Below are 62,230 nucleotides of genomic sequence, written 5' to 3' on the forward strand. Positions count from 1 at the left end.
AGATGGCAAATAAACACATGAAAAAAATGCTCAACACCATGAATCCTTAGGGAGATGTAACTAAAACTACTGCTTCCTTACTAAAAGTGTAAATTCAAAAGACTGACCATACCAAGAATTGGCAAGAATGTGGAAGCATTTTACATAAACCTGGTGGGTATACAAAAGCAAACCATAATTTTAGGTCACCATTTGGCAGTTTTGTAAGTTAAACACTCACCTATTTTATGACTCAGGCATTATACTTTGAGTTACTAACACAAGACAAGTGAAAATGCGTACATACATAGAATTACACACAAATGTTCTAGCACCTTTACTCACAATAGCCAAAACTGGAAGTAACCCAAATTCTCTTAACCAGACAAATGAATAAACAAATGGTATAAGTATAGAAAAGATACTACTCAGCAATAAAAAGAATGAACTACTATGGATCATTGAAGAATCTGAAAATAATTATGAACCATGAACGAAACCAGAAAAAAAAAAGTAAACATTTTATGAATAAAACCATATAAAATTCTAGAAAATACAAAATAATCTATTATAAATAAAGGTAAATAAATGATGGCTTGGGGGCCTGGGGAGAAGAGCCTGAGTTAAACTGGGGGTGAGAGACATGTTCATTATTGTGATTATGATGAGGTTTCACGGGTTTATATGTATGTAAAATTTAAATTGTATACTTCAAATAGATACAGTATATTGCATGTTGACTATACCTGAATAAAAATTTACAAAATGGTTCAAAAGAAAAATATAGATATCCCACTCTTTTCAGAAAATCAGGCCTGGCAATCCTATATTGCCTCTCTTTCTAATGACCTTGGAGGAGCAGCCTTGCCTTAGTGGTAGAAAATACTGATGAGTAATAGATTCCTTCCCACCTGAGTTAACAGGAATGTTGGCTGGTCACAGAGCCACACTATGGACTAAGGCAGCAGTCCCCAACCATTTTGGCACCAGGGACAGGTTTTGTGGAAGACAATTTTTCAGCAGACAGGGGAGGGGATTTGGGCAGTGAGGTGGGGTGTGTGATGGTTCAGGAGGTAACGTGAGCAATGGGGAGCAGCAGATGAAGCTTCACTCACTCGCCCACCACTCAGCTCCTGCTGTGCAGCCCGCTTCCTAGTAGGCCGAGGATCGGTGCCGGTCCGAGGCCAGTGGGTTGGGGACCCTGGACCAAGGGATCTCCTTTCGCTCTATGCTTGTTTCTTTGTGTAGCAATGGCCTTTAGCTGAACATCCAAGAGAGGCTATAGGAATCCAGAAAACCAATAGCTTATTTTCTTTCACAATGACCTCAGCTAAAAAAGATACACTTGCCTGGAGGTTCTGAGAATTTCTGGGCATCTGTGCCCACTGATACTGCACAGTCACAGTCAATTTGTTGATGCAATTTTAGAAGGGGCACACTCCATCTACTCCACTGCACTCTCCTCCGCTCCAGGGTTTCTTTACCAAGATGGTTCCCCCTGGCCCTAGTCTCACAGTGGCATTATCTAGTGAACTCTGGGGATCATGGCATGTGGTTCTTTTGCAGGATAACTGCTGAGCATTATGTGATATTTACTGTGAATAAGAAAAACAATTTGTGTTGTTATCAGAAGCACTGGAGGCTGTCATAACTTCCTGGCTCCTCAGGGTGTTTTCTGAGCCCACAAAAAAACCCTGATACCCAGTCCACAAATTAGGACTCTGAAACCCTGCAGTCTTTCCTAGGAGACCCTGGGTAACAATGTACATTAGGCCAAAACCAGAAAGAGAGCTATATTCTTTATTTATTTTTTTTGCAGTACGCGGGCCTCTCACCGCTGCGGCCTCTCCCGTTGCAGAGCACAGGCTCTAGATGCGCAGGCTCAGCGGCCAAGGCTCACAGGCCCAGCCACTCCACGGCATGTGGGATCCCCCCGGACCGGGGCACGAACCCACGTCCCTTGCATTGGCAAGCGAACTCCCAACCACTGCATCACCAGGGAAGCCCGAGAGCTATATTCTTAATCATACTGACATGTGAGGCACACAAAGCATGGGACCTACATGAGAGCTGTGCAGTTCTTAATGCTGGTAGAGCCCAGTTGTTTTCAGATCACCTCACATAGTGAATAGAACCCCAAGACCAAAGGTGGCTTAAACATTAATGCCTTTATTATTAAAAAATGCAGAGCAATAGGAGGCATGCAGTTCCCAGCTTTGTGACTCGGAGGCTGGGAAAATCCAAGAGAAGTGTCACCAGAAACTAACGTGTCCCTGAATATGCAGTGCTCCCTGACAAGTCACCAATAGAACTCAGACAGGGTCCACTGGGCCCAGACTAGGTCGGGTCCAGGCCCTACTTTGGAAATGAGAAGGGAATGAGGACCCCATAAGAGCTAAGACTACTCATTGCTTCCCCCGCAAATGGGGATGGGACAGAGGTCAGCTTCCCTGAGTATGTTGGGAGGTAACTTTTGCACACTGTGGACCTCCCAGGTGATAGAGATGAAATGAATTCTCCCATAGATGGCACTGACATAAAGCTGGCAAGGGTCCTGGGCAGGCAAGAAATTATAACACAGTTCCTTAAAGATTATCACATACCTGGGACTTTAGGGAAATCTTCCCACTGCAGACTTTCAGATATATGGGCTTTAATTCAGGCAGATGGCTCCCTCCCAACTTCTCTCCTCCAGTGTAATTATACTAGAACTGTACATCCCAGCATATCTACGGCTTTTCACTAGTCTGAAGGCTCTGGTATTGAATGAGATCAGATTAGCAGCTAACAGATTACCTGCATTCACTGCACTCGTAAAACACCTTCCACTGTGAACTCTCTAATGTTGAATGAGGCTGGAACTTTGGCTAAAGGATTTTCCAGTCTCCACACTCACAAGACCTTTCTCCAGTGTGAATTCTCAGATAAATGGCAGTTGGGGCATGTTCAACAGCCATTTATGGCATGTTCAACGAAGTTAGATTTGCAGCTAAAAGATTTTCCACATTCTTTTCACTGATGAGGTCGTTCTCCAGTGTGAACTCTCTGGTGGTAAATGAGACTAAACTTTCGGCTAAAAGATTTCCCACATTCATGGCATTCATAAGGCCTTTCTCCAGTATGAATTCTCTGATGTTGAATGAGGATGGATCTTTGACTAAAGGATTTTCCACACTCTCCACAATCATAAGGCCTTTCTCCAGTGTGAACTCTCAGGTGGTTAATGAGGTTAGATTTGCAGCTAAAGGATTTTCCACATTCCTGACACTCATAAGGCTTTTCTCCAGTGTGAACTCTCAGGTGGATAATGAGGTTAGATTTGCAGCTAAATGATTTTCCACACTCCTGACACTCATAAGGCCTTTCTCCTGTGTGGACTTTCCGATGTGAACTGAGGCTGGAGCTTTGCTTAAAGGATTTCCCACACTTACTGCACTCATAAGGTCTTTCTCCAGTATGAAGTCTCCTGTGGTGAATGAGAGTGGAGCTTCGGCTAAAGGATTTTCCACATTCATCACACTGATGAAGCCGTTCTCCAGGGTGACCTCTCTGATGCTGAATGAGGTTGGATCTTTGACTAAAAGATTTTCCATATTCCCTGTATTCATAAAGTTTTTCTCCAGTGTGAGCTTTCTTATGGCTATTGAGGCTGTAGCTTTGGGTAAAGGACTTCCCACATTCATGGCATTTATAAGGCCTTTCTCCAGTGTGAACTTTCTGGTGCTCAATGAGGTTCCATCTTCGGGTACAGGCTTTTCCACATTTGCTGCAATTATAAAGCCCTTCTCTAGTGTGGACTCCTTGGTCCTCAACAAGTGTGTCTATGCAGCTAAAGGCTTTCCTGCCTTCTCCCCAGTTGTGATTCATTTTTCCACTGTGAAAGACAGCCTCACACTCATTATTGTTGTTTGGGTTCTCTTCAGTGTGAGTGACTGGTTGATGGAAAAATCTCGTGCTGGCTAAGAAGTCTTTCCCTATCTCCCTACAGGAAAAGGATTTCCCTGACACATAGGTTGTGTGGCTCTTTATAAACAAGGCTCTGTCCACAGAACTTCTGATGTGTATCTCTCCAATGTGCTGCCCTTGATACTGTTGAAGGTTGGCAGAGAAATAGAATCGATTCCCACAAGTGTATGGTTTCTGCCCAAGATGTGTTCCCTGGTGATCAGGCAAGTGCAAAGTATCTCCCAAGATTGGGCCACACATCTCAAAGGGCTGGGCCTTCTGGGGAGATGAACCTGCCTTGAGAGTCCTGATCTGTGACACTCCATCTACAGAAATGCTCTGTTGAGAAGGTGCTTCCTTATCTTCTACTCCATGCCAACAGCCTGAAAATAAAGAAGTGATGATGAAGTACATGTTAACCTTATTGAGAGGGGGCAAAATCATCACAAATGTAAATTGACACATCAAAGAATCAGTCCATGAAACTGTTTTCAGGAAAAGGAAGTTGGGGTCAGCTTGAGGAAACAACTGCTGTGCCCTACTGGGTCCCTAAGGTCACAGGATGGTGCAGGCCTCACTAGGCATAGGACAAGAGTAAAGGGTGTGGCCCAGGAGAAATGCCTGTTCTACAGCTTATTCTTCTGTCAACAGCTTTTCTTTTTTTGGCCGTGCCATGCGGCATGCAGTATGTTAGTTCCCCAACCAGGGATCGAACCCGTGACCACTACAGTGGAAGCGTGGAGTCTTAGCCACTGCACTGCCAGGGAAGTCCTGTCAATGGCTTTTAGCAGGATTATATCTGCTGATGACATGTGATGCTGTTCAGAAGTCTTGTTCAGGCCCAAAAATATCTGACTGAAAAAAGGTAACAGGTGTTTAAGGATTATTAGACACGTGCACTCTTTAGGACACTACAAAATGGTAAAGCACTGAGGAGGGAAGAGTGTGAGGAATCAGTGAGGTAAACAGTCCAGAGAGGTGGGGAATAGTCTCAGCTGGAGTCAGAATACAAATGACTAGTATTAGACATGACAAGTCAGCAAAGTGTTAAGAATGGAGAAGGAAAGTTGGAGGTGAAGTGTGGCCACTGGTGATGGCATCACCAAAACAAAATTAAAACAGGACAGGTTCTTGATATGATTGATATGAACCAAGCCCTGAAGTCATGTCCTCCCCCAACTGCCATTTATCGGGATCAGGCCCCATCTGGGCCCATCTTGTGGAGAATGGGATCATATCCATCCTGGGAAGCACAGAGGACTCTTCCTCTAACCCCAGCTGAGCTACTGCATGAGAGATGGATGATACAAATCCTAAGGGAAGGACAGGAGAAGTCAGTAGCCAATACTGTCCCAGACAACTCAGACAAAACAGATCACAGGAAAGATATTTCAAATATTACAAGAAGTACCCATGGGCACAGCTAAAGGGAAGGTGGCAGAGTAGTAAAACCAGGTATTTTCCCACCTGGACAGAAACTACAATGGTAGAATCAATCTGATGTAAATACTTTGCAATGCAAAATTGCTTTAATTTAGGTCAACTGCAGCTGTTACTATTACCCTGATACAAAAAAAAAACAGGCAAAGACACTAAAAGAAACCTACAGGGCAATATATTTGATGATTATTTGTGCAAAATTAATCAACAAAATACTAGCAAACTGTATTCAGCAGCATAGTAAAAAGATTATACACCATAAACACCTGGGATTTATTTCTAGAATGCCAGGATGTTTCAACATACAAAATTAATCAGGGTAATATGTCATTTTAACAGTAAGAAAAAAACTTATTATCACCTCAATCAATGTACAAAAACCATCTGACAAAATTTATCACCCTTTTATGACGAAAATACTCAACAAATTATATATAGAAGGTAACTAGCTTAACATAATGGAAGCAAAAAAATTGAAACCCACAGCAAACATTAAACTCAATGGTAAAAGACTGAAAACGATTCCTCCAAGATCACTAACAAGAAAAGAATGCCAGCTTTCACCACTACCATTCAACACAGTATTAGAAATTCTAGACAGAGCAATTAGGCAAGAAAGACAAATAGGCATCCAAAAGAGAAAGGAAGAAGTAAAACTCACTACAGCTCATGACATCTTGAAGATTCCACCATAAAACTGTTAGAATAATTGAAGTTTGCAAAGGAAGAAGATATAAATACAAAATGAAAAAAATCAGTTATATTTCGATACATTAACAATGAACAATCTGAACGGGGAACTAAGAAAACAATTCCACATATAAAAGTACCTGTCAAGGGACTTCCCTGGTGGTGCAGTGGTTAAGAATTCACCTCCCAATGCAGGGGACGTGGGTTGAATCCCTGGTCAGGGAACTAGATCCCATGTGCATGCTGCAACTAAGAGTTCGCACGCCACATCTAAGGAGCCCACCAGCCGCAACTAAGATTTGGCACAACCAAAAAAAAAAAAAAGTACGTGTCAAAAGTATAAAATAATTAGAAATAAACTTAACCAAGGAAGTAAGATTTGTACAGTAAAAAGTACAAAACACAGCTAAAAAAAATTACAGACAATAAATGGAAAGATTTCTATACTCATAGGCTGGAAGACTTAACACTGTGAAGATGTCAATACTCTCCAAGCCATCTACATATTCAATGCAATTCCTATCAAAATTCCCATGATGTTTTCTGCAGTAATAGAAAAATTCATCCTAAAATTCATATGGAATCTCAAGGGACACCAAATTGCCAAAACAATATTGAAAAAGAACAACAAAGGTGGAAGAGTCACAATTCTAAATTTCAAATATTACTGAAAACCTACAGTAACCAAAACAGTGTGATACTGGAATCAAGGCAGACATATAGACCAATAGGATAGAATAAAGAGCTCAGAAATAAACTCTCACATATGCAGTCAAATGATTTTCAACAAGGAGGCCAAGAACATTCAATGGGGAAGGACAGACATTTTAACACATGATGCTGGGAAAACTGAATATACACATGCATAAGAAGGAGGTTGGATGGATACCGAGTACATAAATTAACTAAAAATGCATCAAAGATCTTAAGAGCTACAACTATAAAACTCTTTAAGAAAACATAGTGGAAAAGCTTCATGACACCACATTTGGCAATGATTCCTTGGATACGACAAATTCACAAGGAACGAAAGAAATACAAACTGGATTTCATCAAAATGAAAACCTTTAGTACATCAAAGGATAGTATGAACATAATAAATGGCAACTCATAGAATAGGAGAAAATATCTGCAAATCACCTGTCAGATGAAGGGTTAACATTCAGAATATATAGAGATTCCTAAAACTCAAGAACAAAAAATCCAAGCAACTTGATTCAAAAACTGGCAAAAGACTTGAACAGACATTTCTCCAAAGAAGATATACAAATGGGCAATAAGTGCATGAAAAGATGCTCAACATCACTAGGCTGTCAGGGAAATGCAAATCAAAATACAATGAGATACCACTTGACATTACTTAGGATGGTTATTACTCAAAAAAAACAGAAAAGAAGTGTAGGCAAGCATGGGAGAAATTGGAACCTTTGTGAAGCTGCTATGGAAAACAGTATGGTGATTCTTCAAAAAATTTAAAAAAGAATTATCATAAAATGCAGCAATTCTGATTCTGGGTATATACTCAAAAAGAACTGAAGCAGGGACACTAAAAGATATCTGCACACCCATGTTCATAACATCATAATTCACAAGAGCCAAAGGCAAAATCACCCAACTGTCTACCGATAGAATAATGGGTAAACAAAACGTGGTATATACAATGTTATTCAGTCATAAAAAGGAAGCAAACATACTACAACATAGATGAACCTTTAAGATACTATGCTAAGTAAAGTAGGCCGGACATCAAAGGAGAACTACTGTCTGATTCCACACACATGGGATACTCATAATAGGAAAATTCATATTTACAGAAAGTAGAATGGTGGTTATCAGTAGATGAGGGAAGTTACTGATAAAGTAAAACGAACTTAAGGAAAGGACCTCTCAAGATCATCTGTGTAAGCAGTGACTATATAAGTGACTACACTTCCAGGCACAGTCAGGAACAAATAAATGTGAGGTACAGGAAGGGAGCAATACTAGGGTGCCATGGAACTAGACAGTCACCCAGCGAGAGAGAGGGCATGACAGGTGGGATCCATTAGGCTGACCTAAAGAACAGCGATACCTAATCCTTCCCTGTGAAGCTTCGGGGCAGGAGGTGCTGGAGTGATAAGGATGAGAAGTAGACATGCACTCAGCTCAACCTTTGAACCACAGCACATACCCAGGCAACTGGGAAAGGAAGCAGTACCCATGGTTTAGATGGAGACATACTTGACCCCGGAGAAAAGAGGAAGGCCAAGCCTTGCCCAGGGCATAGGGGCAGGTGTAAGAGCTTACCCAATGAAGATGTAAGTGCAAAATTCTCCAGCATCACATCGTGGTACAGGCATCTCTGAGCCTCATCAAGGAGAGCCCATTCCTCCCAGGAGAAATACAGGGCCACATCCTCAAAGGTCACACTTCCCTGCTAGGACAGAGACAGATGAAATCATCAACAACCTCACTCCTGAAGACCCACAATCTATCTCCTCACACATCTACCCCATGTCCATCCTCCTCCTAAGATCTCAGAGGAGATCCCAGATCCTGGTGCCATTGGTGTCTGCTGTCTTCTCATACTCCCAGCACTGTGTTCACTCTGCTGTCCACTCTGCAACCACATGGGGCCTGTTAAGACCTAGATGCGTACACCTCCCTCATCTGATCCAGACCTCCCACTGCCTGCAGAACAGATGCCTAACCTCACAGGCAGTCATTCCAAGTCTGACTCTTACTCCCCACACCCAGTTTGTTCTCACCAGAAAGGAAGGAGACCTGCAATTCCCTAAACCAGCTTAGCCTCACCTCCAAGCACTTCCCGTTTTAGTGATAAGCTTCTACATCTCTTTCCATTGGTGGCCTGAAATGGGAACCCCTCCATCAAACCCCTGGACTCAACTCAGGACCCTGAGCTAATGTTCTCTAAGGTCCCCACACACAAAGGTTGGGAAAATGGCACGTGACAAGTCTCATGACACCACAAATTTGGAGAAAATAGGGGTTGGGACCAGTGAGGGAGGACGAAACCGCCACTTACCTGATTAGGTTCCAAAAGCACTTCCGCAGCCATGGAAACCTGTGGGAAGAGGCAGGTCTTAGAGGGATGTGAGCATGGCATCCTACTAGGGGCTCAGGCCTTCCCTGCACCCCTGGGAGTCACCAGAGCCAGGTAATCTCGGACCGACCATCTAACCTCTGTATTGACTCTCAGCAGTTTTGTGTCCTTGGGGAAAAAACCCCAAACGCCCTCTGCCGCAATGTCCTCAGCAGCCCTACAATTTGTGCTTCCACTGAACAGACTCTGGGTATTTTTTCAAACTTAACTTAGATCATGTCCCTTTTACGCAAAAATTTCCATGGCTCCAAGAGCCCTAAGAAGGAAGGTACAACTCCTCAGCCTGTCACTGCAGGTGCGACTCTACCCACACTTTGTTCCCTGCAGAAGCAACACGGACCCCAGTTTTCCCCAATCCTCCCGGCTCAATCCGACCTCCCAGCCTTTGCACCTGCCGGTGCCTCCACCTGTGACCCTCTGCCACGCGCCATCACACCGTCTGTCAGAAACAGGGCCCCACACACGGCCACCTCACCGTCCTGGACACCGGGGCCTGGGCTGCGGGCACGAGAGCAGGCGCCCCGCACTCGGGGCTTTAGTGTCTGGTGGGGCGAGGGCGGTGAGGACCCGCAGAACGAGCGTTTACCTGAGGCGGGTCCCTCGGCGCCGCCGCCGCCACCTGAGCCACAAGCCGGGGCAGAGAGGGGACAGCCGAGCGTCCCGAACGGACCGGGCACCAACGTCTCCAGACCGGCCCCGCAAGCGGCGATGTGCCCGACTATAGAACCGCCTCTAGTCACTGGGGACAAAGCCTCTTCCCGCGCCTCCTCTGTCTGTCTCCCCAATACAGACTCTGCGCTCTGACCCCAAGGACTGCCAAAATGACCGCCACAAAATACAGGAAGTCTCGTCTTCGCCCAGTGCGCCCTCCCGGAAATGCCGAAAGTCTGGATGTTCATTGGGTGTTCTTCACTGCCGCTCAGCGCATAGCTTTCTGGGTAATGGAGTTCCCGCCGGCACACAGGCCCGCAGGAGCGGCGCCTTTGCTGGAATCTCCCAGGGAAAGGGTCAAGCAATGCCACGGGGCTGCTCAGAGCTGAAGGCCTTGTTCTTCTAGGTCGGAGAGAAGCTTCGCTTCCTTTCAAAGGGGCGAAGGCCAATTTCTGGGGAGCCCGAAGTGCATTTAGAAATCCTTCAATGCTATTGATCTCTGAAGTGTTTAGAAATTCGGATTCCATGCGAACATTGTCTGGTAGATGTTAACATTGTCTGGTAGATGCAAGTGATTATACATTATCCTATTGTCCTGTAAATGCACGCAGACTGAGGCATTAAAGTCATTTTTGTGAGCTTTAGTACGTTTTGTCTGGGAATTTAAAGAAAAGGAAAAAATCACCTGGGCCACAGTAGACAAGATAGAGGAGGCATATTGGACGGCTCTGACGAAGCCGGATGTGGTGGGATCCGGGCCTCTCCTTCCTGGTAGTCAACGATTAATGATTATGCCAACTCAGTGAGAAACACCATCTTATCCATAAAACATTAAATCATTTTATCTAAAAAACATAAATCTGTTTAACACATGCACATTCCTTTTTGTACTACACAGCTGACAGTTTCTCTTGTATGAAATATAACATTGGCTATTGTTTATTAAGGAGTACTACTCTCTGTACATTTATAAAATAGAAAGTTGTTGATAAACAAAATTTAACTGACTACATGTTAAAGATCTAAATGGGGGCTTCCCTGTTGGTGCAGTGGTTAAGAATCTGCCTGCCAATTCAGGGGACACGGGTTCGAGCCCTCGTCCGGGACGATCCCACATGCCGTGGAGCAACTAAGTCCCTGCGCCTCAACTACTGAGCCTGTGCTCTAGAGCCCATGAGCCACAACTACTGAAGCCCGCACACCTAGAGCCTGTGCTCGGCAACAAGAGAAGCCACCGCAATGTGAAACCCGCACACTGCAACAAAGAGTAGCCTCTGCTCCCGGCAACTAGAGAAAACCAGCGTGCAGGAACCAGGACCCAACGCAGCCAAAAATAAATAAACTAATTAATTTTAAAAAAGAAAGAAAATAGTTTTCAAAAAAATTAAAAGTATATAATCATGAATGTATCTCTTAAACATGAAATTCATTCATGAGCAGAGCATGTATGTGCATTTCACACCTACAAAAATAACAGTGACATCAAACACATGGTCAGAGTTTATGCATAACAAATTTCCTCCCCCCCAAAAATTTCCTTTTTAGATCATTTGAATCACGATCCAGTCATTTTGTCTTTTAGACCAGTTGTAATTAATATTTCTCTCTCCTTCAAAACTTGTTTTCGTGAAGAAAATGGATCATTTGTACAAGATCATTTCCATCATTCTACTATCTAATTGCAGCTGTTTTATATTGTCTAACACCTTCTTCCAAATGGCCAATAAATGCATAATTTGCTCCAAAGGGTGATCTAATGTTTGTTCATATTTTTGTCAAGGATAGTTCCCAGGTGGTACAATGTCCTTCTCATTGCCTACAATGGAGAGCCATTATGACAGGCTGTATTTAACCCTTTCCGTGACATGAGGATTGATCATGAGGATTGATCAGCACAACCATGTGCCCCAATATCAGTTTCCCACAGCCTGTCATCGGTTGGTTGCAGCTGTCACTGATGATCATTCTGTAGATCCACTACTATACTAGAGGAAGCAGAATGTTAATATTCTATTACAATTTTTGTATTTTCACTTAGAATCCTTCTAAAAAAACTTTTCTGCATCCTCTATTTGATTACCTTGAAATAGTCTGTACTGGAAAGACAGTAGAAATCATTCATATTTCCCTTTATTTTTATGTTTCCAGAATAAATAGTCAATTCCTTAACTTTCTGAAAGCTTTCTGACTCTGGCTTTGTAGCATCACGAGCATGTGGTTACTTAAAGTACTTGATGTATTTAAAACTTGTCCAGGTAATTTTCTTTGAGATTTAATTTGTACCATAACTGTGGAGGGGGATGCTTTTCAAGTTGAATCCTGTGTCATCCTCATTCTCACGTGACCCCAGTTGTGTGGTAGACTGTCCTTGTGTCCTGGATTGAATAGATGTTCCATCTTGAACATTTCCTGCACTAGATCTGGAATTGGCAAATTTTTTAAAGATGCTATTTTCTTTCATGAGAAAGTGCATTTGGAGAACACAGCCTGAGTAATTTGGATGGTAATTACTCAGAACAGGGCTATCATCTGTAGATCCCTTTAATGAGAGGAGATACAATATACATATATGGTTTAAACATGGTTTAAACAAATACAGATCAAGTTTAAGTTCATTCTTCCAAACAAGTTTAAAATGATATAATTTTTCCTTAAATTGTTTCCTTTCAATTTTTCTAACTTTTGATCAAACTGTGACGAATCTCTTGTATAATGTACTTATTAATTTTAAATATAAATATTTTCTTGAAATATAAACATGAGTAAATTTTTTAAATCTCCGTAAGGATTTTCCACAGATATGTTTCAATACAAATGTACAGTCAAAACTGTTTTTTAAAATGTACTTGGGGAATTCCCTGGCGGTCCTGTGGTCAGGACTCTGTGCTTCCACTGCCAGGGGCCGAGGTTGGATGCCTGGTCTGGGAACTAAGATCCTGAAAGCAGTGCAGTGCGGCCAAAAATAAAAAAAGTACTTTAAGTATTACTATTTTGTATGGATAGACTACAACTTTATTACACAAAGAGATTTATATATTTGTTTTACTTTTGTCATTAAATTTGATTGATTGTTTTAATTTTATTTTGATATAATATAGTTTAATAAATAAGTAAAATATTTATATTTACCCCAAAGTCAAAATTATAATTGAGGTAAATTAATTCAGATATATCTAGTTTCTATTCGTCCCTCCACATTGTTTAATCTCTGCCCGTCTATATCATTACTTATTGAAGGTTATAGTTCATTCTTTAATTGTTTTTAATGTAATTGTATAGATAGATAGGTAGAGAGAAAATGTGTATTTATCTACATTATTTATATTCTTATTCCTTCACAATCATAAGAATAATTGTAGAATACTAAACATCTTTTAACCCACTTGCCTTTTCTCACTTAAGAATATATCCTGAAGGTAATTTCATACATGGAGGAAAATGATCTTCATTCAGTTCATGGCTGTAGGAAAATATGTTCTGTGAATGGTGCATCCTTTATTCAAATACCTCTTCATATGAACACTTGTATGAATTCCATCTCAAGACCTTTATTAATAACCACTGCACCCATAAGTATGTACTCCTATAATCCAGTTAAATTAAGAAAATGTGTTACCAAAAGAGAGGAAATCATGTGCTATGTTTAGCAGTAGATACAGCTGAGCAGAAGAAGGTGACACATTTATGTTCATTTATCTTTCTAGCATTTATTCATTTATTTCTATCTCAAATTAAAATCAATATCTCCTAGATATGAAAGTGAAGGGTTGGACTTCCCTGGTGGTGCAGTAGTTAAGAATCCACCTGCCAATGCAGGGGACACAAGTTCGAGCCCTGGTCCGGGAAGATCCCACATGCCTGGAGCAACTAAGCCCGTGTGCCACACTACTGAGCCTGCGTACCACAACTACTGAAGTCCGCACGCCTACAGCCCATGCTCTGCAACAAGAGAAGGCTCTGCAATGAGAAGCCCGCACGCCACAGCAGAGTAGCTCCCGCTCACTACAACTAGAGAAAGCCCACCGAAGACCCAACGCAGCCAAACAAAAATTAAAAAAAAATAAAGAAGAAGAAAGTTAAAGGCATGTCAACCTGGAAATGGAAATCATCTTCCTCACTCAGACTGGAGTTGTGATCCTGGGAAACTCCTCCCTCTTTTGTCTTTTAAACTTCACTTTGTTGACTGGATAGAAGTTGAGATCCACAGATCAGATTATCAACCACTGGCCTTAGCCAACAACTTGTCTCTCTTCTCCATAGGGATCCCACAGACAATGGCAGCTTTTGGATTGAAATATTTCCTGGATGATGCTGGATGTAAACTTGTCTTCTATTTACACAAACTGGCCAGAGGGGTTTCTCTCAGCACTACCAGTCTTCTGAGTGGTTTCCAGGCCATTAAGTTTTGCCCCAGAACCTCTTTATGGGTGGACTTCAGAATTCGATCCACAAAGTGTATTGGTTTCTGTAGTTTTCTTTTCTGGATCCTACAACTCTTGGTAAATGTCTGTATTCCTATTAGAGTAATTGGCCCAAGAAGTAGCAAAAATATAAGTGTAAAAACAAATTATGGATACTGTTCCCCACTCATGCCTGATAAATTTATCAGCTTATTACGTGTAATTATATTATCTTACACGGATGTTATATGTTTGGGCTTCATGATCTGGAGTAGTGGGTACATGGTCCTTTTCCTGCACAGGCACAAGGAACAAGTCCAACACATTCACAGCAACAGACTCTCCCCCAGACCTTCCCATGAGGCTACAGACACGCACACCACCCTGATTCTAGTGAGCTCCTTTGTCTACTTTTATTGTCTCTCTTCCATTTTGAGTCTTTGCATTACTCTTATTGTGAATCCAAAACAGTAGCTAATGGACACGTCTGTGCTAATAGCATCACTTTACCTGCTTTCCTTTGTGTTCATCAGCAGTGACACCCATGTCTTTAAGTTCTTCTGTGATTTCTGAACCAGGAAAAAAAGTTTCCTAATCTAGCTCAAATAGCTATAAGTCTTATGATTTCTCCAGTTGGATCAATATTAATTTGTATTTTTAATTTTTTAAATTACATGATTGTCGGTCCAAATTATTCTGCTAGAATTGGGAATATAATAGTAAATAAGAACAACCCTTGCTAAATAAGCAAACAACAGATCTATACACAAATTTTGAATTCCCTTTTACTAAACAAACAAAAAAATGGAATACATATATATATATATATATGAATACACAGGCAAACACAGAGAGATGCATTCATGTGCAGACAGAATTCATAAAAGTTACCATGGCATAAACATTGCTTTTCTCCACAAGATAGAATTATCAGACTTTTCACTTTGCTAAACCAGAAACAACAGCCTCTAAGTGGAGTCGCTCCTGCTAACACCAAGACTTAATACCTAACATAGCTGCAGTTATAACCTTCCCCAGAAATGTAATCAGAAGCAGTAAGTGTGGAATTGTGAAGTCGGTACCAATTGGACCATCTGTCACAAGGGCCGTCTCCATTTCTCAAAGGAAGATGAGGTAACCCACCTCAAAAGAACTTTTTTCTCCAAAGGGAGATGACCTTATGTGAAATAATCCTTTTTTGTGTTTATGACTTCCCTGTGTTGCCTTTAAAAATCTTTCCCTTTCCGTGGAGCTTTGAAGCTCCTCTCTACTTGCTACATATGATGCTGCCAAATTCATAAATCATTCAATACACACATTTAGATCTTTAACATGTAGTCAGTTAAATTTTGTTTATCAACAACTTTCTATTTTATAAATGTACAGAGAGTAGTACTCCTTAATAAACAATAGCCAATGTTATATTTCATACAAGAGAAACTGTCAGCTGTGTAGTACAAAAAGGAATGTGCATGTGTTAAACAGATTTATGTTTTTTAGATAAAATGATTTAATGTTTTATGGATAAGATGGTGTTTCTCACTGAGTTGGCATAATCATTAATCGTTGACTACCAGGAAGGAGAGGCCCGGATCCCACCACATCCGGCTTCGTCAGAGCCGTCCAATATGCCTCCTCTATCTTGTCTACTGTGGCCCAGGTGATTTTTTCCTTTTCTTTAAATTCCCAGACAAAACGTACTAAAGCTCACAAAAATGACTTTAATGCCTCAGTCTGCGTGCATTTACAGGACAATAGGATAATGTATAATCACTTGCATCTACCAGACAATGTTAACATCTACCAGACAATGTTCGCATGGAATCCGAATTTCTAAACACTTCAGAGATCAATAGCATTGAAGGATTTCTAAATGCACTTCGGGCTCCCCAGAAATTGGCCTTCGCCCCTTTGAAAGGAAGCGAAGCTTCTCTCCGACCTAGAAGAACAAGGCCTTCAGCTCTGAGCAGCCCCGTGGCATTGCTTGACCCTTTCCCTGGGAGATTCCAGCAAAGGCGCCGCTCCTGCGGGCCTGTGTGCCGGCGGGAACTCCATTACCCAGAAAGCTATGCGCTGAGCGGCAGTGAAGAACACCCAATGAACATCCAGACTTTCGGCATTTCCGGGAGGGCGCACTGGGCGAAGACGAGACTTCCTGTATTTTGTGGCGGTCATTTTGGCAGTCCTTGGGGTCAGAGCGCAGAGTCTGTATTGGGGAGACAGACAGAGGAGGCGCGGGAAGAGGCTTTGTCCCCAGTGACTAGAGGCGGTTCTATAGTCGGGCACATCGCCGCTTGCGGGGCCGGTCTGGAGACGTTGGTGCCCGGTCCGTTCGGGACGCTCGGCTGTCCCCTCTCTGCCCCGGCTTGTGGCTCAGGTGGCGGCGGCGGCGCCGAGGGACCCGCCTCAGGTAAACGCTCGTTCTGCGGGTCCTCACCGCCCTCGCCCCACCAGACACTAAAGCCCCGAGTGCGGGGCGCCTGCTCTCGTGCCCGCAGCCCAGGCCCCGGTGTCCAGGACGGTGAGGTGGCCGTGTGTGGGGCCCTGTTTCTGACAGACGGTGTGATGGCGCGTGGCAGAGGGTCACAGGTGGAGGCACCGGCAGGTGCAAAGGCTGGGAGGTCGGATTGAGCCGGGAGGATTGGGGAAAACTGGGGTCCGTGTTGCTTCTGCAGGGAACAAAGTGTGGGTAGAGTCGCACCTGCAGTGACAGGCTGAGGAGTTGTACCTTCCTTCTTAGGGCTCTTGGAGCCATGGAAATTTTTGCGTAAAAGGGACATGATCTAAGTTAAGTTTGAAAAAATACCCAGAGTCTGTTCAGTGGAAGCACAAATTGTAGGGCTGCTGAGGACATTGCGGCAGAGGGCGTTTGGGGTTTTTTCCCCAAGGACACAAAACTGCTGAGAGTCAATACAGAGGTTAGATGGTCGGTCCGAGATTACCTGGCTCTGGTGACTCCCAGGGGTGCAGGGAAGGCCTGAGCCCCTAGTAGGATGCCATGCTCACATCCCTCTAAGACCTGCCTCTTCCCACAGGTTTCCATGGCTGCGGAAGTGCTTTTGGAACCTAATCAGGTAAGTGGCGGTTTCGTCCTCCCTCACTGGTCCCAACCCCTATTTTCTCCAAATTTGTGGTGTCATGAGACTTGTCACGTGCCATTTTCCCAACCTTTGTGTGTGGGGACCTTAGAGAACATTAGCTCAGGGTCCTGAGTTGAGTCCAGGGGTTTGATGGAGGGGTTCCCATTTCAGGCCACCAATGGAAAGAGATGTAGAAGCTTATCACTAAAACGGGAAGTGCTTGGAGGTGAGGCTAAGCTGGTTTAGGGAATTGCAGGTCTCCTTCCTTTCTGGTGAGAACAAACTGGGTGTGGGGAGTAAGAGTCAGACTTGGAATGACTGCCTGTGAGGTTAGGCATCTGTTCTGCAGGCAGTGGGAGGTCTGGATCAGATGAGGGAGGTGTACGCATCTAGGTCTTAACAGGCCCCATGTGGTTGCAGAGTGGACAGCAGAGTGAACACAGTGCTGGGAGTATGAGAAGACAGCAGACACCAATGGCACCAGGATCTGGGATCTCCTCTGAGATCTTAGGAGGAGGATGGACATGGGGTAGATGTGTGAGGAGATAGATTGTGGGTCTTCAGGAGTGAGGTTGTTGATGATTTCATCTGTCTCTGTCCTAGCAGGGAAGTGTGACCTTTGAGGATGTGGCCCTGTATTTCTCCTGGGAGGAATGGGCTCTCCTTGATGAGGCTCAGAGATGCCTGTACCACGATGTGATGCTGGAGAATTTTGCACTTACATCTTCATTGGGTAAGCTCTTACACCTGCCCCTATGCCCTGGGCAAGGCTTGGCCTTCCTCTTTTCTCCGGGGTCAAGTATGTCTCCATCTAAACCATGGGTACTGCTTCCTTTCCCAGTTGCCTGGGTATGTGCTGTGGTTCAAAGGTTGAGCTGAGTGCATGTCTACTTCTCATCCTTATCACTCCAGCACCTCCTGCCCCGAAGCTTCACAGGGAAGGATTAGGTATCGCTGTTCTTTAGGTCAGCCTAATGGATCCCACCTGTCATGCCCTCTCTCTCGCTGGGTGACTGTCTAGTTCCATGGCACCCTAGTATTGCTCCCTTCCTGTACCTCACATTTATTTGTTCCTGACTGTGCCTGGAAGTGTAGTCACTTATATAGTCACTGCTTACACAAATTTTCTTGAGAGGTCTTTTGCTAAGATTCTTTTTTCTTTATTTTAGTTGTGGCAATTTTGCAAAACAAAATATTTACCACTTCTAAGTGGCATTTAGTAATTCTCATTGTACAACCATCACAATCATGCATCCACAGAAGTTTTTCATCTTGTAAACTTCAACTCTGTACCCATTAAACAGTAACTTCCCCCGTCCACTCACAACCACCATTCTACTTTCTCTGAGTTTGACTATTCTGAGTGTCACATATTGGCAGAATCATCAGCAGTTTTTTTTTTTTTGGTCTGGTTTTTTGACTTAGCATAATATCTTAAAGGTTCATCTGTGTTGTAGTATGTGTCAGAATTTCCTTTCTTTTTAAGGCTGAATAATATTCTATTTTATGAATGTAGCACATTTTGTTTACTATTAATCTATAGGGGGACACTTGAGTGCTTCTACATTTTGGCTCTTGTGTATAATGCTGTTATGAACATGGGTGTGCAGATATTTAGTGTCCCTGTTTCAATTTTTTGGGGTATATACGGAAAATTGGAATTGCTTCATCTTATGTTAAATCTGTCTTTAATAGAATTAAAATTACAGCTGCACAAAGGTTCCAATTTCTCCCATCCTTGCAAACACTTCTGTTTTTTTGGGTGATAACCATCCTAATTGGTATGAAGTGGTAGCATAGTTGGGTTTTTTTGTTTGTTTTGTTTTTGTTTTTTTTAAACAGGCATGTTCTTTTATTTATTTATTTATTTTTGGCTGCATTTTGTCTTTGTTACTGGGCGCGGGCTTTCTGTAGTCGTGGCGAGTGGGGGCTACTCTTCGTTGTGGTACGCGGGCTTCTCATTGTAGTGGCTTCTCTTGTTGCAGAGCATGGGCTCTAGGTGCACGGGCTTCAGTAGTTGTGGCATGTGGGCTCAGTAGTTGTGGCTCGCGGGCTCTAGAGCCCAAGCTCAAGAGTTGTGGTGCACAGGCTTAGTTGCTTCGCAGCCTGTGGGATCTTGCCGGATCAGGGATCACATCCGTGTCCCCTGCATTGACAGGCAAATTCTTAACCACTGCACCACCAGGGAAGTCCCAGTATCATAGTGTTTCAATTTGCATTTCCCTAACAGCTGGTGATGTTGAGCATCTTTTTGTGTGCTTATTACCCTTTTGTATATCTTTGTCGGAGTAATGTCTGTTGAAGTCTTTTCCCAATTTTTTTTTTTTTTTTTTTTTTGCGGTACGCGGGCCTCTCACTGTTGTGGCCTCTCCCGTTGCGGAGCACAGGCTCCGGACGCGCAGGCTCAGCGGCCATGGCTCACGGGCGCAGCCGCTCTGCGGCATGTGGGTTCTTCCCGGACCAGGGCACGAACCCGTGTCCCCTGCATCGGCAGGTGGACTCTCAACCACTGATCCACGAGGGAAGCCCTTTTCCCAACTTTTGAATCAAGTTGCTTGATGTTTTTGTTTTTGAATTTTAGGAATTCTCTATATATTCTGGATATTAATTTTTTTATCAGATATTTGACTTGTAAATATTATCTCCCATTATGTAAGTTGCCTTTTTACTATTTTCTTAGCATCGTTTGATGTACCAAAGTTTTTCATTTTGATGAAGTCCAGTTTGTTTTCCTTTTGTTCCTTGTGCCTTTGATGTCATTTCCAAGGAATCACTGCCAAATGCAATGTCATGAAGTTTTCCTCTGTTTTCTTTGAAGCATTTTATATTTGTAGCTCTTAAGTTTATATCTTTGATCCATTTTGAGTTAATTTATGTACTGGTGTCCATCTAATTTCATTCTTATGCATGTGGTATTCAGTTTTCCCAGCATCATGTGTTGAAAAGCCTGTCCTTCCCTGTCGAATGGTCTTGACCTCGTTTTTGAAAACCATTTAACCATATATGTGAGAGTTTATTTCTGAGCTCTTTATACTGTGCCATTGGTCTGTATGTCTGCCTTGATTCCAGTATCACACTGTTTTGATTACTGTAGCTTCACACTGATAACTTGAAATTTAGAATTGTGACTCCTCCAACTTTGTTCTTCTTTTTCAAGATTGTTTTGGTTGTTTGTTGTCATTTGAGATTGCATATGAATTTTAGGATGAATTTTTATATTACTGCAGAAAACATCATTAGAATTTTGATAGGGATTGCATTGAGTCTGTAGATGGCTTGGGGGTCATATCGACATCTTCACAATATTAAGTTTTCCAATTTATGAGCATAGAAGTCTTTCCACTTACTGTCTTTAATTTTTTTTTTAGCAGTGTTTTATATTTTTTAGTGTACAAGTCTTACTTCCTTAGTTAAGTTTATTTCTAAGTATTTTATTCTTTTGATAGATAGTTTTATAAGTGGAGTTTTTTCTTAGTTTCCTGTTCAGATTGTTCATTGTTAGTGTGTAGAAGTACAACTGTGGAAAACTGCCGCCATGTCCTGCTTGCCGTCTGCCGCACATGGTGGGTAGTTGATCCAGGACCTTGCTTCATACGTGTGGAGGGAAGCCCTTCCCCTGAAGTTAGTTATGACTTACAGCAATTGGGTAAACTACACCTGTGTGTAGAATTGAAACATTTTTCTTTTCTCCCTGCCTGGTGCCTCCAGAAATTGGGGACTCTTGGGTTCTGAACAGCCTTATCAGGGGAATGGAAAAGGCTGACTCCTGACATGTGCAGGAATCTCAATATTTTGGGAACTTCTAGAAGAGAAAAATCCACCAAGGCATAATCTGGTGGCATGCCTTTGGCATGGCTTTCCTGGCCTTGAGAGGCCTTTTGGGAATTCATTCTGACACTCCTTCTGAGGAATTCCACCACAACTAGTTTGGAGGAGCCTAAGTGGTCAATTGACCACACTTGTTTTACAAACAGATTAGTTTCGATTTGGCTGTTTGGTGGAGATGAGGGTAATTTCAAGGAGAAAAAAGGCTATGTTTTAGTGGATATTAAATTCTAGTTCTGTTAATTGAGGTTTGTATTTATGAAAGTTATTATGTTAGCCATACTTTTGCCCTGATGTTCTGGATGGAAAGAAACTTATCTAGTGAAATTGCCACAGAGTGTGTGACAGTGTGACTGTGTCACATTAAGTGTGACACTGCTTGCTTTAAGTCTGCTACTAAAAGCACATGTACAATGCTTGTGTGACAATTGGGTATAAGAAATATATGGTCTAGGGCTTCCCTGGTGGCACAGTGGTTAAGAATCCACCTGCCAGTGCAGCGGACATGGGTTCGAGCCCTGGACCAGGAAGATCCCACATGCCACGCAACAACTAAACACGTGCACCACAACAACTGAAGCCCACGTGCCTAGAGCCCGTGCTCTGTAACAAGAGAAGCCACCAAATGAGAAGCCCACGCACCACAATGAAGAGTAGCCCCTGCTCACTGCAACTAGAGAAAGCCCATGTGCAGCAACAAAGACCCAATGTAGCCAAAAATAAATAAATCAATTTATTTAAAAAAAAGAAAGAAAGAAGTATATGGCCTATAAAGTGTTTGCCCATTAACATTCCTCTGAGCCTGTTCATGAGATCTGATTGGTTTTTCCCCACCTTGTATAACTAGGCAAATATAAAGGAGGCCTAGCACTGAGGGACATGATCTGAACCTGGGGTAGGAGCCAGCACCCCAGCCTAGAGGGACGGATATTTTAGTCATCAATATTTTCTACTGAGAGATTTGCAATCAGAAGGGGAAATGATGGGGAAAATCTCCATGTGTTGAGGTATAGGGGAGTCATTCTGGCTTAACTTAAATTTTACTGATCAGAGCAGCCTATTTGTGATCTTTCAGACATGGGTTGTACATCTGCTTTGGCCATTGAGGAAGGGAATGTGTTTGAAAGTCAAAATGGAGTAACTTGTTCAGACATCCAAGGTGAAACTAAGGGGCCATCGTATACATGATTTTAGTCACGTTCTTGTGTTATTGAAAGTTGAGTTTTTGAACTGTTTTACAGACTAGGAGAAAAACCACAGGCAGGTGTGTTATCTCAGAATGTGGTTACTGGCTTGTGTTTTGCTTAATTGTCATAATCTCCCCTGTGTTGTGCCTGTTAGATGTCTTAAATTTCATCTCTAGCCTGAAGGAGGAAATCTATTCCACGACTGAGCAGCAACACTGGCCTCACTGTGGAGTCTAATTGCTGGGTCTCCAGCGAGATGTGATTGTCAACCTTCTCTGGACTTCCATGAAAAATTGACCTGGCTACTATGACTATTTGGGGACTACTGACAATGGGGGAGAAAGACTCTCACCATATTTTTGTCCTGCATGCCAGTACATCAGAAGGAGCCCTGTTGAACTAAGATCTTGCATGCTTCATGGCACAGCCAAAAATTAAAAAAAAGAAAAAAAAAGAAGGACCCCGTTGGTAAACGTTACTATACAGCTGACTGCCCATGAGCCTCCCTTGGCTATGCTGTGTGGAATGGAATAGGCTGGCTTCTGGACACATAAGTCCAACTAGTGGGATTAACTCTTTTTTGTTTGGAAGGATCTAATGGGTCCAACCTTAATGGCACTCAACCTAGCATGGGGAGACAGATCTGTAGTGCGACTGCTGACCATTGGCCAGGTCACCAGAATGTTTCTTTAAAATCCGGACCTCCCCATGGGGGTAGCTCTGGGTTTATGAAAACCCGGGGTGGCCTTACCTTCCTTATAACTGGACAGGGCACTCTTACTATTGACTCTCTTTCCATTGACCTTGTAAGATCTTGGCTCCAAAATTTGCCCACATCCTGGCAAATGACTCTTCTGAGCATAGTAGGTATCTTGATACTCTGAGGCTGCTGCTGTCTGTATTGTATTTGTGGTATCTGGTTGCAGTGCCCCCTACATACTTGACCCCAGGGATATCGCAGAAGAGGGTAGACCAAGATTGTAAGGGTCGTGCAGTGTGTGTAGGGGTAGAGTGTATGGTCAGGCCACTCAAGATGGCTGTTCTCTTGCTCTCTGTACATCCCCTGCCCGACCATTGCCTGCTTCATCTATACCCTATGCACATGACTGACCTTCCTACTCACTTGCCCCAGGCCCCAGCTAGTGATCATTCTTATCAAAGGGGTGGTGAGGGGTTTGCCTCTCTACTGGTTTCCCTGGTAACTAATGAGCCCACCTGATGCCAGTTCCCCTATAACTGGTAATCTTCTGTTCCCCCGGGAGCAAGGACTGTTGTCATGTCCTGCCCATTGTCTGCTGTACAGGGTGGGGTGTCACGTCAGGACCTTGCTTCAGATTTGTAAGCTCCCCCATCCATTAAACCATTGATGTCTCTGTTGCTGGGAGGAAAAAAAAAAAACACAACTGTTTAATTCTTTTTTTTTTTTTTTTTTGCCACACTGCCTGGCTTGGAGGATCTTAGTTCCGGACCAGGGAGTGAACCCAGACCTTGGCAGTGAAAGCTCTGAGTCCTAACTACTGGACCACTAGGGAATTCCCACAACTGTTTAATTTGTATGCTCTTCCTTTGCTGAATTCATTTATTCTAACAGTTTTGTGGTGGAATCTTTAAAATTTCATGAGCTATGGATGCCTTTTGTCTTTCCTGCCTAATGCTCTGTCTAGAATTTCCAGCACTATGTTGAATAGTAGTGGTGGAAGCTGGTGTCCTTTTCTTGTTTTTGATATTGTAGGAATACTTTTCAGTCTTTTACCGTTGAGTACAATATTTGTCATGGATTTTAAATCCTTTGCTTTTATTATGTTAAGCTAGTTTCCTTCTATTGATAGTTTGTTGAGTATTTTATTATGAAAGGGTATTAAATTTCGTCATGTGGTTTTTGTGCATTGATTGAGGTGGTATGATTTTTTTCCTCATTCTGTTAATGTGATATATTACACTGAATTTTGTATCTGTTTTAAAAATATTTATTTATTTATTTATTGGCTGCATCAGATCTTAGTTGCAGCACGCAGGATCTTCCTTGCAGCATATGTGATCTTTCATTGTGGTGCATGCTTCGTCGTGGCGTGCAGGCTCAGTAGTTGTGGCTTAAGGGCTTTAGTTGCCCCGCGACATGTAGGATCTTAGTTCCCTGACCAGGGATCGAACCCATGTCCCCTGCATTGGAAGGTGGATTCTTAACCACTGGAACACCAGGGAAACCCCTGAATTTTTTATGTTGAACCATCCTGGCAAGTTGTGTCTTGTAGAAAGCATATAGTTGGATTATGTTCTTTTATCCATTCTGCCAGTTTCTCTTTTGCTTAGAAATTTTATTCCATTGACATTTAGAATAATTACTAATGAGGGGGGAATTACTTCTGTCATTTTGCTATTTGTTTTCTACATGTCTTTTGGTCTCTTTTGTCCCTTGTTTCCTCATTACTGTTTTTTGTGTTCCACTTGTGTTTTGGTAGTAAAATGTTTACACTTTTTGTCGTTTCCTTTGTGTACTTTCTATAGCTATTTTTTTCTTTGTAGTTACCATGGAAATTACATTTACCATGCTAAAATTATAACACATTATTTGAATTTATACCCTTTTAGCTTCAACGATATTTTAACAAGGGTGAAAGGGGGTGGAGGGATAAACTGTTGGTTTGTATGTCCCATGATTTTTTTTTGTTGTTGAAAAATGGGTGTTTGTGTCTTACATTGTGGTAACTTGAGATTCAGTTCTCCCTCTTCCTAGGGTTTGCTGGGATCTGTTTGTTTGTCTTTCTGTTTGTTTGTTTAATGGCTATAGGGTGTCTCCAACCTGGAGATCAGTCTGAGGTATAAAGTTAAGGTCTACTCAGATTTTTTTCTTACCCAGATATGCATGGTGACTTTGTAAATTCCCCTGCATATATGATTGATTTTGAGTGCCTTAGTCCTTGAATTTCTGCCTATCAAAATGAGACTAAGAGAAAAATGATGTGAGGGGGGTGGACGGAATAGACGCCTGCCCTTTAAATCCCCTGTGAAATTGCTTCAGCTAGTGAGGGGAGGGCCTTTGCAACATTGGTAGTGTGGTTTCCAACAATGGCTGCCCAACTCTGTAGCACTACCATCATTAGAAGCAGCAAAAAGAGCACAGATTTCTGATATTTGGAGGACAGATGCCTTATTGCCCAACCTGGCTCCTAGAAGCTTCTCCAGGAACACATACATGGTGCCTGCCCCAGGGCTCAGAGTTAGGGGAGTTGGAGAATGAAAACCATTACCATGTTAAGAGCTGAAAGTGATCAAAATTAAAGCAGTTTAGCATTGCAGAGGGGTTACATCAGATTGATTCTACCAGTATAGTTGTCCAGAAGGGAAGACACATTGCTGGTTCTTACTTTTCTGCTCTCTTACCTCTGTCTGTCCTTAGGAACTTTTTTGTAGTATTTAAATAGCTTTCTGGTGGTCTATTGTGTGCTGAGTTGTCTGGGACAGTATTGGCTACTGACTTGTCCTGTCATTCCCTTAGGAATTGGGTACTCTTGGTCTCATGCAGATCCTCAGATGAGGCTACAGAAAATGTCCTCTGCTTCACAGGATGGACATGACTCCATTCTCAACAAGATGGGCTCAGAGCAGGCCTGACACAGATGAATGGCATTTGAGAGAGGACATCACTTCAGGGCTTTGTCAAAATCATACAAAGAACCTGTCCTGTTTAATTGTGTTTTGGTGCCATTGCTAGTGGCCACACCTCACTTCTACCTTCCCTTCTCCATTCTTAACACTTTGCTGACTTGTCATTTCTACTAGTCATTTTTATTCTGACTCCAGCTGAGAGCTACTCCCCACCTCTCTGGACTGCTTACCTCACTTATTCCTCACACTGTTCCCTCCTTAGTGCATTCCCACTTTGTAGTGTCCTAAAGTGTGCAAGTGTCTAATTATCCTTAAGCATTTTTTACCTTTGTTCCAGTCAGATTTTTCTGGGACTGGACTGGACTTCTGCACAGCATCCAGTTGTCAGCAGATACAATCCTGCTAAAAGCCATTAGCAGAAGAATGAGCTGTAGGACATGCCTTTCTCCCTGGGCCACACCCTTTACTCATGTCCTGTGCCTGGGGAGGCCCACACCATCCTGTGAACTTAGGGAACCAGTGGGGCAGAGCAACTGCTTCCTCAAGCTGACCCCAACTTTCTTTTCCTGAAAACAGTTTCATGGACTGATTCTTTGATGCATCAATTTACATTTGTGATTGTTTTGCCCCCTCTCAATATAGTTAACGTGTACTTCACCATCACTTTTTCAGGCTGTTGGCATGAAGTGGAAGATAAGGAAACATCTCCTGAACAGAGCATTTCTGTAGAAGGAGTGTCACAGATCAGAACTCTTAAAGCAATTTCATCTCCCCAGAAGGCCCAGCCCTTTGAGATGTGGGGCCCAATCTTGAGAGATATTTTGCACTTGCCTGAGCACCAGGGAATGCATCTTGGGCAGAAACCATACACGTATGGGAAACAATTTTATTTCACTGCCAACCTTCAGCAGTACCAGGGGCAGCACATTGGAAAGATACCCATCAGAAGTTCTGCAGACCAAGACTTGTATGTAAAGAGTTGCACAACCCACTTGTCAGGGAAATCCATTATCTGTATGGAGATTGCGAAGGACTTCTTAGCCAGCATGGGATTTTTCCATCAACAGGTCATTCACACTGAGGAGAAGCCAAACAACAGTAATGAGTGTGAGGCTGTCTTTCACAGTGGAAAAAAGCATCAGAACTGGGGAGAAGGCAAAAAAGCCCTCAACTGCACAGACACACTTGTTGAGGACCAAGGAGTCCTCACTAGAGAAGGGCTTTACGAGTGCAGCAAATGTGGAAAAGCCTGTACCCGAAGATGTAACCTCATTCAGCACCAGAAAGTCCACACTGGAGAAAGGCCTTACGAATGCCATGAATGTGGAAAATTCTTTACCTACCTTTCCAGCTTCATTATACATCAGAGAGTTCACACTGGAGAAAGGCCTTATGAGTGCAGTGAATGTGGGAAATCCTTTAGCCAGAGCTATAGCCTCAATAGCCATAGGAAAGTTCACACAGGAGAAAAACCTTATGAGTGCAGGGAATGTGGGAAGTCTTTTAGTCAAAGATCTAACCTCATTCAACATCAGAGAGTTCACACTGGAGAAAGGCCTTATGAGTGCAGTGAATGTGGGAAATCCTTTAGCCAAAACTTTAGCCTCATTTACCACCGGAGAGTTCACACTGGAGAACGGCCTCATCAGTGCGGTGAATGTGGGAAATCCTTTAGCCGAAGCTCCAGCCTCATTCACCACAGGAGACTTCATACTGGAGAAAGGCCTTATGAGTGCAGTAAATGTGGGAAATCCTTTAAGCAAAGCTCCAGCTTTAGTTCACATCGGAAAGTCCACACAGGAGAAAGGCCCTATGAGTGTGGGGACTGTGGAAAATCATTTAGCCATAGTTCCAACCTCAAGAACCACTGGAGAGTTCACACTGGAGAAAGGCCTATTGAGTGCAATGAATGTGGGAAATCGTTTAGCTGCAAATCTAACCTCGTTAAACACCTGAGAGTCCACACAGGAGAAAGGCCGTATGAGTGTGGGGACTGTGGAAAATCCTTTAGCCAAAGTTCCAGCCTCATCCAGCACCAGAGAGTTCACACTGGAAAAAGGTCCTGAGTGCAGTGAATGTTGGAAAAAATTTTCAGCTGCAAATATAACCTCATTCAACACGAGAGACTTCACACTAGTGAAGGGCCATAGATAGCTGGGATGTGCAGTTTCCTTCTAGTGTAATTACAGTGGAGGATAGAAGTTGTGAGGGAGCCATTCATCTGAATTAAAGCCCATACATCCAAAAATCTGCAGTGGGGAGTGTTATGTAGGAATCCTTAAGGAGCTGTGTTATACTTTATTTCCTGCCAGGCTCTTTCTAGCTTTATGTCACTGCCAGTATGACAGAATTCATTTCACCTGTGTTACCCAGCAGGTTCACACAATGTGCAAAAGTTATCTCCCAACATGTTCAGGGAAGTTGACTTCTGTCCCATTCCTGTTTGTGGGGTAAGTAATGAGTAGTCTTAGCTCTTGTGGGATCCTCATTCCCTTCCCATTTCCAAAGTAGGGCCTGGACCCGATCCAGTTTGGGCCCAGTGGACCCAGTCTGAGTTCTATTTGTGACTTGACAGGAAGGACTGCATTTTCAGGGACATGTTTGTTTATGGTGACATTTCTTTTGGATTTTCCCAGCCTCTGAGTCACAAAGCTGGGAATTGCAAGCTTCCTATTGCTCTGCATTTTGCAATAATAAAGGCATTAATGTTTAAGCCACCTTTGGTGTTGGAGTTCCATTCACTGTGTGAGGTGATCTGAAAACAACTGGGCTCTACCAGCATTAAGGACTGCACAGCTCTCATGGTGGGAGGGGGGTCCCATGCTTTGTGTGCCTCACATGTCAGTATGATTAAGAATATAGCTCTTGGGCTTCCCTGGTGGTGCAGTGGTTGACAGTCCGCCTGCCGATGCAGGTGACTCAGGTTCGTGCCCTTGTCCGGGAGGATCCCACATGCCACGGAGCAGCTAGGCCCGTGAGCCATGGCCGCTGAGCCTGCACTTCTGGAGACTGTGCTCCACAATGGGAGAGGCCACAGTGGTGAGAGGCCCGTGTACCACACACACACACACACACACACACACACACACACTAGATATATATAGATATATATATATATATCTTTCTGGTTTTGGTCTAAGGTAAATATATTGTTGCCCAGGGTCTCCTAGAAAAGACTGCAGGGTTTTAGGGTCCTAATTTGTGGACTGGGTATCAGGATTTTTTGTGGGCTCAGAAAACACCCTGAGGAGCCAGGAAGTTATGACAGCCTTCAGTGCTTCTGATAACAACACAAATTTTTTTTCTTATTCACAGTAAATATCACATAATGCTCAGCAGTTATCCTGCAAAAGAACCACATGCCGTGATTCCCAGAGTTCACTAGATAATGCCACTGTGAGACTAGGGCCAGGGGGAACCATCTTGGTAAAGAAACCCTGGAGCGGAGGAGAGTGCAGTGGAGTAGATGGAGTGTGCCCCTTCTAAAATTGCATCAACAAATGCTCCATTGACTCTGACTGTGCAGTATCAGTGGGCACAGATGACCAGAAATTCTCACAACCTCCAGGCAAGTGTATATTTTGTAGCTGAGGTCCTTGTGAAAGAAAATAAGCTATTGTTTTTCTGGATTCCTATAGCCTCTCTGGGATGTTCACCTAAAGGCCATTGCTACAGAGGCAGAGAAACAGAGAAAGGAAATCCCTTAGTCCAGGGTTCCCTAACCCACTGGCCCTGGACCAGCAGGCACTGATTCGTGGCCTGTTAGGAAGCGGGTCGCACATCAGGAGCTGAGTGGTGGGCGAGCGAGTGAAGCTTCATCTGCTGCTCCCCATTGCTCACGTTACCTCCTGAACTATCACACCCCACACCCCACCCCCCACCCCCCCTCCCCTGTATGTTGAAAAATTGTCTTCCACGAAACCGGTCCCTGATGCCAAAAAGGTTGGGGACCACTGCCTTAGTCCACAGTGTGGCTCTGTGACCAGCCAGCATTCCTGTTAACTCAGGTGGGAAGGAATCTATTACTCATCAGTAGTTGCTACCACTAAAGCAAGGCTGTTCCTCCAAGGTCATCAGAAAAGTGAGGCAATATAGGATTGCTAGGCCTGATTTTTGTTTGTTTGTTAGTTTTTGTTTTTTGGCTGTGCCATGCAGCTTTTGGGATCTTAGTTCCCTGACCAGGGATTGAACCCAGGCCATGGCAGTGAACCACTGGACCTGCCAGGGAAATTCCCAGACCTGAGTTTTTGAAAAAAGTGAGAGATCTAGATTTTTATTTTGAACAATTTTGTGAATTTTTATTCAGGTATAGTTGACATGTGATATACTGTATCTATTTGAAGTGTATAAATTTTTACATATAGAACCACAAAGTCTCATCATAATCATGATAATGAACATGTCTATCATCTCCAGTTTACCTCATGCCATTTTATAATGTCCTTCCTCTCCCCCACCCACAGATCACCATTCATTTACTTTTATTTATGGTAGATTAGTTTGTATTTTCTAGAATTTTATATGATTTTATTAATGAAATGTTTACTTTTTTTCCTGGTTTCATTCATGATTAATAAATATTTTGAGATTCTTCAGTGATCCGTATATAAGCAGTTCATTTTTTTTATTGCTGAGTAGTTTCTTTCCTATACTTATAGTATTTGTTTATCCATTTGTCTGGTTATGGTTATTTGGGTTATTTCCAGTTTTGGCTATTGTAAATAAAGGTGCTAGAACATTTGTGTGCAATTCTATATGTACGTATGTATTTTCACTTGCCTTGTGTTAGTAACTCAGGGTGTAATGCCTGACTCATCGAATAGGTGAATGGTTAACTTATGAAACTGCCAAACTGTGACCTGAAATTGTTGTTTCCTTTTACATACCCACCAGGAGCATGCAAAATGCTTCCACATTCTTGCCAATACTGGTATGGTCGGTCTTTTGAGTTTCCTTAAATTTTGAATTTAAGCAACCAGTAGTTTTAATTGCATTATTTTCCATTTGTATATCTTCTTGGTAAAATGTCTGTTCATATCTTTTGACTATTTTTCTTTTCATTAACAATTAAATACCTTATTTTTATCCTCAATTTTTTGCGTGCTACATACAATGTAATTACCACAAAAACCATGTATATACCTTAAATTTAATCTGCATTGTTCACATATTCTTCTTTTTTTTTCTGCAGTATGCAGGCCTCTCACTGTTGTGACCTCTCCCATTGTGGAGCACAGGCTCCGGATGCGCAGGCTCAGCGGCCATGGCTCATGGGCCCAGCCACTCTGCGGCATGTGGGATCTTTCCAGACTGGGGTATGAACCTGTGTCCCCTGCATCAGCAGATGAACTCCCAACCACTGCACCACCAGGGAAGCCCTATTCATATATTCTTAAATCTTGACTTTGAATAATATACTGAAGTCCTGGTTTGTAGTATTTTCCAGTTCGCCTGATACAAATACTGCCACCACGGACAATTTCAAACTAGGAAACCGATGAAACAATGATTGTTAATCAGCAAGAACTTGCCCACCCTTCTTTGGGACCCACACTTGACCAACCTAACTTAAAAGCTGAGTCTTAATGCAGGCAGACATCTCCAATGAAGACTGTAAAATGGCACTATGAAATCATTATGATTTTAATTGCATTTCTCTCAGGATACTTTTTCTTTTAAAATTAATTAATTAATTTTTTGGCTGCGTTGGTCTTCCATTGCTGTGCCTGGGCTTTCTCTAGTTGCGGCGAGCAGGGTCTACTCTTTGTTGCAGTGTGCGGGCTTATTATTGTGGTGGCTTCTCTTGTTGCGGAGTGTGGGCTATAGGCATGTGGGCTTCAGTAGTTGTGGCACGCAGGCTGTAGAGTGCAGGCTCAGTAGTTGTGGTGCACAGGTTTAGTTGCTCTGCTGCATGTGGGATCTTCCCAGACCAGGGCTCGGACCCGTGTCCCTGCATTGGCAGGCGGATTCTTAACCATTGCACCACCAGGGAAGCCCCATCCCTCAGGATTCTTGATGTTGAAGTTTCTTTTTTTTTCTCAAAAGATGCTCTTTATTCATTCACATATATTATTGCATTTAATGCTCACTTGGTACCCATGAACAGAGGAAGCAGAAAGATAATTCCTTCACAGACGAAGAGTTTGAGATCCATAATAAAGTCCTTCTTCCCAATTAACAGTGAGTGAACAGAAGATCAAAAACCACCTCTGCTTTCAGCTCTCCAACTTCACCCTTCTTTCTTGAAGACAATGGAGTGTTCAGCCCTCATTTTCACATATGTTTATTGTTATTAAAAATATTTTTAGCAAACAAACTTGAAGTATAACCAAAAATCCATACTTCAAAATGTATAGAAATTATATTTACATATAATTTTTCACATTAACTCATTCAAAGTGTATCTATTATATTACAGGTGTTGGTTGAAACATCTAGGCATCTTAGTATTTTATCTTCATATCATGCAAACTAAGTCCTAACCAGGACTTAGTTGTGTCCTGTCTGGTTAAATTTCTATTCCTATTTTTTGCCTACTTTTATTTTGTGAGGTTTGCCTATTTTCTCTTTTTTTGACAAATAGGAGAGCAGGGAAACAACAAAGACATCTGTGAGATTTCACTCATTCACCAATAATGTGAGTGAATTTTTTCTGAATGTAATTGTAATTGGGAATAGTTTCTCATGTTTTCTTCAATTTTTTTTTACTATGCATGACATAATGACCACATACATTATACATGTTTAAGATAAATCTGCATTAACATATGCTACCTCAGGCCTAAGTCGAAACATTCAATTACACAGTAAATTAAGCCCGGTTTTGTAGTGTTTGCCAATTTCACACCATAGCCAATGTCAAATTGCCAACATAATGTCACCGAACATGGAGTTGGGAAGCATTGCCAGTAGGCCACCATTGTATACTTTTTCCACCTTACAGGTTCAGCAGCAGCAAATAATTTTAAGATTGTAGTTACCATAGTAGAATGATTATAAAGTGACAGCTTTTGCATATTTGTTTTGTGAATCATTTCATGGGTGTATAATTGACTTAGAATAAATTACAAGTATTTGAAATGTACATTTTGACATTTTGATACTTGTGCACACCCCTGAAATCAGTTTCCTCCTGCCATTTTTAATTCATCCTCAACATTAAAATTGCTATTGCAAGGGACTTTCCTAGTGGTCCAATGTTTAAAAATCCGCCTTCCAATGCAGGGGACCTGGGTTGGATCACTGGTCAGGGAACAAAGACCCCATATGCCGTGGGGCAACTAAGCCCGCATGCCACAACTACAGAGGAGCCCGGGTGCAGAAACGAAAAATCCTACATGCCACAACTAACACCCTATGCAGCCAAATAAATAAATATTTTTTAAAAATTACTGATGCAAGAATATATTCTACTTTTGTGATGACTATTTTCAAGTGTTTATATAAACAGAATGACTGTTGGATCCTACCCCTATGTTAGATCATTTATCATATCATGCACATTTTTATGCTTGTGTAACATCATGTATGTCGTGATTTTTAAATTTATAATTCCAGGTATCATGTCATTGAATACATAATTTCTTAGCATGTATTTCTAAAATAAAAGAGCCCTCACATAACTCTGGTAACTTTAGTGCACATGAAAGTATTCTAAATATTACTGCATATCAGCACAACTGGGGACACAGTGTGTTAGATTTTGAATGCTAACACCCTTCAATGCAGCCTGGACGTACAAGCTCATGTACCACAGCACAAAAGGTGTGTGACAGAAATGAAACCTCGGGAAAATAAAATGGGAGGTGCTGACCCAGCATGGCAGGGGTGGCCACACAAACACTCCAGGTAGATTGTGGGACAGGCGTGTTATAGGGATGCTCAACATTCTGGCGTGTGGGCCACACACAATCACACAGTTCTCGTGGATCCATGTGATGAGGTGGGTGCAGACTGGTTTAGAAAGTATAGCCTCTCCCACATCACTGCAAGTTTGATGATGCACTGATGGTGTTCAGCTCAGGGACTGAGTCATCACCTTGTTACAAGCGGGAGATTCACACCTGTGAGCAGCTTTATCAAGCAAAGGACTTGGGGTGGGGTTTTACATGGTTTATGTGAGGTGTCAGCCTGCATTCAGCCCTTGGCATTTGGATGAATGTTTGTCAAGGGTGAGTCCTGAGGAGTTGTGGGCACGTTCTTGCTGATTAGCAATCATTCGGTGATTTATGTTTTTCTGGTGGGTAGGAGGAGCTGTAAGGAGATGGGTGAGGGGGTTAGGAGGAAGAGCCTTGTTTACAGGGAGAGTGCTGCAGTGGACATTCTTTGTCCTTCAGGGACCCTCACAGGGTTCGAAATACTTACCAGGACAATTTGTACCCAGGCACATTGTGAAGTGGGTTCATGAAGAACATGGACACGACCTTGGAAACAAATCACTGCATATGTCTTATGGTGGAGGTACGTGTCATATTTGGGGCGATGCTGAAGACCCTGTGTGGTTTGTTGTGTTCATGCTGCTGTCCCTGTGAACAATTTCACAAAAGGAAAGGTGTTTGCAGGGAGATGGTGTTTGCAGGGAGGTGGAGCTGGAGGCCCTGGTGTGGATGCAGACGTGAGCTGTGGGTAGTTCATGGTCGGGACACAGCTGATGTATTCTGTGCAGGGAGGTGCAGAAGAGAAGCCAGTGCACCTGTTCAGTGTAGAGGATGCACTCTCATCAAAGGGATGGCAGCTGAATGCCATTCTGGAAGTCCCTCAAACTTTCTGAACTGCAGACTCCTCCTTTCACAAATAGGAAAAATAATAATACATTCTGAGCACTGGGCAGGTTGGGTTGATAAGTGGGGTCATTCACAGGAAAGCCATCAATGTTTGTTCCCAGTGAAAAGATAGTCCTGTCCATTAGCATGGGGTAGAGGGAATGAGAGGGGCTCTTGGGGAGAAGGGTACAGAGGGTGTCAGGTTGGGCAAGGTGTTCTGTGAGTCCCCAAACCTACTTGGGGAGTGAAAGAGGACTACAGTGACCAGACTGCTTGTGACCTGAACCAGGTGACCTAACATTGAATCCCAATTCCTGGTCCATTGCTGGGGGTTCACAAGCAGAGCAGAAGATACCCTGTATGTGGGCCACACTTTCCTCTCAAGAAATGGTCCATTTGCTGCAGGATAAATGCCCCTACATCCTCCCACTCTGTTACCATCTAAACTACAACCCCAGTGCCCTCTGTGACCTTTCTGATTCCTGCTTCATCTGAACTCCCTGGGTCCTCTCCCACAGTTCCTTGGGTAGGAAATGGGACTTTCAAATCCCCTTCACAGCATTTGTTCCCTTTGAGCAGCCACAGCAAGGAGCAGAGGCTGCAGAGTCTAAAGACCTCTTTGTGAATTCTGACTGAGTCCCCTCTGGGGTTGTGACTTTGAGGAAGTCCCCTCTCAGCCCTTCCATTACTTCAGGTCTGAAATGGGGATATTATCAATACCTCCTATGGATTGAGAAGATTGTGGAGGGTACATGTGAGATCCAAGTCCCTCAGTGCCCAGGTGGCTCCCTAGGTGCCCTTTTTGGTGGTGCGTAAGGATCCTCCCAATACTATGTCCTTGTCTACAGAGAGTAGGTTTATGTTTGACTGAAATGGATTTAACAGTGTTATGGGAAAATTTTATTCTGACACTTGTTAAAATGGTAAGGAATTCTTTATTCAGAACTATCAATATTTTGGATGTGTCAAGATTCTGACAATATAGGTGAAATATTGAGTTCAACTTTAAGACAGCTGAGGATTTGAGCCAAGGAGTAGAGTGAATGAGTCAGTGGATGGAAAATCACTAACAGAAAACAGGGTAAGGGGTGTTCTTGGTAAACCAACTTAAAAATCTTGCCGTAGAGGTCAGATATCGAGGATAGGAAATGGGTGTTTGATCAGATATCACTGAGGGAGTTATTCTTACTAAGCGGGCTTTGAAGATTTCTTGATAAAACTTGGCTAAGCAGGCCCTGCAAGGATGGGTCAAAGACCAAGATCTGTGGGAAAGAACGCTCAGAGGATTCCGACTAAAGCTTAGGCAAGTAGAGAGGCTTTGTCAGTCTCTGGTGTTGAAGGAAGTGACCTTTTTTCTTCCAAACAATATAGGTTCATTTCTCATTTGGTTCTTTTTGTTCGTTATGGACCAGCTGAGAGGAAATCAAGGTGGCAGTGTAAGAGGACATGAGCTCACTTCTCCACATGAACACATCAAAAATACATCTACAGTGGAACAATCTTCACTGAAAACTAAATGGAAACTGGCAGAAGGACTCCTGTACAACCAAGGCTGTAAGCATCATACACACACGTAATCTGGCAGGAAGGGAAGAAAAGCACTGGGGTCTAGAGATGTGGGACTCAGAGGAGAAGGGAGATCACAGGTGGCAGACACCCACCCGGAGCAGTGAGCTGATCGAGCCACAGACTGGGTGACCAATTCCTAGGTTCTATATGGCAGAGGCAAGCCTCCTGACTTGTTGGAGGACGAGTGGGACAGAGAGAAAGGTTGGAGGATCCTGGACTCTGTTTGGAAGGAGTATGCATGCTCCCACCTGGTCCTGGGACCGGGCAGAGAGAGATCTGCTTCAGCAGCTGCCGGTTTCCAGTGAGCAGGTTCACCACACACCCCGGCCAGAGCAGAAGAAATGCTCTGGCTACACTAACTCCATGCCCCAACATGTCGCTGGATCTGGGGCAGTCAAGACCAGGGAAAGACTCCATTTATGGATGAAGAGGCAAGCTAGTCCCAGGGCAGAGCCCAGGTGGGGCTGCGGTGGCCATTGAGGGAACGTGCTCCACTGGTACATGAGAAGCAGCCCACACCTCTGACGGTAGCTGTTTGGCCACAGCTCACCCACTCCACCATACATGCAGAGAAACCACACTGGCTCTGCCTTCTCCCTGTGGAGCGGTGCCACAGCAGGGCGGGAGTGGTGGAGGCTGGAGACACTGGTCAGCTGGGAGAGAGTAAGGGGTCTTGTCCCAGAGGCAGGATAATATATGAATAATTGCCCAGCCTGAAGACCAAAGAAAGAGCCCAGAGACAAGGACAGAGACATCAATGGTTTAATGGATAGGGGATCTTACTTATCCAGAGCAAGGTCCTGGAGACACACTCCCACCATTGTCTGCAGACAGGAGGCAGAATGTGACTGCAGTTCTTTTTTACTGGGGGGCAGAAGGAGTTTACCTGATTTAGAGGGAATTGACGTGAGGTTAGCTCATCAGTTCTCAGGGAAACCATCATAGGAGAACAGCACTCAGCCCCTTTGATAAACTATCAATGTGAAGAAGTTATGATCTAAAGATTAGAAAAATCACTACCTGTGGCTAGGGCAAGAAGGTAGGCATTGACTGAATAAGCCTTATGATTAACAGGGAAGGTCAGCCATGTGAGTAGGGTGCAGATGAATCAGACTGGTGGGGCAGGGATGTACATAGAGCAAGAATACAGCCATTTGGGGTGGCCTGATCATCCGTCAGTGTTTCTCAGTGACTTGGGCACAATCACTGACTATGCAGCCAGGAGAGCCTTTGCTGGGGGGACCAAAAGCTGTGCTTTCCCTCTTGTTTAGCTGCATCAGGCCAGCCCAATATCTCCTTTCCAGATTCCCAGTCAGGGTCCTGTCTTTTTTCTTGTCCCTGATCATAGCTTACAAAATGACTCTAGCACTTCAGGGTGCACGCATTTCAAGAGCAATAGGATGTTTATTTACTTCTAGTTACCACTGGATGTCGACGTGGTTTGGCTTCAAGGAGTCTGAGATTAAATAAATGCTCTGAATTATACCCCCCCTTTTCCTCATGTATCCCCACCCAGACCTTAAGAGGGATGGAGCTGCTTCCTCGCCGCCCCACCCCAGCTGATTTCCCAGCGCTCCTCTCGGTGCTGTTTGGCTTTTTTCCTGGTGCTTCCAGTGTGGGGCGCCACTGCTTCAGGCCACGGAACTACATTACACAGAAGAACTTGCGCTAAGTGAACGTTCATCCAATGAAAATCTAGAAAAGGAGCATTTCCGGAAGGGGAACATCAGGGAGGGGTACTTCCGGTGTCTTCGTAAGGAGATTTTGATTGTTGTTGAGACTGTAGACATGTTCAATACCTCCGCTGTGCGATGTTGGGAACAAGGTGAAGGGCCCAGGAGGCGGAAGTGGAGGGTTTGTGCGCACTAGACAGGGGCGGGGCGGGGACGACGCCGCCGCTTGCGGCGAGTAACCGTGCCGACTCCGACCCGGAAGCTGGACTGTCGACGCTCCGCTCCGCGCAAAGGCTCCGATGGCGGCTTCTGCACTGAGGGACCAACCTCAGGTAAACGCTGCAGTCTCCGGGTTCTCGCCTGCCCGTTTCCCCACCGAAATACAAACGCCCCGAGTGAGCGGCGCCTGGTCACGTCTGGTCCAGGACAGTGAGGGCTTCAGGGGTGTTTTATCTATTTCTGACCACCAGTGTATGCGGTGTGAGTGAGGCTTGGAGATGCAACCGAAGCAGGAACATTCCGGAGACGTGTATTCCGCCTTGTTTCTGCGAGGAATCAAGTTTGAGGCCAGGCTGTATCTGCAGTGGTAGCTGGGAGGCTATACTTTTCTTCTTAGGGCCCTCGGATCGGTGGAGAGTTTTGAACAAAGGAAGGACACAATCTGAGTTAGGCTTTTAAAAATTCTCCAAAGCCTGTTCAGTGGAAGAAAAGACTCTAGGTGGGCGATGAGGACTTTGAGGCAGAGGGAAGTTGTGGAATTTCCAAGGTCACAACTGATAAAAGGTAGCACTGGGGACGGAGGCAGGGAGGGGAGATTAGCCAGTCAGGCCGAGATTATCTGGCTCTGGTTCCGCCATGGGACCACGGAAGGCCTGATCTCCTGGAATACCACCATAGTCACTTTCTTCTATGGCCTGCTTGTTCCCACAGATTCCCAGGGCTGCAGAAGCACTTTTGGTTAATGGAGGTTGTCCCAATCCCTCACTTGTTTTGACCCCCACGCACACATTCTCTGTATTTGAGGTGTCTTAGGGCTCTTCACCTGCCATTCTACTAGCTTTTTGGTTGGGGGACCTTGGAGAACCTCATGCTCTGGGTACTGAGTGCAGGCCCAGACGTTCTATGGAGGGAGTATGGAAGGTTACTCCAGAACCCACACCAGTATGTGGAAGTACTTTGAGGTGAGGTTGAGTTGGTTTAGGTAAGTGCAGGTCTCCTTTATTTTCTGGTGGGAATAAACAGCACAGAAAAGCAGGATTTCGGCTTCAAATGACTGCCTGTGTGTTCTGGAGGTATTGGGAGATTCAGATCAGAGGAGGGAGGTTTTCTACCCCAGGTCTCAAATGGCTCCATCGTTTTGGGCAGTAGGGGAAGTGTGTGGGAAGATGGATTGTGGGTTTTCAGGAGTGAGACCGTTCATGGTTTCATTTGTCCCTCTTATACCAGGGCAGTGTGACCTTTGAGGATGTGGCCGTGTACTTCTCCTGGGAGGAATGGTGTCTTCTTGATGAGGTTCAGATACACCTGTATCTTGATGTCATGCTGGAGAACTTTGCAGTTGTATGCATGCTGGGTAAGGTCCTCACACCCACCCCTATCCTCTGAGCTAGGTTCTTCCTTTCTTCTCTTCCTCAAGGGCAGCTCTGTCCTCACATCTGGTACATGGGCACTGCTTTCTTCTTAAATTCCTTGGTTATGTGCTGTGGTTACTATGGCTAGGCAGAGTGCATCCCTAGTCCTTAGTGCCCGATCACCAGTTAGCCCCAAAGTTGCAGCTAAAGATTCAGGGTCAGTAGTCTTTTTTGTAGATTGTTTTTAGTTTTATTGAAGTATTGTTGATTTACAATTTTGTTTTAATTTCTGCTGTACAGTAGGTCCGTGGTTATCCATTTAAAATACAGCAGTGTGTACATGTCAATTCCAAACTCCCTAACTATCCATCCCCTTCACCCTTCCCCCTTGGCTACCACAAGTTCATTCTCTATGTCCGTGAGTCTGTTTCTGTTTTCTAAATAAGTTTATATGTATCAACTTTTTTTTTTTACATTCTGCATATCTTTCTCTTTGTGACTTAACGTCACTCAGTATGACAATCTGTAGGTCCATCCATGTTGCTGTGAATGGCATTATTTCATTCGTTTTAATGACTGAGTAATATTCCATGGTATATAAGCACCACATCTTTTTTATCCATTCAACTGTCGATGAACATTTAGTTTGCTTCCATGTCTTGGCTATTGTAAACAGTGCTGCATTGAACATTGGGGTGCATGTATCCTTTCAAACCATGTTTTTCTCTGGATAAATGGTGAGGAATGGGATTGCTGGAATATATGGTAACTCTATTTTTTGTTTTTTGAGGAACCTCCATGCTATTCTCCATAGTCGCTGTACCAATTTACAGTCCTAGCAGCAGTGTAAGAGGTTTCCTTTTTCTCCACACCCTTTCCTACACTTGTTATTTGTAGGATTTTTAATGATGGCCATTCTGACTGGTGTGAGGTTGTACCTCATTGTATTGAATAATTTTGATTTGTATTTTTCTGATAATTAGCGATGATCAGCATCTTTTCATGTGCCTATTGCCCAGTTGTGTTTTTGCTTTAGAGAGATGTTTATTTAGGTCTTCAAGGTTGTTTGTTTTTGTTATTGAGTTGTATAGCTGTTTATATATTTTGGAAATTAAGCCTTTGTCAGTCACATTATTTGGAAATAGGATATCTTTTTGTGTTCTTTATGGTTTCCTTTGCTGTGCCAAAGCTTGTAAGTTTGATGAGGTCCCATTTGTTTATTTTTGCTTTTATTTCTGTTGCCTTGGGAGACTGTCATGGTCAGTAGTCTTGCCATCCACCTGATCAATCCCTCCTTGTTTGCCCTGTCTTTGGCCAGGTGACTGTCCAAATGAATGGTACCCAAACTTTGCTCCATTCTTGTACCTGACATATTTTTGTGCCTGACTGTGTGACAGTGTTGTCACTGACATTGTTACTACTAAAACAGACCATAGGATGTTTTTTCAAGACTTTTTTCAAGATTCCAATTTCTCTATATCCACGCCAGCATCTGGTTTTTTGTTTCTTTTTATTTTTTTAACATTTATTTATTTATTTCAGTTTCGCCAAGTCTTAGTTGTGGAAGGCAGGTTCCTTAGTTCTGGCTCACTTGTTCCTTAGATGCAGCTTGCAGACGCCTTAGTTGTGGCATGTGAACTGTTAGTTGTGGCATGCATGTGGGATCTAGTTCCCTGACCAGGAATCGAGCCCCGACCCCCTGCGTTAGAAGTGCAGAGTCTTAACCATTGCTCCACCCCGGATGTTCCAGCATCTGTTATTTTCTGTTCTCTTTTTTTGTTTTGTTTCGGCCTTGCTGGGGGGCTTGCAGGATCTTAGTTCCCCAAGAAGTGATGACCAGGGATCAAACCTGCGCCCCCTTCAGTGACAGCATGCAGTCTTAACCACTGGACTGCCAGGGAGGTCCCTGTTATTTTCTGTTCTTTAGATCATAGCCATCCTAATGGAGGTGAAATGGTATATTTTTCCCATTTCAATTACATCCCTTTCGGTGTGCTTATTGGCCATTTGTACAGCTTTAGAAAAATATCTGTTAAAGTTCTTTTTTATTTATTAATCAAGTTGGTTTTTTGGTTGTTGTTGAATTACAGATTTATCCATAAATTGTGGATATGAATCCCTTTTTATATACGTGTTTTGGAAATGTTTTCTCCCAATCTGTGGTTTCTTTCTTACTGTGTTTATAGTGTCCTTTGATGTTAAAAAGTTCTTCATTTTTTTCCTTTCTTCCCCCAGCTTTCTTAGGCTATAATGACACATAAGTTTGTGTAAATTAAAGGTATGCAACCAAAATTGTTCGTTTTTATGAGGTCCAATTTGTTTATTTTTTGTTTTGTTGCTTTTGCCTTTGTTGTCAAAGGCAAGAAATCATGGCTGAATCCAACGTTTTGAAGCTTTACTTGTTTGTTTTTTCTAACTCTCCCTGTAAACAAGGCTCTTACATGTTAGCTCTTACGTTTAGGCCTTTGATATATTTTGAGTGAATTTTTGTGTCTGGTGTTAGGTAAGGTTCTAATTTCATTGTTGTGCATGTGGGTATCTGGTTTTCCCTGTGCCATTTGTTGAAAAGGCTGTCTTTATTCAATGAAAATCATCCTCTTGTTAGTAATTATTGCATCATATATTTGAGGGCTGATTTTTAGACACTCTAGTCTCTGTTCTATTCCACTGGAGTATATATCTGTCTTTATGCCAGTAGCACCTTATGGTGTTTTGCTTACTGTAGCTTTGTAAGAAAGTTTGAATTCATGTGTTGTGAATCCTTCAACTTTGTTTTTTTTCACAATTGCTTTGGCTGTATTGAATCCCTTGAGAGTCTATGTGAATTTGAGCCTGAATATTTTTTTTTGAATTTTTCTATTTCTTGAAGACGTCATTGTTTTTGATAGGGATTGCATTGAATCAAAAATCCCCCATCTGAGTGTTAAAACTGATGAACCTACACGAACACATCATTATCACTCAAAATCTAAAGTTTGCAATAGGGTTCACTCGTGGTGTTGTACATTCTGTGGGCTTTGATAAATGTATAATGACATGTATTCACCGTTATAGTATCATACAGAATGTGTTCAATTTTCAATTAAAAATTCTCTGTGCCCCACCTGTTCATCCCTTCTTCCCCCATACTCCTTGGTGTCCCCTGATTACTTTTTTACTGTCTCATTAGTTTCCCCTTTTTGAGAATGTCATATCCTTGGACTCATACAGTATGTAGCCTTTTCATCTTGGCTTATTTCACATAGTAACATGCATTTTAAGTTTCCTTGACTTGATAGCTCATTGCAGTTTATTTGTAAATAATGTTGCTGTTCTCTAGATGTATCATGTTTATCCATTCATCTACTGAAGGATTTCTTGATTACTTCCAAGTTTTGAAAGTTTTGAATAAAGCTACTGTAAATATCTGTTTGAAGGTTTTTGTGTATATGTCCCTTTTCAACTCCTTTGTATAAATACTGCAGAGCACAATTGCTGGAGGATATAAGATTATGTTCATTTCAGTTTAGTAAGAAACTACCAAACTGCCTTTCAAAGTGGACTACCATTAAGCATTCCAATCAGCAATGAATGAAATTCTTGTTGCTCCACACTCTCACCAGCATTTGGTGTTGTCAGTGTTTGGATTTTGGCCATTTTTATAGGTATGTATTGGTATCTGCTTTTGAGTTTAATTTGCATTTCCATGCATCTTTGTATATGCTAAATTTTTATGTGTATATCTTCTTTTAATAAAGTGTTTGTTAAGGTGTTTTGCTCATTTTTTATTTGGGTTGTTGTTTTCATACTGAATTTTAAGATTTTTTTTTTTTTTTTTTTTTTGCGGTACGCAGGCCTCTCACTGTTGTGGCCCCTCCCGTTGCGGAGCACAGGCTCCAGACGCGCAGGCTCAGTGGCCATGGCTCACAGGCCTAGCCGCTCCGTAGCATGTGAGATCTTCCCGGACCGGGTCAGGAACCCATGTCCCCTGCATCGGCAGGCAGACTCTCAACCACTGCGCCACCAGGGAAGCCCAAGGGTTTTTTGTACTTAACTTTTAGTCCCATTATCTATTTTGAGTTAATTTTTTGTGAAGGGTGTAAGGTTTGTGTCTAGAATTCATGTCTTGGCATGTGATGTTCGGTTGTTCCAGTACTATTTATTCTAAAGACTTTATTTTTCCCCATTGTATGGCACTTGTCATCTGTCAAAAGTCAGATGAGTGTATTTCTGTGGCTCTGTTTTTGTGCTCTCAATACTGTTCATTGATCTATTTCTCTGCCCTTTCTACAATACTGCACTGGCTTGATTACATTTTGTTTTTGTTTTTTTTCACCATGCCACGCAGCTTATAAGTTCTTAGTTCCCCAACCAGGGATTGAACCCTGGGCCCTCAGCAGTGAATTTGCAGAGTCCTAACCAAGGGTGCCAGGGAATTCCCAGGCTTGATTACCTTAAATACTAAATCTTGTTTTTCTTTTCCTTTCTCTTTTTTTCTTTCTTTTTCTTTTTAAGATACTAAGTCTTGAAGTTGAGTAGTGTCAGTCTGCGACCTTTGTTCTTCAGTATGGTTTTGGCTATTCTGAGACTTTTGCCTCTCTGTATAAACTTTAGGATCAGTTTACTTATGTCCACAAAATAATGTGCTGAGATTTTGATTTGGATTGCATTGAATCTAGGTGCAGTCTAGGTGAAATTAGGAAGAACTGACTTCTTGACAGTAGTGGGTCTTCATATTTATGAACATGAAATATCTTTCCATTAATTTAGTTCTGTTTATGTAGTCCTTTGATTTCTTCATCAGAGTTTTAGAGTTTCCCTTATGTAGATTTTTTTTCTTTTTATATTTATTTATTTCTGGCTGCGTTGGGTCTTTCTTGCTGCAGGCGGGCTTTCTCTAGTTGCGGCGAGCAGGGGTTTCTCTTCATTGCGGTGCGCAGCCTTCTCATTGTGGTGGCTTCTCTTGTTGCGGAGCATGGGTTCTAGGCACATGGGCTTCAGTAGTTGTGGCATGTGGGCTCAGTTGTTGTGGCTCACAGGCTCTGGAACACAGGCTCAGTAGTTGTGGCTTATGGGCTTAGTTGCTCCACAGCATGTGGGATCTTAATGGACCAGCAATCAAACCCACATCCCCTGCATTGGCAGACAGATTCTTAACCACTGTGCCACCAGGGAAGTCCCCCTTCATGTAAATCTTGTATATGTCTTGGTAGATTTATAATTAAGTGTTTCTTCCTTTCTCTCTCTACTTGTTTAGGGGGGTGTTAATGTACATGGTCTTGTGTTTTTAATTTCAAATTTCACTTGTTTATTCTTGATGTATTGGAAAGTGATTGACTTTTGTATAGTATCCTTGTATCCTGAAACTTGGCTATAATTGCTTCCAAGTTCCAGGATTTGTTTTGGGGGTTTTTTTTTGTGTGTGTATATTTTGGTTTTTACATAGCTGGTTATATCATCTGAGAATTAAGGCAGTTTGATTCCTTCCTTCCCAATCAGTATAACTTTTATGTAACTTTCTCCTATCAGTCCATTAATTATGACTTAGAGTATAAAGTTGAAAGGGAGTTGCCAGAGGGAAGAGCCTTGCCTTCTTCATCTTATTGGGAAAGTTTCTAGTTTTTCTGTAGTTTTTCATCTGGTAAAGATGAGAGTATAGTGTTTATTTCAATTGTCAAGTTGAAGTTCTTTTTCTATTTTTAATTTACTAGGAGATGGAGATTTTGATCATGAATAGGTGTTGGATTTTGCCAGATCTGGTTTTCCGAATCTATCAATGACATCATGTATTGGTGGATTCTTTTTCTTTTTTCTTTTGGCTGTGCCACAGCTTGCAGTGTCTTAGTTCCCTGGCCAGGGATTGAACCTGGCCTAAAGCAGTGAAAGCGCCAAGTCCTAACCACAGGACTGCCAGGAAATTCTCACATATTTGTATTTAAAGTGGGTTTCTGGACTTCACTCATGGCACATTGGTTAAGAATCCACCTACCAATGCAGGGGACATGGGCTTGATCCCTGGTCCAGGAAGATTCCACGTGCCACAGAGCAGTTAAACCTGTGAGCCACAACTACTGAGTCTGTGTGTTGCTACTATGGAAGTCTGCATGCCCAGATCCCGTATTCTACAAGAGAAGCCACCACAATGAGAAGCCTGCACACTGCACTGAAGAGTAACCCCTGTTTGCTGGAACTAGAGAAAGTGCACATGCAGTAACTTGATACAGCCACTATGGAGAACAGTATGGAGGTTCCTTGAAAAACTAAGAAAATAACTACCATATGACCCAGAAATCCCGCTACTGGGCTGAGATCCCACTACCCTGAGAAAACCAGAATTCGAAAAACTACATGTACTACAGTGTTCATTGCAGCACTATTTACAATAGCCAGGACATGGAAGCAACCTAAATGCCCATTGACAGTTGAATGGATAAAGAAGATCTGGTACATATATACAATGGAATATTACTCAGTCATAAAAAGGAACAAAATTGAGTTATTTGTAATAAGGCGGGTGGACCTAGAGTCTGTTATACAGAGTGAAGTAAGTCAGAAAGCGAAAAACAAATACCATATGCTAATGCATATACATGGAATCTTAAAAAAATGGTACTCATGAACCTAGGGACATGACAGGAATAAAGATACAGATGTAGAGAATGGACTTGAGGACACAGGGAGGGGGAAGGGTAAGCTGGGACGAAGTGAGAGAGTAGCATTGACATATATACACTATCAAATGTAAAATAGTTAGTTGGAAGCAGCTGCATAGCACAGGGAGATCAGCTCAATGCTTTGTGACGACCTGGAGGGGTGGGATAGGTAGAGTGGGAGGGAAGCTCAAGAGGGAGGGAATATGGGGATATACGTATACAGATAGCTGATTCACTTTGTTATACAGCAGAAACTAACAAAACATTGTAAAGCAATTATATTCTAATGAAGATGTAAAATAAATAAATAAAGTGGATTATTTTGAGAGAACATATAGCTGACTCCTGCTTATGGATTCACTCTGATAATCTCTCTTTTCATTGGTGCATTGAGACTATCAGTGTTTAATATATTGATATAGGTGGATAAATATTTAATGTATTTGTTACCATTTTCTACCATTGACCATATTCTTTGTTCCTATTTTAGTCTTCCACTCTTGTTTTTATTGTTTAAATCGAGCATCTTGTATGATTGCATTTTCTCTCCTTGTTAGCATATCAGATATACTCGTTTCTTTTCATTTTTGTAATGTAGTTGTGCTAGAGTTTGCACTCTGTATTTACATCTGATTGAAGTCCACTTTCATATAACACTGTATGGCTGCCTTGGTAGTTTGAATACCTTATAATTTAAAAAAAATCCTAATTGCTATCCTGCATTGTATTATTGTTCTCATTTGTTTTAATTTTACATAAGCATACATAAATGGGTGTGTTTTAAAATGCATAACAGGGCTTCCCTGGTTGTGCAGTGGTTGCGAGTCTGCCTGCCAATGTAGGGGGCACAGGTTCAAGCCCTGGTCTGGGAGGATCCCACATACCTCAGAGCAGATAGCCTATGTGCTACAGCTTCTGGGCTTGTGCTCTGGAGCCCATGAGCCACAACTACTGAGCCTGCATGCCACAACTACTGAAGCCTGTGCACCTAGAGCCTGTGCTCTGCAACAGGGGAGGCCACTGCAATGAGAAGCCTGTACACCACAACAAAGAGTAGCTCCCGCTCGCCACAACTGGAGAAAACCCACATGCAATAATGAAGATACAATGCAGCCAAAAATAAATAAATTCATTAATTAAAAAATGCATAATGGAGTATACAGTTACTATTTTTCCTTAGAAGACATGCATATGGGCAATGCCTTCATGAAAAGATGCTCAATATCACTAATGGTTGGGAAATGCAAATCAAAACCACAATGAGGATTTTCCTGCTGGCACAGTGGTTGAGAATCCACCTGCCAATGCAGGGACATGGGTTCAAGCCCTGTTCTGGGAAGATCCCACATGCCCTGGAGCAACTAAGCCTGTGAGCTACAACTACTGAGCCTGCACTCTAGAGCCCAGGAGCCACAACTACTGTGCCTGTGTGCCACAACTTCTGAAGCCCGCACGTGTAGAGCCCATGTTCTGCAACAAGAGAAGCCACCACAATGAGAAGCCTGTGCACCACAGCGAAGAGAGCCCCTGCTTGTGGCAACTAGAGAAAGCCCACATGCAGCAACGAACACCCAACACAACCAAAAATAAATAAAGAAATAAATTTATTAAAAAAAGAATAATCCACCTGCCACTGCAGGGGACGTGGGTTAGATCCCTGATCCAGGAAGGTCTCACGTGCTGCAGAGCAGCTAAGGCCCTGTGCCACACTACTGAGCCTGCGCTCTAGAGCCCATGAGCCACAACTTCTGAGTCCAAGTGCCACAACTACTGAAGCCTGTGTGCCCTAGATCCTGCACAACAACTACTGAGCCCATGCGACAGAACTGCTGAAGCCTACACACTCTAGGGCCTGTGTGCTGCAATTTTCGAGCCTGCATGCTGCAACTACCGAAGTCTGTGCGCATAGAGCCTGTGCTCCGCCACAAGAGAATCCACCACAATGAGAAGCCCATGCACCACAACAAAAGCCTAGCCCCCACTCACTGCAATTAGAGAAAGCCCACATACAGAAATGAGGACACAATGCAGCCAAAAATAAATAAAAAGTTAGGGAAAAAAACCACCATGAGATACCACCTCACACATGTTACAATGTCTGTTGTGAAAAAGCCAAGAAATAAGTGTTGGTGAAGTTGTGGAGAAAAGGGACCCCTTGTGCACTGTTGGTGGGAGTGTACATTGTTACAACTACTATGGAAAACTATGGAGAATCCTTACAAAATTCAAAAAGGAACTTCCATATGGTCCAGCAATTCCACCTCTGTGTATTTATCCACAGGGAGTGAAATCATCATCTCAAAAAGATATCTGTACCTCAGGTTTATTTCAGCATTATTTACAATATTCAACAGATGGAAACAACCTAAGTGTCCATTGATGGATGAGTGGATCTAACAAACATGTAGTATATGTGGCATATTATTCAATAATATACAACCATAAAGAAAGATAGAAATTTTGCCATTTGCCTCAACATGGATAGACCTTGGGGACATTATGCTAAGTGAAATAAGTCAGAGAGAGAAAGACAAATCCACTTGTCCCACTGTTTCCACGGAGGATTGGTTCCAGGAGCCCCTGCATATACTGAAATCTGTGGATGCTGAAGTCCCATAGTCAGCCCTCTGATTCTGAAGTTTTCCCATTTGTGGATTCATCTAGCTACAGATCATGTGATCCTGTGTGTATTTGTTGAAAAATATCTCTGTACAAGTGGACCCAAGTAGTTTTAACCCATGTTGTTCCAGGTTTACCTGTACTACATGAGTATACTTACATGTTGAACCTTTAAAACAACAACACCCCCACCAAACTCAGATACAGAGAAAGGATTAGTGATTGCCAGAGCAGGGCAAGGTGGTTAGATGAAGTGAGTGAAGGGTGTCAGAAGTTACAGACTTCTAGTTATAAGATGAGTAAGTCCTGGGGATGTAGTGCACAGCATAGTGACTTTAGTTAATACAACTGTATTGTACATTTAGAAGTTTCCAAAGGGTAGATCTTAGAAGTTCTCATCAGAAGAAAAAAATGTAATTATGTATGTTAACGAAACTTATTGTGGTGCTCCTAGCAGTGTATACATAAATCATGTTGTACAACTTAAAGAAATACAATGTCCCGGGCTTCTCTGGTGGCGCAGTGGTTGAGAGTCCGCCTGCCGATGCAGGGGACGCGGGTTCGTGCTGCGGTCCGGGAAGATCCCACATGCCACGGAGCGGCTGGGCCCGTGAGCCATGGCCGCTGAGCCTGCGCGTCTGGAGCCTGTGCTCCGCAAGGGGAGAAGCCGCAACAGTGAGAGGCCCGCGCACCACAAAAAAATTTAAAAAATAAAATAAAAATAAAGTGTTTAAGTGTTTACTGTAAAAAAAAAAAAAAAGAAAGAGATACAATGTCCCATGTCAGTTTTATGTCAATGAAAGTTTTTTATTCTCTTATGGTCTTCCTTTCTCTATGAAACCCAAATTTGTGATCTATGTCATTTTTTCTCTCTGAAGAATCCTTTTAATATAGTTCCACAATTTTTCTGTGTCTAAGAACGTGTTTATTTCATCATCAGTGTTGAAGATTTATGTCGCTGGTTACCAAATTCTAGGTTGGTGATGTCCCCTCCCCCTTCCCACTTTAAATATTTTACTCCATTCAGTTCTTATTTCCCTGAGTTCTGAGGAGAATTGAAATGTAATTGGGTGGGTTTTTTTGGCTTCTCTTGGGAAAGGTGTTGATTCCTTTAGCCTCTTTTAGTATTTTTTCTTTCTGCATTTGAATGTGATAAGCCTAAGATGTAGTGTTTTTGGCATTAAACCTGCCTCATGTTCACTGAGCTTTCTGGATCTGTTGGTTGGTATCTGACATCATTTTGTTAGAAATTCTCCATCATTATTGCTTCAAGTATTCCGTTTCTTTTTTTCTTTCTGTTTGAGATGTTTCCATATGTGTGTGTTAAACATTTTGTGTTTGTCCCACGGATGTTTTATATTTGGGTGTTTATTTTTTATTTTAATTTTTGTATTTTTTCAGTTCATTTTTCAGTTTTGGAAGTTTCTCCTAACAGAAAAAGAAGTTCAAATATTCTCTCCTCAGCTGTGTCCAGGGTACAAATAAGCCCATCATAGTCATTCTTCATTTCTGTTATGGTGTACTTGATCTTTAGCATTTCTTTTTGGTCCTTTGTTAAAATTTTCATCCCTCAGCTTACATTTCCCTTCTGGAATTGTATGCTGTCTGCTTTATCCCTTAGTAGACATTAATTAACATATTAGTCATAATTATTTTATATTCCCAATGTGATTGTTCAAACATCCCTGTGATATCTGATTTTGATTCTGAAGCTTTGTCTTTTCAAACTGTTTTATGGGACACTGCAGATCTTCAGAAGGTGCCATGGTTGCAAAAGAGTTAGATCAATTAGATTCTGCCAGTACAATAGTTGTTTAGGTGGGGAGACACATTCCTAACATTTTGTACTCCATCCATTGTACATCTTTTCCTCTGGCTCCACCGGATGTTCTTTTTCTTGGCCCCACTGTGTGGCATGCCTGACCAAGAATTAAACCTGTGCCCCTTGCATTAGAAACAAAGAGTCTTAACCACTGGGTCACCAGGAAAGTCCCTGCACCAGACATAAAATGTAATATTTATATATTGTGTATTGTGTACTGAGTTCCTCTCGGCCAGTATTGGCTATTCAGCCATCCTGACTATGTTAGGACTTGTATCATTTGTGTCCCGTGTAGTTGGTCAAATCAGGATGGAGAGTCCTTTGGGCTTCATGGGATGGACATGACTCTGGTCTCAGCAAAAAGCCTCAGAGGTGGCCTGATTAAGACGAATGACAGGGCTTCCCTGGTGGCAGAGTCGTTGAGAGTCTGCCTGCCGATGCAGGGTACACGGGTTTGTGTCCCAGTCTGGGAAGATCCCACATGCCGCAGAGCGGCTGGGCCCATGAGCCAGGGTCACTGAGCCTGTGTTCGGAGCCTGTGCTCTGCAACAAAAGAGGCCACAACAGTGAGAGGCCTGCATACCGTGTTAAAAAAAAAAAAAAAAGAATGACAACTGGGAAAGGTCTTGATATTAGGTCTGTGTTTGAATGACAACAGGGAGAGGCCTTGATATTAGGTCTGTGTTTAAGTCATATCAGGAAGTATGACTTCCTCTTGACTAGTGTTTTAGTGCCATTGTCAGTGGCTACAAATCACTTCTCGTCTTTCTCCATTCGTGACATTCTACCAACTTGTTATTTCTACTACTTCCCATTTTTATTCTGACTGCACTCTCAGATTCATTACCTACCACCTCTCTAAACCACTTATCTCATGTGGTCTTCACACTGTTTTTCCCATAGTACGTACTGACACTATTTGTGTCCTGAACATAGGGATCCTTTAATATTTCTGGAATGCCAGTGACCTGTTGCAGTCAGATTTTCTGAGACCTGGACATACACTTTTTTTTTTTTAACATCTTTATTGGAGTATAATTCCTTTACATTGTTGTGTTAGTTGCTGCTGTATAACAAAGTGAATCAGCTATATATACACATATATCCCCATATCCTCTCCCTCTTGCATCTCCCTCTCACCTTCCCTATCCCACTCCTCTAGGTGGTCACAAAGCACTGAGCTGATCTCCCTGTGCTATGCGGCTGCTTCCTACTAGCTATCTGTTTTACATTTCTTAGTGTATATATGGACATACACTTCTGTACGTTATCAGAGATCACCAGGAGATGCAGTCCTGGTAAAGGCCACTGACAAGGAGTGAATTGCACAAGACGCCTTTCGCTTTGGGGCCCATCCAGTCCTTGTGTCCTGTACTTGGTGAGAACAGCTGCTTCTCAATTTGACCCCAAATTCATTTCCTGAACACAATCTTGTGGACTGGTTCTTTCACTTGTCAAATGTAGACTTGTGATGGCCTCACTCCCCGCAATAAACTCAACATGAACTTCATCATCGCTTCTTTGTTTTCAGGTTCTTTTCCTGCAGTTGAGGATGAAGAGATGCCTTCTGAACAGAGTGTATCTGCAGAAGGAGTGTCACAGATGAGGACCCCCAGGGCAGGTTCATCTCCTGAGAGGGCCCAGCCGTGTAAGATGTGCATCCCTGTTTTGAGAGACATTTTGCACTTGGCTGAAGAGCAAGGAACAAATAGGGGGCAGAAAGCATACACATGTGGGGCATGTGGGAAACAGTTCTATTTCACTGCAAACCTTCAAGAGCACCAGAAGCAGCACATTAGCGAGAAACCCTTCAGCTGTGATATGGGGAGACCCGCATTTTTCAAAAGCTGCACAATCCATGTAATGGAGAATCTCTCTACCTACATGGAGATTGGGAACAACTACGTGGCCAACATGGAACTTCAGCCACAGACCACTAATACCAGGAAGAAACTGAACAACAGTAAGGAGTGTGAAGCTGTTTTTCACAGTGGAAAAGGTCATCACAGCTGGGGAGAAGGCAAGAAAGCCTCCAGATACACAGAAATACTTATTCAGGATGAGAGAGTCCTCACTACTGAAGGGTTTTGTGAGTTCAGAGAATCCGGGAAAGCCTTCACCCAAAGAACTAACCTTATTCAGCATGAGCAAGTTCACACTGGAGAAAGGCCTTATGAATGCAGCCATTGTGGAAAATTTTTTAGCCACAAATCCCATTTCCTTACACATCAGAGAGTTAACTGTGGAGGAACACGCTATGACTGCAGTGAATGTGGGAAATCCTTTAGCCTAAGGAAGTACCTCAGAGCACATAGGAAAATCCACAGTGGAGAAAAGCCTTATGAATGCAAGGAATGTGCTAAATCTTTCATCCAAAAGTGGAACTTAATTGAACATCAGAAAATTCACACTGGAGAAAAACCTTATCAATGCACCCAATGTGGAAAATATTTTGCCCGCAAATCCAATTTCCTTGCACATCAGAGAGTTCACACTGGAGAAAAGCCTTACGAGTGCAATGAATGTGGGAAATCTCTTACTACTAGCTCTGGCCTCTATTATCATCTGCGAGTGCACACTGGAGAAAGGCCTTATGAGTGCAGTGAATGTGGGAAATCTTTCACTACTTGGTCGATCCTTTGTAATCATCAGAGAATTCACAGTGGAGAAAGGCCTTTTGAGTGCAGTGAATGTGGGAGATTCTTTACCCGAAATGAAAAACTCAGTGCCCATATGAATGTTCACACTGGAGAAAAACCTTATGAGTGCAATAAATGTGGGAAATCGTTTACGAGTAGGTCGAACCTTTGTAATCATTGGAGAGCTCACAGTGGAGTGAGGCCTTTTGAGTGCAGTGAATGTGGGAAATTCTTTAGCCAAAAGGCACACCTCAATGCCCATAAGAAATTTCACACTGGAGAACAGGTTTATGAGTGCAATAAATGTGAGAAATCTTTAACTCCTAGGCTGAACATCAAGTGTCATCAGAGAGTTCATACTAGAGAAAGGCCTTATGAGTGCAGTGAATGTGGGAAATCTTTTGTTGCTAGGAGTGGCCTCCAGTATCATCAGAGAGTTCACAATGGAGAAAGGCCTTATGAATGCAGTGAATGTGGGAAATCTTTTACTGCTAGGTCGAGCCTTCGTGACCATCAGAGAATTCACACTGGAGAAAGGCCTTATAAGTGCAGTGAATGTGGGAAATGTTTTACTGGTAGCTCTAGCCTTCTTCGTCATCAGAGAGTTCACAGTGGAGAAAGGCCATATGAATGCAGTGAATGTGGACAGTCATTTACTAGTCGATCCTCTCTCTATGATCATCACAGAGTTCACACTGGAGAAAGGCCTTATGGGTGCACTGAATGTGGGAAAGCCTTTAAGCAAAGACAGCTCCTCCGCATCCATAGGAAAATCCACACTGGAGAAAAGCCTTTTCAGTGCAAGGAATGTGGTAAATCTTTCACCCAAAGGTGCCACTTGATTAAACATCACAGAGTTCATACTGAAGAAAGGGCTTTATGAATATCACGAACATGGCCAGCAGTGATATTGAAGGAGTTCCAGGTGGTAAGAGAGTGAGAAGAACCTGTGCAGCTAATGGACCATTTCTAGAGAGGAAACTGAGACACAGAGATGATGTGTCATCTGTTTGTGATCTCCCAGAAATGGACAGTGATCTGGGCTTCAATGCCAGGTTGCCTGGTTCAGGATATCAAGAGTCTGGTCACTTCACTCCTCCCCTGCCCCCACCCCCAGGTTTGGGGACTGAAAGAACACCTTGTCCATCCTGACACTTCTGTGCTCCGATCCCCACACCAGGACCCCTGCTCACACCCCAGCCCCATGCTGATGGACAGGATTATCTTTTCTCTGGGAACCAATATTGATGACTTTCCTGTGACTGACTCCATTTATGTATCCAACAAATCCAGTGCTGTGATTCAGTTATTATTATTGGCATTTGTGAAAGAAGGGGTGTCCAGCTCAGAGATGTTGAAGGACTTCCACAAGGGCTCACTAATGCCAGGACTTTGATGAGAGTGGTTCCTCTACACCCTGCACCCGTCCACTGTCTTCTCTCCTGCCCCTCCGAGCAGGGCCTCCACTTGCTGTGTCCTGACCATGAACTACCCACATCTGACATCTGCATCACTACCAGGGTCTCCAGCTTCATTTTCACCAGTACACATCTCCCAGAAACACCGTCCTGCTTGGGAAGTTCTCCACAGGGACAGCAGCACTAAGCCAGGCACTCTGGACTGGGTCATTGGTGTCACCCCAGATTTGACACGGGCTCTATCGCCATATGCAGTGATTCGTTTCCAAGGTCCTGTCCATATTTACATACCCACCTCAGGATGTTCCTGTTGCCCTGTTATGTGGTTGACCCACTCACTGTTCTGGGCAGTGTGATGGACACAGAAGGACTAAGAATGTCCAGCATGACCCTACGTGACCTGGTCTCCAAGCATCCTCTTCCTAAGCCCTTGATCCATTGCCTCACTGTTCCTCCCATCCCTCGAGAAAAAGTGTTAACTCACCAAAATGATGATTGTTAATTAGCAAGAACTTGCCCTCCCTGCCTTGGGACCCACACTTGATCAACCTACCTTAAAAACTAAGATTGAATGTAGGCTGACCCCTCCCATGAAGACTTTAAAATTCATCTATAAAAAATTATGATTTTAATTACATTTCTTCAGGATTTCTTTTTTCTTTTTGACCGTGTCACACAGCATGTGTGATCTTAGTTCTTCTGATCAGGAATCTAACCCATGCCCCCTGCTGTGGGAGCCTGGAGTCCTCACCACTGAACTGCCAGGGAATTCCCTTTCTTAGGATTGTTGATGTTGAATTTTTGTCTTTCATGTGTCTGTTTTTTACCTGTGTCTCCTCTCTGGTTAAATTTCTATTTCTGTCTTTTGCCTACTTTTATTTTGTGAGATATGGCTATTTTCTTTTTTTTTGACAAAAGAGAGCTGGTGAACATCAAAGACATCTGTTAGATTTCGCTCATTCATCAATAACATGAGTGATTTCTTTTCTGAATGTAATTGTAATTTGGAATAGTGAAAGAATATGTTCTCAAGTTTTTCTCAATTTTATACTATGCATAATGGAACGGCCACATACATTATACAGGTTTAGGAATAATCTGCATTATTAATATATTCTACCTTAGTGTTAAGTCCAGACATTCAGTTACACAATAAATTAATCTCTGGTTTGTAGTGTTTGCCGGTTTCCGTGTATAAATATTCCAACCATAATCGAGGTCAAATTGCCAACATAATTTCACTGAACATTCATTTGGGAAGCATTGCCAGTAGTCCACTATTGTATTCTTTTTCCACCATTACAGGTACAGTAACCGCAATTTTAAGAATGTAGCTAATAAACCATAGTAGAATTATAATAAAGTGATAGGTTTTGCATCTTTCTTTTGAAAATCATTTACTGGATGAATAGTTGACTTAAGTTTTACCTAGTTAAAATGTACATTTTGACATACTTGTGTATAGCTCTCCAACCGGTTTCCTCCTGCCATTGTTAATTTATCCTCAACATTAAAATGACTGATGCAAGAGCATATTCTACTTTTGTAATAGCTATTTCAAATGTATATATAAATGGAATGACTGTGTTGGACCCTTCCTGTATCTTATATCATTTATCCTGTTTATGCACTTTTTTTGTGTTTGTGTATCAAGACTTACTTCATAGTTTTTAAAATTTATAATCCTAGGTATCATGTCTTTGAATACATAACTTCTTAGAATGCATTTCTAAAATAAGAGAACCCTGGGACTATCCTCATGGCACAGTGGTTAAGAATCTGCCTGCCAAGGACTTCCGTGGTGGCACAGTGGTTAAGAGTCCACCTGCCAATGCAGGGGACATGGGTTTGATCTCTGGCCCGGGAAGATCCCACAGGCCACTGAGCAAGTGAGCCTGTGCGCCCCAACTACTGAAATCTGCGTGCCTTAGGGCACATGTTTGGCAACTACTGAAGCCTGTGCTCTGCAACAAGAGAAGCGACTGCAATGATAGCCCTTGCAAAGCTTCGAAGAGTAGCCCCTGCTCATTGAAACTAGAGAAAGCCTGCACACAGCAATTAAGACCCAACACAGCAAAATATATATATATATAATAAAAGAGCCCTTCATAACTCCAGTAACTTTATTACACACGGAAGTATTCTAAATGTCAGTCCATGTCAGCACAACCAGGGACACTGTGTGTTAGATTTTGAATGCTAACACCCGTTGATTCAGCCTGGACCTACAAACTAATGTACCATTACACAAAGGATGTATGACAGAAGTGAGACCCTGTTGGGGAAATAAAATGGGAGGTGCTGACTCCGCACAGCAGGTGTGGCCACACAAACACTCCAGGGACATTGTGGCACAGGTATGTGTTAGGAATGCTCAAAATTCTCATGTGTGAGCCACACACAGTCACACAGTTCTCGTGTATCCGTGTGGTGAGGTGAGTGCAGACTGGCTTGGAAAAAACAACCTCTCCCACATCACCGCAAGTTTGATGATGCACTGATGGTGTTCAGTTCAGGGGCTGGGTCACAGCTTGTTAGAAGCTGGAGATTCACATCTGTGAGCAGCTTTGTCAAGCGAAGGACTTGGGGTGGGGTTTTACAGCCTTTATGGGAGGTGTCAGCCTGCACTGAGCCTTTAGCATTTGGACTAAAGTTTGTCAACGGTGAGTCCCGAGGCGATGTGGGCACATTCTTTCTTATTAGCAATCATTTGGTGATTCATATTTTTCTGTTGGGGTAGGAGGGACAGTGGGGCAGTGGGTGAGGGTGTTAGGAGGAAGAGCCTTGGGGTCAGGGAGAGTGCCACAGTGGACATTCTTAGTCATTTTGGGCTCTTCACAGTGCTCAGAATAGTGACCAGGACAATTTGGACACAGGCACATCCTGAAGCGAGTTTGTGCAGAAGATGGACAGACCCTTGGAAACAAATCACTGCATATGGCATATGGTGGAGGCCAGTATCACATTTGGGGTGACACTGAAGACTCTGTGTAGTTTCCTGGGTTGGTGCTGCTGTCCCTGTGAACAACTTCACAAAAGGGAAGGTGTTTGCAGGGAGATGTACACTGGGGGAGGTGGAGCTGGAGGCCCTGGTGGTGATGCAGACGTCAGGTGTAGGTAGTTCATTGCTGTAAGACAGCAGATGAAGTCCATTCAGGGAGGTTTAGAAGAGAAGCCAGTACACCTGTGCAGTGTAGAGGAAGCACTGTCATCAGAGGCCTGGCAGCTGTGTGCCTTTGTGGACACTCCTCAACCTCTGTGCAGACCCTTCCTTTCACAAATTGGAAGACCAATAATAGACTGATCAGTAGACAGTTTGGGTATATAAATGGGGTCATTCACAGGAAAGCCATTGATGTGGGTTCCCAATCAAAAGATAGTTGTGTTCATCTGCATGGGGCTGGGGTATGAGCAGGGCTCTTGGGAGGGAGACAGAGGGTATCAGGATGGACAAGGTGTTACTTGAATCCTCAAAGCTGGATAAGGAGGGAAACAGAGTGCAGTGACCAGAATCCCCATGCTCTGAACCAGGCAACCTGGCATTGAATTCCAGATCCCTGTCTCTTGCTGGGAGATCACGAGTAGAGGACAGCCACCCTCTGCCTCTTTCCTCCCTAGACATGGTCCATTTGCTGCAAGATTAACGCACCTGCATCCTCTTACCCTCTTATCACCTCACACTCCTCCACCCCCAGTGCCCTCCATGACCTTTCTGTTTCCTACTACATCTAAACACCCTCAGGGACTTCTGGTTGTCCAGTGGTTAAGACTCCAGGCTTCCACTACAGGAGGCACAGGTTTGATCCGTGGTTGGGAAACTATGGGCCCACATGCCACGTGGCATGGCCAACACACCCCCCAAAACAAAAAGCACACCCTCAGTCCCCTCCCTCATTTCCAAACTAAGGGAATGGGACTCCTCAGAACCCCCTGACACTATCTGTTGTCCTTGGAGCAAGACATAAGAAGGACCTGGGGCTGCAGAGTCCAGAGACTTCTGCGTGGATTCTCTCTGACCCCCTCTGGGATTGTGAGGTTGAGGAAGTTCCCTGTCAGCCCTTGTTTTCCATTTCCTTAGTCCCGGAATGGCAGTATTAGCAATTCCTTCCATTGATTTAGAGGACAGGGGAGGGTACATGTGTCATGAAAGCCCCTGAGTACCCAGGTGGCCCCCTAGGTGCCTCTTTTGAGAGGTGGATAAGGATCCTCCCTTCCTCTGTCTGTGTCTATAGAAGTAGGTTCAGGTTTAACTGAAATGAACTTAACAGTGGTAAGGAAAAAATTATTCTGATATTTATTAAAATGGTAAGACATTCTTTATTCAGTACCACTGGGATATGTGTCAAGATTATTACAATATGGGAGAAAAATTTAGTTCAACTTTAGATATAGTAAAGACAACTGAGGATTTATAGACAAGGAGCAGATTGAAGGGTTCAGTGGATGGAAAATTATTAATGGGAAACATCAAGCGTGAGGGGGGTTCTTGTTACATTGACTTAATAAGAATCTTGCTGAAGAAAGACCTGAGACATCAGATATCAGAAATAGGAATTGAGGATTTGATCAGAGGGTCAGGTATCAATGGTTGGATTATTACCTAACTACCTTTGCAGTTTTCTTTCTGAAACTGAGCTAAGCCATTCCTGCAAGGATGTGGGAAAGGCCAAAGACCAGTGGGGAAGAGAGCTCAAAGGAATCTGACTAAAGCTTAGGCAAAGAGACAGGGGTCCCATGTTCAATCCCTTGTCGGGGAATTAGATCCCCCATGCATGCCGCAACTAAGCGTTCACATTCCACAACTGAGCAGTCCGCATGCTGCAGCTAAAGATAGCGCATATCACAATGAGGGTCTGGTACAGCCTAAATAAATAAATAAATATTTAAAAATAAAATATAGGTTAGACAGAGACTGTCAGTTCCTGTTGTTCAAGAAGGAAGAGACTTTTTTTCCTCTGAAGAACACAGGGTTTTTTTTTCTCATTTGTTTGCTTTTGTTCCTTAAGGAATAGCTGAGAGGAAATCAAGGTGTACATGGAAACTGGCAGAAGGACTCCTGTACAACGAAGGATGTAAGAAACATACACATGTAATTGGACAGGAAGGGAAGAAAAGTACTGGGGTCAAAAGATGTGTGACTCAGAGGAGAAGGGAAATCACATGGGCAGACACCCAGACAGGGCAGTGACCTGATCGAGCCACAGATTGGGTGACCCAGTCCTAGGTTCTATATGGTAGAAGCAAACCTCCTTACTTGTCGGAGGACCAGTGGGACAGAGAGAAAGTTTGGAGGATCCTGGACTCTGTTTGGAAGGAGTGTGCATGCTCCCACCTGGCCCTGGGACCGGGCAGAGAGAGGTCCGCTTCAGCAGCTGCCGGTTTCCAGTGAACAGGTTCACCACACACCCCAGCCAGAGCAGAAGAAATGTTCTGCTTCCATTAACTCCATGCCCCAACATATAGCTGGATCTGGGGCAGTCAAGACCGGGGAAAGACTCCATTTATGGATGAAGAGGCAAGCTAGTCCCAGGGCAGAGCCCAGGTGGGGCTGCGGTGGCCATTGTGGGAACTTGCTCCACTGGTACATGAGAAGCAGCCCACATCTCTGATGGTAGCTGTTTGGCCACAGCTCACCCACTCCACCATACATGCAGAGAAATCACACTGGCTCTGCCTTCTCCCTGTGGAGCGGTGCCACAGCAGGGCGGGAGTGGTGGAGGCTGGAGACACTGGTCAGCTGGGAGAGAGTAAGGGGTCTTGTCCCAGAGGCAGGATAATATATGAATAATTGCCCAGCCTGAAGACCAAAGAAAGAGCCCAGAGACAAGGACAGAGACATCAGTGGTTTAATGGATATGGATCTTACTAATCCAGAGCAAGGTCCATGATAGACGCTCCACCATGGTGCAGACACATTAGCTAGGAAGTGGCAGCAGTCTTTTTTACTGTGGAGCAGAGGGAGTTTACCTGATTTAAAGGGAATTGATGTGAGGTTCGCTCATCAATTCTTAGGGAAACCAGCAGAGGAGTATGCCACTCACAGTCCCTTTGATAAACTATCAATGTGAAGAAGTTATGAACTAAAGATTAGAACAATCACTAGGACTTCCTTGGTTGCGAGTGGTTAAGAATCCGTTTGCCAATGCAGGGGATGTGGGTTCGATCCCTGGTCTGGGAAGATCCCACATGCTGCGCAGCAACTAAGCCCGTGTGCCACAACTACTGAGCCTGCGCTCTGTGACCTGCATCCCTCAACTACTGAAGCCCACACCTAGAGCCCATGCACCCCAACAAGAGAAGACACCAGAATGAGAAGCCCTGAGCAGCACAATGAAGAGTAGCCCCCTGCTTGCCACAATTAGAGAAAAGCCCGTGGGCAGCAATGAACACCCAACACAGCCAAGAGAGAGAGAAAGAGAGAAACAAAGAAAGAAAAAGAAAAAAGAAAAAGAAAGACACACGATCACTATCTGTGGCTAGAGAAAGAAGGTAGGCATTGACTGATTAGGTCTTATGATTAAGAGAGAAGTTCTGCCATGTGAGTAGGGTGCTGGTGAGTCAGACTTGGTGGAGCAGGCGGTGTATAAAGAACAACAATACAGCCATTTTTGGTGCCCGATTATACCTCAGCGTTTCTCAGTTGGGCACAATCACTGACGATGCAGGCAGGAGAGCCTTTTCTGGGGGACCAAAAGTAGTGCTTTCCCTCTTGTTTAGCTGCCTCAGCCCTGCTGAATATCTCGTCTCCATATTCCCAGTTACGGCCCTGTAGCTTTTTTTTTTTTCTCTGACCATAGCTTACAAAATTACTTTTATCACGTCAGGCTGCATGCATTTCAAGAGCAATAGAATAATGTTTACTTGCTTCTAATTACCAGTGGATGTAAACTTGGGTTGGCTCCAAGGAGTCTGAGATTATGTCCAAACACTTAAGTAATCAGTGCCATTAAAGACTCTTAAATGCTCCGATGAATCTCGCCAATTCTGTCATGGATCCCCCACACCTTAAGAAGGATGGAGCCTCCTCCCCTCCTGCCCCCCCCCCATTGATTTCCCAGCGCTCCGCGCGATGTTACTCGGTTTTTTCCTGGTGTTTCTAGTGGGGAGCGCCACTTCTTGAGTCTTTAACCTTACATTACCCAGAAGAACTTGCGATAAGGCGAAGTTCATCCAACGAAAATGTAGAAAATGGACATTTCCGGGAGGGGGAACATCAGGAGGGGGACTTCCGGTGTCTTCGTGGCAGACGTCTTGATTGTTGATGAGGCTGTGGACCTGGTCAATAGCTCCGCTGTACGGTGTTGAGAAAGAGGTGAGGGGTCTAGGAGGCGAAAGTGGAGGGTTTATGCGCACTACACAGGGACGGGTCTTAGGGACGGGGACGACGACGCCGCTTGCGGGGAGTAACCGTGCCGACTCCGACCCGGTCGCTGGACTGTCGACGCTCCGCTCCGCGCAAAGGCTCCGATGGCGGCTCCTGCACTGAGGGACCAACCTCAGGTAAACGCTGCGGTCTCCGGGTTCTCGCCTGCCCGTTTCCCCACCGAAATACAAACGCCCCGAGTGAGCGGCGCCTGGTCACGTCTGGTCCAGGACAGTGAGGGCTTCAGGGGTGTTTT

General features: G+C 43.3%; 4 protein-coding genes across 5 annotated transcripts; 3 read left to right on the plus strand and 1 right to left on the minus strand.

Annotated features, from left to right (window-relative positions):
• Window positions 1-1,776: 1,776 nt before the first annotated feature.
• On the minus strand, window positions 1,777-9,986 carry LOC132415893 (zinc finger protein 211-like). The gene is made up of 4 exons (XM_059999054.1): window positions 9,744-9,986; window positions 9,080-9,118; window positions 8,341-8,470; window positions 1,777-4,307 (listed from the first exon to the last, which is right to left on the minus strand). Exons 2-4 carry the CDS (start codon window positions 9,110-9,112, stop codon window positions 2,992-2,994), a joined length of 1,479 nt encoding a protein of 492 aa, XP_059855037.1. The 5' UTR covers window positions 9,113-9,118; window positions 9,744-9,986; the 3' UTR covers window positions 1,777-2,991.
• A 1,700-nt stretch (window positions 9,987-11,686) lies between these two features.
• On the plus strand, window positions 11,687-14,781 carry LOC132416935 (vomeronasal type-1 receptor 1-like). The gene is given in 3 exon segments (XM_060000573.1): window positions 11,687-11,745; window positions 13,891-14,027; window positions 14,030-14,781. Coding segments are annotated over 3 exon segments (948 nt in total).
• A 1,594-nt stretch (window positions 14,782-16,375) lies between these two features.
• On the plus strand, window positions 16,376-28,617 carry LOC132417269 (zinc finger protein 211-like). 2 transcript variants are annotated; one of them, XM_060000947.1, is made up of 4 exons: window positions 16,376-16,618; window positions 17,244-17,282; window positions 17,892-18,021; window positions 26,579-28,617. In XM_060000947.1, the coding sequence occupies exons 2-4, from the start codon at window positions 17,250-17,252 to the stop codon at window positions 27,970-27,972; spliced, it is 1,557 nt and encodes a 518-aa protein (XP_059856930.1). In that variant the 5' UTR covers window positions 16,376-16,618; window positions 17,244-17,249; the 3' UTR covers window positions 27,973-28,617. The 2 variants fall into 2 exon arrangements, with proteins under 2 accessions (XP_059856930.1, XP_059856931.1); XM_060000948.1 differs by having other exon boundaries at window positions 17,895-18,021.
• A 9,480-nt stretch (window positions 28,618-38,097) lies between these two features.
• On the plus strand, window positions 38,098-56,196 carry LOC132415980 (zinc finger protein 211-like). The gene is made up of 3 exons (XM_059999205.1): window positions 38,098-38,242; window positions 39,357-39,483; window positions 52,086-56,196. Exons 1-3 carry the CDS (start codon window positions 38,210-38,212, stop codon window positions 54,074-54,076), a joined length of 2,151 nt encoding a protein of 716 aa, XP_059855188.1. The 5' UTR covers window positions 38,098-38,209; the 3' UTR covers window positions 54,077-56,196.
• The last annotated feature ends 6,034 nt before the right edge of the window (window positions 56,197-62,230 follow it).

Source organism: Delphinus delphis, chromosome 20 (assembly GCF_949987515.2).
Source record: "Delphinus delphis chromosome 20, mDelDel1.2, whole genome shotgun sequence".
Taxonomy (NCBI): Eukaryota; Metazoa; Chordata; class Mammalia; order Artiodactyla; family Delphinidae; genus Delphinus; species Delphinus delphis.

Bases quoted from the DNA above. Each gene is read 5' to 3' on its own strand.
- LOC132415893 (XM_059999054.1), bottom strand. From the start codon at position 9,112: ATGGCTGCGGAAGTGCTTTTGGAACCTAATCAG. The intron at 8,471-9,079 runs GTAAGTGGCGGT...TCTCTGTCCTAG, and splicing joins TGCTTTTGGAACCTAATCAG to CAGGGAAGTGTGACCTTTGA. The intron at 4,308-8,340 runs GTAAGCTCTTAC...CTTTATTTTCAG, and splicing joins TGCACTTACATCTTCATTGG to GCTGTTGGCATGGAGTAGAA.
- LOC132417269 (XM_060000947.1), top strand. From the start codon at position 17,250: ATGGCTGCGGAAGTGCTTTTGGAACCTAATCAG. The intron at 17,283-17,891 runs GTAAGTGGCGGT...TCTCTGTCCTAG, and splicing joins TGCTTTTGGAACCTAATCAG to CAGGGAAGTGTGACCTTTGA. The intron at 18,022-26,578 runs GTAAGCTCTTAC...TCACTTTTTCAG, and splicing joins TGCACTTACATCTTCATTGG to GCTGTTGGCATGAAGTGGAA.
- LOC132415980 (XM_059999205.1), top strand. From the start codon at position 38,210: ATGGCGGCTTCTGCACTGAGGGACCAACCTCAG. The intron at 38,243-39,356 runs GTAAACGCTGCA...CTCTTATACCAG, and splicing joins CACTGAGGGACCAACCTCAG to GGCAGTGTGACCTTTGAGGA. The intron at 39,484-52,085 runs GTAAGGTCCTCA...CTTTGTTTTCAG, and splicing joins TGCAGTTGTATGCATGCTGG to GTTCTTTTCCTGCAGTTGAG.